Source organism: Nannobrachium achirus (genome assembly GCF_963921795.1).
Source record: "Nannobrachium achirus genome assembly, chromosome: 3".
Classification (NCBI taxonomy): Eukaryota; Metazoa; Chordata; class Actinopteri; order Myctophiformes; family Myctophidae; genus Nannobrachium; species Nannobrachium achirus.
The window spans coordinates 26,205,175-26,277,263 of NC_137812.1; the positions used below are offsets into that span (position 1 = coordinate 26,205,175).

The 72,089-nt window shown below is 43.6% G+C and overlaps 1 protein-coding gene across 1 annotated transcript; it reads right to left on the reverse strand.

Annotated features, from left to right (window-relative positions):
- Positions 1-12,686: 12,686 nt before the first annotated feature.
- LOC308281035 (small ribosomal subunit protein uS8-like) lies at positions 12,687-13,119 on the reverse strand. The gene has a single exon (XM_080721092.1). It carries the CDS (start codon positions 13,104-13,106, stop codon positions 12,714-12,716), a length of 393 nt encoding a protein of 130 aa, XP_080577218.1. The 5' UTR covers positions 13,107-13,119; the 3' UTR covers positions 12,687-12,713.
- Positions 13,120-72,089: the final 58,970 nt, after the last annotated feature.

The window sequence follows — 72,089 nt, forward strand, 5'->3', positions numbered from 1 at the left end:
AAAATGCTTTCATGTTGTCCTTTAATGTTTTTATTTATTTATTTAAATAACAGCATCCATTCTATCCAAGCTTCTTTTTTCACTTAGTGCAGCATTGTATCAAAACAAATAAAAAATGAAGCTCACCAGCTTATATATTTTTTAAATATATAAAGACAAGGTGTTTCCCCATCTTTTTCTCCCGGTTCCGATCTTTTGAAATCGGCCCTGATCTCCCCTGATCCCGATCTCCCGATCCCTATCTGGGCATCCCTATCTAGTAGTATACTATCTACTAGACTACTACTACTACTATCTTACTTAGTAAAACAGAACTGAGTTTCACTGTTTTCTTTTTTGATCTACACAAATCTCTTTACCAAAAATATGACGTGATTGAAGGTTACTGTCTTTATTCAGAGGTCTGATGGTGAGTCTTCAGACATCAGCTGTGTGTGTGTGTGTGTGTGTGTGTGTGTGTGTGTGTGTGTGCGCGCGCGCGTGTGCGTGTGCGTGTGTGTGTGTATGTGTGTTTACTTGCTGTTGTGTGTTGTACTGTAGTAGTTGTAGTGTACACAAACTCAGGCAGGCAGACAGACAGACAGACAGACAGCTCAAAGCAGTACAGTGGGAGGGAAGAAGATATTTGATTTTTATGAGCAGATGCAAAACATGTTCGCTAAACTTTTCTCACTGCCTCCCTTAATTCTGTTTCTGGACCACAACCAGAAATTAAATGACTTAACTCAGGACGGACACACACACACACACACACACACACACACACACACACACACACACACACACAGTATTATACCGTTGGGATTTAGACGTCTAAGCTGAGAGCCTCTTAAAATTAAGAGGCTATTTCACCAACACCACCTCGCATTTCCGAAGCATGGATTTATTTAACATCATTTAATCTTAAATGATGCAGAAACGTGCGTGCTAGTCAATGTGTTTGTGTGATGTTGGTGCAAGGAAAGGGAGTCAAACTGTTTTTTCCTTGTGACTGACACTCCAGGGTGGAGGACGTTTTGAACAAATCGCACCACTTAGTGTTTGAGATGGAAGTCATGTTTGTCACTCCCTCCGGTCATGAACGACACCGTAGTTCTGCATACTGATCGATTTATTAAGCACTCTCACAGCTCCAATAAACCAAACCGTCAAACTATACAAATAAAGCATAAAAACAACAAACCCTCGTATTAATAAACAGAAACAAAACAATGGTACAAATAAACAATGAAACCAAGCAAATAAACAAACAATATACCTTGCTGGCTTCATTGACTTTCGAAGGGAATGGGTAAACGTGCCCAGGGACAGACTCTTACAGCAACACACAACTGCAATAAAAGTCATTTCATTAACCATACAAGCCATATAACGTTGAATATTTGCTTCTTGCATTAAAGATCCAGGACAAACATACCTTCTTCCCGCATCTCCACTTCAAGTGGGGGAAAGTGCAACCACTAACAGGTTCGAGTCTCAGCCAGACCTTATATTATAAGGAGTTACGGGTATAACCATTTCCGGCACAAATAAATAAATACTCCTTATAACTTATGCAAATAGGCATAAACATGGGCATATAAAGATAAAGAACCAAAATAAGAAATAAACAATGATACTGGCAGCTACAATGTTCATGGATGTGACTCCACACGGTGTCTGTTTTATACACCTAAAGTGCTTCTCAACTGAAGCCAGGTTTGTGTAAGGCCTCGGCCATGTGCATGTGTTGAAGTTGTAGAATTGGACGGATGAACGCAGCATGTTCTCTCAACTTGCATCGCGTCCGAACGGACACACTGGTGTCACTGTTAGCATGTTGGCTAATAAGCTCTGTGTGTGTGTGTGTGCGCGTGTGTGCGCCGTGTGTGTGTGACGACTTGAAGTCTCTTTGAAAAAAGGGTATGCACTGCGCGTACGCACACACTGCATGCAGGCAGCGGAGCACAGAAGAATAAAAAAAGAACAACTATGTAACATAAATATATATCTGGTGTAATGTGCGCTGGTGGGCAGCGCCGCGACTGCGAGACATAGGCACATTCCTGAACACTTTTAAGAGCTGTGTCGGTGCGGCGTGCCTGCACGTGTGGTTAGCGATGAGGATTTCTTTATTATTATTTATTTTTTCCCCAGACCTTGGCCGGGCGGGGGAAAATTCAGGCCAGGCGCGGCGCCCGTTCAATAAAGCGCTGCCGGAAACCCTGCATCTGCCCATTTGTCGATTTGGTCAAAAGATATTGGTGGAACAGAACTCATATTTTGGGACCATCGTTCCATTGTTTACAATCGTTTGTAATGCAGGTTCAGACACGTTGCCACCCCATGTGGTGACGCAATCCAAGATGGCCGCGGTGTGAATATGGTCTATTAATGATGATGTTGGTGTTCCTTATCAGGGCTACATCTGCCTTACCAACGTGACACCTGTATTCATGACTGTGTGTGTGTGTGTGTGTGTGTGTGTGTGTGTGTGTGTGTGTGTGTGTGTGTGTGTGTGTGTGTGTGTGTGTGTGTGTGTGTGTGTGTGTTTAATGAGCATTTTACTTGCTAACACATTACAGGAAAACCAAGGTGCACTTTTTAATTACTGCTCTCTAGATAATTTAGAGAGAGAGAGAGAGAGAGAGAGAGAGAGAGCACTAGGTAGAGAGAGTGGGAATGAGGCGGAGGAGGCTTAGTTTAATCTCACAGTCGGTTTCACACGGTCCTTTGGGCATTGTTATTCTTTACCCTTTAATGACATAACTCACTGATCGTTTGAGCTAGAGAGAGTCTTTAAAAGGATCAATAGATATATAATCATATAATCACACCAAAAGCGCATTAGCCGTGATTTACCTCTTTGATGAAAAGATGGAAGGTGAACGCAACTGTCTGACCAGCCTGTGGGTGTGTGTGCGTGTTCATGTGTGTAATGAGCACTTTATTTGCTAGCACATTGCAGGAACCAAAGAGCTCTTTTAATTACCGCTCTCAGATAATTTAGAGAGAGAGAGAAAAAGAGAGAGAGAGTAGGAGACAGGAAGAGGGGAATAGTGGGAGTGAGGGTCACAGTGTGTCTCACACGTTCCTTTGGGTATTGTTCTTTACATCCCTTGATGATTATATAAATCACTGGTCGTCTGAGCAAGAGAGTCGTTAAGATGATCAATAGATATATAATAATATTATTACACCATAAGTATAGCTGTAATTCTTCTCTCTGATGAAGAGATGGAAGGTGAAAGCAAACTGTCTGACCAACCTTAGCGTGCGTGTGTCTCGATTTGACTGACCCTTACCCATAACTAACCCATAACCCATAACAGCAAAGATGATGCAGATACTGTATATTGATCCATACTTGAGCAACTGTGCACAATGTAGTAATCAGTGTTTCCCTTAAATAAATGTCACTGTGGCAGCCCGCCACACCTTGTTTTTGGCCGCGACATAAACAAGGACTTCAGTTGTTGTGGTTGTAAATAGGCTTAGCCATAGCAATGTTTTGATAACCGGCGCCTTACCATACACGGTGCCTATTTTTTTCTGTGGTATGTCTTGCTGGTGTGGCCACTGTGCGTGCACCAATCTTATGTCCTGTAGTTTAGGCTATTTGATTTGTCTCCACAGCATATGCAGAGGGAAAGGGAAAAGTGCGAATTGCATGCAAGCATGCTTTGCGAAGCGCGTGTGCATGAGGAGCCCTACTACGCCTACTTTGTACTATGACCAAACCTGAAGAAGACCCACTAGGGTTGAAACGTTGTTATCTTAAATAAAGTTGTTGCTGGAGCTCACAAACAGTGTGCGGACTTCCTCTTCTGTTCATGAGGAGCCCTGCCACAGTTACAACTCCATCCTACACCGAGTATTTATTGAAAATGTATTGTTTTACGGCTGACAACATAAAATGTTTTAATAATTAAAATTCAAGAAAGATGAACAGATCATCAATGGGATGTATAAGATGCTCATAGTGCCAGGCTGGAAACTGTAGAAGAATTACATGTGTCTAAAGAAATACAGTACAAAATGTGTCAAAAGAAAAATCCCCCATGAACTCAGAACAACCTCATCTGGACCAAAACAAGGTCTTCTTTAGGCAAAAGTCTTTCAATACCCCAAAGCCTGTTCTTATATAAGTGCAAAAACAAATGTAAGACTGTACCAGTAAACAACATAATTATCAGCACATTCACTTTAAGAATATAGAAAACACTGCAGTATGTTTAAAACATTTAACTTTTAAAAATCAATGGATGACCCAATAGATATCTCATGTATTGAGATTCTCAATACATACTGAGTCATGACTCAAAGGTTTTGCACCAATGCTCTCATATAACAAATCGTAAAAGACAATTTTCTATAGAAAATAAAGGTCCGTAAGGTCAGCCATAAGCCACATGAGATCTACAAATGTATACAGTATATAACTACACCTATATAAAACTGTGGAGTATCCACCTGTTTTCATGAGAATTTACTGTATAATTATGTGTGGGACACATCCGGAGAACAGCTGACATACAAGCTCACTTTGCGTTACTTTGACGCCGGAACTGCCGCACACCTTCTGCGCAATGCATGATGGGACGTTGGAAACTTGTGTAAATGTATGTGTGTGAAATGGTAAATGGTGCATTTATATATATATATATATATATATATATATATATATATATATATATATATATATATATATATATCTCCTTGCTTTAATCCAGGGTGCTTTACATATATTGTGTATTTTCACCCACACACACACACACACACACACACACACACACACACACACACACACACACACACACACACACCTTCATTTACTGATGGCGGAGGAAACCATGCAAGGCACCAACCTGCTCATAGTGAGCAGCGTCTTGCTCAAGGACACTTTGACACCAACCCTGGGGGAGCCGAAATCGCTCTACCTCCTGGGCCACTGATGCCCTACTGTTGGCATTGCATCATTACAGTATGCACCTCTGGGCTATACAAGATGTAACATTTTGAACCTTGAACATAATGCATTATATTTACAATTTTCAATTTAGGCATTTAGGAGACACATTGTTAATAGTAGATTAATTGCAGGCAGGTGAAATAATACATAATGAGGAACATATTAATTTGTGTGACTCTTATTCCAATCCTGTTTATTCCAAGCCCACCAGCTCTTTTATGCTTGTCCTCTTTCAACAGTGCAGGCTCATTACAGTGCGTAATGGGTGCGACTGGCACAGCGGCATAACATTATGTTCATCTCCAACAAGTACTGCATGTATTATATAGTGTATGAAGTCAAGAGGCACCGCTTTCCATTTCTAATTATTTTTCACTATACTAGACCTACTTGGAACGATGCAAATCATGAGCAATGCAAATTGTGAAATCATGCCCCACCTGATTTTGTCATTTTACCTATTGTACCCACCCATCTGTCTGTGTCCCTTTTATGTCCATATGATCTTTTTGTCTAAATGTTATCAAAGTTTTTCAAATGATTTGGAAACTTAAACATTTCTTACAATATATTGGTCGAAACATCTGCAATTAGTGGTCCAGCACTCAAAGTAAATGTACACACGGTCATTATTCGAAATCAACGTGTATCTCGATACATTCGTATCGTGGCCTCTGTATCATGATACGTATCTATCATGAGGTATAGGTTATACCCAGCCCTAGTTCTAGACAACTGAATGTCCATATTAGGTTACGTTAATGGACAACTGCTTATTCAGCCGACTCGACGGCGTGCACTCAATTCCCTCTGGTCGTTGGTGACGTGTCTGCCAAGTTTGAAGTCGGTCAGACAGGCGGTTGGTCGCGATATGTGAGCTACGGACGGACAGACATATATATTGAAATCTTCTAACAATAAATACACAAATAAATGCATAAAAAACAGGTCACTCTTGTCTCTACTTCATGTCTGTGCGTCAGGGCCGGCGACTGATGGCAATATTTTCTTAACATTTTCATCTTCTTTTCATATTTTGCGTCGATGATGGATGATTGATTGACCCTGTCAGAATATGAGAACTATTTGCATGCCCTGCCTATGCAGGACATTAACAGATGTTATTTGACCTGTGTGGACAGCAGAGCTCAGCCGACCCACAGCACATCACACGTTAAGGTCTGATTGCAAATATCTATTATATCTATTTATCTAATGTATATTTAACATTAATGTAGGATGTATAGGAATTATTATGGCGTTATACTGGTGTTCTACTCAGTATTATTTATTTTATAGGGGTGATTGAATTTGTGTCATGTTGTACATGTGTTTTAATTATTATGTTTTAGTGGTGTTTTTTAAGTTTTACTGTATGTTATAAAGGAGTGTGTTAATTGTTGTTTTAAGGGGTGTTTCAATTAGTATTATTTTGTAGATGTGTTTTAATTAGTATGTTATATAGTGGTGTTTTAATTGGTGTGTTATAGTGGTGTTTTAAATAGTATTAGATTAGTTTTAATTATAGGCTAGTATTATGTTATAAGGGTATTATAACAGTGTTTTCATTAGTGGCTATATATATTTTTTTTTAATTAGTATTATGTTTTAAATGTGTATTATTTACTATCATGCTGTAGACTTGGATGTAGTAGGGATGTTTTAACATTGGGAATGATATTTTAATGCAAATGCTCACAAATATAGTAGTTTGATATTTCATTTCAGTTAGGTTTATGAGTGCATAATTAGTTTACTTTTATTCAGGAATTGTCTAGGTTTAGTGTAGTTGTTAAATTCTTTCAAGGACTGCCTTGATTCAAGTCAAGTCAACACGTACACCCCTTATTTAATTTGTAATCTTCTTTTTGTGCTCTCACTCATTAGCAGCACTGTATCATAGGCAAACTATGTGACGAAACACATTACCCAAATCGGGTGGGTGCTGTGGCTGCTTTTAGGCTATTACAGTGTGTCTTCTGTGAATTAAATAATGGTTGAAATTAAATTAAATGAAATTATTACAGTACACACACATTATGAGACCTCAATGATTGACTACAGCAGATGGTGCCATGTTGTAGTTATGCCTAATGTCATGAAAAGTAGCCATGTAGGCACTCACACACCGCTACAAGGCGCTACATAGTCACAGACAGACAGACCGAACAACCAACCTTTATCGATCCCACAAGGGAATTCAGGCCTCAGATGAAGCATAGCAGTTAAGGTATACATCAGATACAGAGGAAGAGAAGCACTGTGAGATACAGTCATAGGAAGAATAACATTACAAAAGGCACCATCAATGATGAACAAAAAGTATAAATCAGTATACACCCTCTATACAATAGCTGGCATCCTGGCAGAACAAAAATACACTCAGTCCCAGTGTCAAAAACAGTATCCCGCCCAATGCATGCGGACACCTCTTATCATCAGATTCTTCGGTCTTTGAGTCTCCTTTAATCATTTGTCTGTCTCTCCAAAGGATTTCTCCTGAATTGTGAAAACGAAGATCGTACTGACGTCAAAGCTACCAGGACAATGAACACATCAAACGACTCGTCCCTCAACAGCGCATACATTTTAGACAACAGCGCATACATTTTAGACATCGCCAGCACCACAATCAACGCGGTCCTGGGACTCCCCATCAACGCAGGCATTCTATGGCTGGTGTTCACCGGAGCAGCCGGTACCATGGCCTCAGAGATCTTCACGCTTAATCTGAGCGTATGCGAGATCCTCTTCAGCTTGCTTTATGTTGTCGTTCATATCAAGATAATTCCCAAATTAATACTCTTCTGTTTTGGTATCCTGTACACCGGACGTCCCGTCTTCCAGACCTGTATCTGCATAGAGCGATTCATGGCAGTAGTTCTTCCAGTGCTCTTCCTCAAGTACAAACCCATGAGGTACAGGGCGGGTTGTTCTGTGTTCTGCTGGGTGGCCATCATTGCAATATCTATTGTAACCGTGCAGTTTGGTTATACCATGCCGGTCTATTATCTTTACTTGGGTCTATGTGTATTCTACATGTCAGTGATGCTGTTGTGCAGCCTTGCTGTTCTCATAGCTCTGAAACGGCCCGGTCCAGGGGACAAGGGTCCCGGTCCAGGCGGGACCGGGAGGGAGAGGGACAGGGACAACGGCATGAAGAGGAGAGCCTTCATTATCATCTGCCTGATCATGGTGTCCTTTGTGGCAACTTACTTGAGTTGTTCCATTTTTGTTGTTGTTTTGGACAGTCAAGGGAAGTTATTGTCAGATGAAATGTATTCCAAAAATTTGATAATGGTGTCCATCACTGTGATCACTGGGTTTGTTCAGCCACTGCTGTACCTCTGCCAAAATACTGGCAGACTTCCCTGCATTACACCAGTACAACAGTGATAGGTAGCCACGTGACGAGTTTTGTGTTTTGGCGCTGGATGGCACCGTTTGCTGGCCTATGGGTCAACAAATATTTTCCGATTCTACTGGATGTCACCTGACACGTTGATGACCTAACTGGAACAAAAAAGAGTTTCCCTTTTTTAGAAAAAAAAAGCCATAATGAATGTGTATGGGAGAGGGGCTGGGCTCAAGGTTGACGCAGAAGCCTATATCTTTGGAGTAGATTATGGCGCCTGGATGCCGTGGGCGTCTTTTGAATGCTTCAGTGCATGGATCTGACCGACGCAGAATATTCAGCAATCTTTCATATGTGCATGGAAAAACACTCTGAATCATGGCAGAGAATAAGTTAAATTCAGAGACAGGCAGTTTGATGTGCATTAGGCCACGGACCACCTTTTAATGATTTGAGACCCCAATCTATACAAATCCTCAGTGTTCATTTACTGAGAGTGTAAAATGGTATACCAAATGAACCCTCACCGGTCAATGTGGTTCCATTTGTACACTCTTGGGAGTTACAAACCTAGCCTGGCATTAGCCAGATTGATAATGTGAATTCACTCACACGTTCCTACACGGCATCATCGGCCAATCAGTGACTGTGTTTCACTGTTCAGCTGAAATGCTGTCACTGATTGGCCCAGTCATTTTCTGATTTCTCATTCTCGCTCCCTATGGGCGAACATTATATTGTGGAGGAACGTGTGAGTGAATTCACAATATCAGTCTGGCTAATGCCACGCTACTACAAAACTATAAGAGTTCTAACCATCAAACATTTAACTATGGACCCCCGGGAACTCAAGGGCCCAGGGGTCCTTGGATCCCTCATTGAGAACCAGTGCTATTCAAGTTACGTATCGGAACTCCCAAGTAGTAGGTAAAAAGAAAATCTGTAGGTAAAACATCAAGTACATGGCTGGAAGAATCTAATCATATTTTATGTTAACATGTAATCCTACATTATGTTATTGACTATCTGTTTGAATATTTATTCAATACTTATCTGTTATCTCTTCTGTTGTAGTTCTTGTCTTGTTATGCTGTTATTCTATCTGATCCACATACTACAGTATGAACGCTTGTAGGCGTGTTCTCATTTAAAGTCATACTGTGTAACATTAATTTTGGTAGTAGTTTTGGTGACACCTCTGGTAGCCCCATTTTCATTAAAGAATCTGTTTATGGTCTTTTATAACTACGACTCCCAGAATTCAGTTCACAACTGAACTAAAGATACGGACTGTGTGTATTTTTTCTGTTTGATTCTAAGGAAAACACCTTGTTGAATAATAAAACATGCATACTGTACCTAATTGTGTCTTCCAGTAATTTGTTTAGGTAGTCTATTTGGAAGTTTCCAGGTAACTATTTGTTCTGATTGTATTGTTTTCTGTTCTACCAGAGCCCTTCTACTCAAACTTGGCTGAAGCGTGTTCTCTTTGTGACTTAGACTAATAGACAAAGACAGTAATATTTTAGTTAAGTGATACATTTCACTGATGTGTACATGTTTTTGTAAATGTTTCTTCGAAAAACACATAAGAACCAAAAATGAGAAATTTTAGAGGTTTGGCCCGGGCCACTATGTAGCCCTCACACCTACCGGTACATATGTCTCACCTGTCACACCGTCAATGCAACAGATATGCCCATATATGGAGATCCCTGATGTCATCAGTATGCCCATATATGAGCATGCCCATATACGATCTCTATATCTGATAGTCCCTGTCCCTTTTATGCCCATATATGGAGATCCCTGATGTCATCAGTGTATGCCCATATATGGCATGCCCATATATCGGTTGGATCAGAGGTTCAGGACAATCGTCTTTCTGCCATATTTCTGTATTTAAAAGTGTGGTTGCTATCGGCAACACACTATTTTTCTATGAGCACGTAACGTCTCGGACAGAACGGCCCCCAAGGAGATATGCACATGTGTCGCGTTTGATAACATTCACATAGGTGCGATTTTTTTGTTAACCCTGAACTTATCTGGATTGTAACGCCAGAGATCTTGGACATAATGTCCATCCAATCAGACAGGATTGGTCATGCCTCGCTTGACATCACAATATTTAATTTGTTAACCTTTCTCTGATCTCTGATTGGACATTGTCCAAGATATCCGACCCGGTCACCCGGATAACATCACTCAAAAAGGTTTACAAGTTTACAAGCTTCTCGTGACATCACAATACAGTATATACTACCATTAAGACGCCTAAGGGAAAAATCTGTCTTGGCCATCTGTCTTAGCCATATATGGATTCTGTTGTCTGACATCCCTTTTATGCCCATATATGAAGATCCCTTTTATGCCCATCAGGGGTAGACATTAAGGGAAATTTACTACTGGCCCTCAGGGCCAGTGGATTTTGATGATCACTGGCCCTGACACGCGTGTGTGCGCAAAACTTGCGTCCTCCTTCATCCTCGATACTAGCGTCTTTTTTTTAATGAATGGAGTACATAGGACATAGGAGTGAACTGTACTGTCCTGTCCCTTTGGCCATTCAAAATATCATTCCCCATAAAACAACTCATTTGATTCAATAACATGTAGGCCTACTCTTAACAACAGCTGTAGCCTGTTTAACTGGTGAGGGCCCCAGCCCAGATTGACAGCTGTCTGTCTGCCTTATCAGGATCTCCTAATGTGGGGTTAATTAGCATAGGATCAAGGCTACAAAGCTGTATTTTATAGATGATATAACATTTTAAATAAAATACATCTATGATATTCTTGATCCAAGGCTAATGGTTTATTCTGGCATAGGCCTAATTGCATCATATTTACAATAATACATTCCTGCTCCAGCTAGTCATACAGAAGATAGAAGCATAGGACAGCAATTATAAAAATGTTAGACCTTAACTGTGGAATGTTCAATCATGTTCTAATCATGTATGCAACATTTAGGAAAATAATTGCCAAATTTGACATCAAAGTTCCCACTCTTCTGTTACATGCTAAGCTGTCTGTCCCTCATCCATCTCTGACTGAGACACTCAGTCCATTCTCATCAAATGAGAAGATGATCTTCTCATTTGATATACATATTCTCAATAGGCTACAGTACACGTTGATTCTAAATATCTACAACATAACAGTTAAAAGAAACAAATTTGCCGAATGCGTTCTACACTATGGTTCTACACGCACCGCGAGCGTGCACACACACACACACACACACACACACACACACACACACACACACACACACACACACACACACACACACACACACACACACACACACACACACACACACACACACACAGGACCGCCCCCCTCTCTGTCGTTCACTAGACACTGGTAGGCGAGGTTAGACACACAGCGACAGCGTCAATCTCTCCTTTCTCTCAGTATAGTACCGGACCTTTCCCCAACTTCAAGAACATAACTTGTCTATTGTACTTTCTGATTCTGACACGCGGTGACATTGGACATACTGAACAGCAGGGCAACAGCGCTCCGCTCCGCTCAACAAGCTCTGGAACGCTGTTAGCAGCATTAGCTACAGTACTGTAGAGATGGGATTCATGGCTCTTTGAAGTGAGCCGGATCTCTGGGATCCGTTCCTTTCAAAGAGCCGTTCAAAAGACTGGCTCTGTGGCTCATTCTAGTTACCATAGCTACGTTCATTTCAAAGAGCCGTTCAAAAGACTCGATTCGTTCACGAACGTCCCATCTCTGGCTGCTCTGCCTTGTGTAACTGACTGCAGGCTGATGTATTGTACACACGCACGCACGATGCACGCAGAAGGAAACTTTGCTCGTCTTTGCTCGGGATCACGCAACGTTATATTTTAGCGGCAATTACGAGACGATTTCACCGAAATTATTACAAAACAGTACCACAAGGAATACTGATGTGAAATTAGATAAACATTTTTATCCGTTTTATTTTCAAGGCATTAAATTCACTGGCCCAACGGGCAAGTCCCTGATGAGTTCTGGTGGCCCTGTCACTCTAAAAAGATCAAACGGGCCTGCGGGCCAATTATAATGTCGAGTCCTGCCCATATATGGAGATCCCTGCCCTGAGTATCTGACATCATTGTATGTCACCTGTGATGTCACAGTGATGTCTCTGCCTTTTATGCCCATATATGGAGATCCCTTATCTGAGTATCTGACATCACTGTGATGTCACCTGTGATGTCACAGTGATGTGTCAGGGGAACCGCAGTGTCGGGCGTTAAAGACAGACAGAGATACTGTCACGCTGTGACGGTTCACATACTAAACTGCGACCATAGGCAACTACTTGCAATTAATTTCCCAGAACCTTCCTAGTTTTAATGTATTTTCTCCCCTGGTTTGATTTATTTGAACAGTTCTTTACATTTAGAAAAAGAATCCAAGAATTTTTCCTCCAGTGTGTTTCCTTCTGGCCTCTTCATGGTCCATGATGCCAGCTGAGGTGGTCAACACCATGTATCCAAACTGTCTTGAGGGCAGGAGGTTGTTCTGCCACTTCTCCAGGTCTTTCAGCTGCAGGTCAAAGCGTGGGCTGATCACACCACACTTGTTGAGTCTGCCTGTGAGATTGACGACGATCTTCCCGGCTCTATGGTCGTCGATGATCTCGAACTCTCCGACGTACCCGTGCTTCATCATGACGGTGAGGAAGCGCACAATGACCTTAGAACACGGCCTGATGAGGACCTGACGTTTCCCACGTTTCTCAGCATTGTTGATGCTTTTAAGCGCATCCGCGAGAACGTTCATGCGCACCATGATTGAGTGCCGGTTCTGCTATGTTGAGGAAAACTATCTGCCTCATTTATATGGATCCTTATTATGATTTATTTGAGTCTGATGTCATGATGACACTGTTTATTTGGCACTGATGTCATGCTCTCAGTCAGCAATGCCATATTTGTGGGTAGCTGCGGTGGGAACTCTATATAGAGTTCACTCTGACTCAGACATAGCCATATTATGGTTATGTCTGAGTCATGTTGAACTCTATATATGGTTATGTCTGACAGTCTGAGTCATAGTGACAGCAGGGGACTTTGTGTGTAGGTTCCTACAGTACTATGCAGTACGAGACAAACGTCACATGAGTCTAACGTCTAACATCACATGAGACTAACGTCATAGAAAGTATGCAGAAACCGATATCGCCACAGCTGATGTCACGGACAGACCGGCCCATACAAGGAGATATGCACGTGTGTCGTGTTTGATACCATGCAAAGTGCACAGGTGTGATTTGGGGGATTTTTTACCCCCTTTTTCCTGCATTTTTTTGATAATTATTTTGTGATTGACAGGAAAGATGGAGAGAGACAGGGAGGGACACACAGCAAAGGCTGTCAGGCTACACTGAGCCTAGGTGACCGCTAGGCCAATGGTTTCCAAGCTTAACAGGTCGAGGTCCAGAACTCAATAGTGAAAATAGTAGATCTACAAGCGCACAACGTGTTGATCAGTGTTGATTGTGAGCTTGTAGATCAGCTATGTTCACTACTTATTCTGGCCTACATCTTTGCTCAAAGAACTCAACGTTTGTCGTATGCCCACTCGCCCAGGGTCACATTGGCCAAGCTTCGCTTTGCGAGACCCTCGCTTCTAGAGTCAGTCACGCCTCATGTCACACCTCATATCACACTCCATATATGGCCAAGATCCCTGATGTCATCAATATTAAGCCCATATCTGGGAATGCCCATATATGGACATATTGCGTCAGACTCATGATAACCAGTGTGGCTGTCGCGACATGAGTCACACTTGCAAAATAATTCCATCCTTGCCCTTTTATGCCCATATTTGGAGATCCCTGATGTCATCAATATTAAGCCCATATCTGGGAATGCCCATATATGGACATATTGTGTCAGTCTCTGTTGTTTCAGCGCGACCTCGCCTTAGGGCATCTTACTGGTGTAGTATTTTTTATCAGTTTACAGTAACAGTAGGCATGAGATCTATGCATTTCTCTGCAGTACCTTCTACTGTATATACTTTAAAAGTCAGAATACACCAGGGACAAAATATTTACACTTCACAGAAATGGAGATGGAGAGGCACTATAAAGAACCAGACAGACAAACGCACTGTGGAAGGGGGAAGATGTGTAGTGATGGAACAGAGAGATGGAGAAGAAAGAGAGACTTTAACAGTCAAACAGTCTGTCACAGCGCTTCCTGCCAGCCAGCTCCTCCCACAGTCACATGAACTGATTATGTAATTAAAATCACTATAAATGGGTGCGGGCATCACCCCCACATACAATAAAATATGTGATTAGGGATGGGACGATGTGAACGTTTCATATCATGATTTTATCGCGATTTACGATATTATCGCGATAATCAAAATATCCCCAACATCCAGGATTACATTTGCCCCAAAAAATAGCAGATCTTGCGACGCGTTGTGAGCTTGTAAATCGGCTATTTTTTGGGCAAAGACATTTGGTAGAGAGTGAAAAAAGACTGTATCAAGTACGTATATTATAAGTACATTTTACCAATAGAGGGTTTAAAATGGTACCGGATATGCAGTTCTGCAAATAAAACGTGAATTGATCCAAGTGCATGACGGAGGACGTTATCACGATAAATTAAATCTCCACGATACGATTATCATGAGTGTTTTTTTATCACGATAAACGATAATATCGCTTATTGTCCCATCCCTATATGTGATGTGATGCCAGGAAATATGGACGTTTTCTCATATCATCTTTGACCCTGAGGAGGCCAGTGAGGGTATGATGATTTTTTCTGAAACTTTATTTTCAGAAAGAGTCTGAGCAATAAAGAAGAGATGGAGGTATGTTGTGTTGCAGTACACAAACAGGGCTATACAGGACTATATAAATAGAGACGGAGATGCATCACAGCTGTCCAAAGGCTCTATGTATGGATGACTTTGTGTGTGTACTGTATGAGTGTTGGATAGGGTACAGGGTGCGGTCGGTGTTGTTTATTATGAAGAGGGTCTATTCTTAGTAAGTTGACGTGTGTGTGTGTGTGTGTGTGTGTGTGTGTGTGTGTGTGTGTGTGTGTGTGTGTGTGTGTGTGTGTGTGTGTGTGTGTGTGTGTGTGTGTGTGTGTGTGTGTGTGTGTGTGTGTGTGTGTGTGTGTGTGTGTGTGAGAGAGTGTGAGTGTGAGTGTCTTGACACTCTGGCAAGGAACAAGAGTGATAAAATGTTACCTGGTGTGGACAGGCTTTTTCACTCTTGTGTCCTTAAGTCCTGGAGGACATGTTTAGAGACATTTACACTCTGGTTATGCCCCAGTTACATTACCTTCCCTCCCCATACTTCCTTCACTCATTGGTTCCCTCTCCCCTGTTCTCTAACACCCTGCCCCACCCACTCTCAGCCCTGTCTCATCTCATCTCACGTCTCTCTCTCCTGTGGATCCCTCTTTCTCTGCCTGATTCCGCTGTGACTAATCAATGTCTGAGCTGTTTAATCCCTTCTAGATGCGAGAGGTGTGTGTGTGTGTGTGTGTGTGTGTGTGTGTGTGTGTGTGTGTGTGTGTGTGTGTGTGTGTGTGTGTGTGTGTGTGTGTGTGTGTGTGTGTGTGTGTGTGTGTGTGTGTGTGTGTGTGTGTGTGTGTGTGTGTGTGTGTGTGTGTGTGTGCGTGCGTGCGCTAGGTATTATACTGCTGTTGCATTCAAAGCAGAGTGCTTGGATTATAAACGGCAGAAGGTATGGACCGATTTGCCACAATATTCGAGACTCCTTTGCCCTTTGTACTTAATCCTTGACATTGCTCACACTTTCCAGCAAACTGGCTCCCCCACCCCCAGTAGCAGTATAGTTTGACCTGTTCATATCCGTAGCCGTAACCCATCTAGAAATACGACCATATTGGTTCTCCAAACAGACAGACAATAGTGAATTGTCATTGAAATATGCTTTGGAAGGCAGTGATGTTGAACCTTTTTCATTGTAGTGAGTCGTGGGACCCTCAGTTGGTCTTTCAAGTGGGTCATTTGAATGGATCACCACCAATCAGCAGAGGAACAACCATGCTTGAGATGGATGCTGACCACGAACATATATTTTGGAACTGTCCAAAAATGGACAAATATTGGGATGAAGTGTGGTCAGTAATAAAAGAGATATTGAAATATGAAAAATCAAAGACAAGTGTGGTATTATATTTTGGAAACTTGACCAGGGGTTGACACTAAGGTCTCAGATGCACTTGCCCTTCGGGCAAGTACAGGTCATGTTCTGCTTGCCCAAAGGTCATGCCCACTTGCCCGAAAAGTGAATCGTCCATTATAAAATGATAGGTAAAGGTTTTAATTACTGCTCAATTTAATACTTATTTCTTTACTTTCTGGGCCTGTGCGATAAAAAATGTCACACCTCAATACCTCCAAATCCAAATACCTACACTGTAGCTATGATTGAATATGTCTGTGGTTTCACACAGTAGCCACAGTAAAAACAGCACATTATAGGTAAATAGTGCTCTAATTTTGCATTCCACAGACCAGAAGACAGATCACACTGGCCACGTTCAGGTGTTTAGATAAGATATCTCGTGTTGTCCTTTGTGTCCCCTCTGAAATGAGCACTTGCCCGGTCGGGCAACCTGAAAGCAAACTCCACCTGCCCTGACGTTTTATCTACCTGCCGGGGGCAGGTGGGCAAGCCTTAGTGTCAATGCCTGCTTGACGCAGGAAAACACATCTGGTCAAGGTACTACTAGCAGCCAGCAAAAAAGCAATAATGAGATCGTGGTATAGAAGTGACTCCCCAACTTGTGAGCAGTGACTGTGCATTGTGGAGAATATGTATGTAATGGAGAGATTTACACATAGACTCAGGATACAGGATACATGTATGTGATGGAGAGATTTACACATAGACTCAGGATACAGGAAGAGTTGTTTCTTGAAAAATGGGAGAAATGGACTGAATACATGAACCGTAAGAATGAAACCACTGAGGATTGAAATGGACTGTAATATGATGATGAAGATCGTGTAAAATGTTGACCCTGTAAATGTGTGCGCATGTCACAACATAAAAATTAAGAAAAAAAGGGGGGGAAAAAAGAAAAAAAGCCTGGTAAGCCATCCCGGTCACGTGAATTCACATGATCATGGGTCTACATGATAATGTGTAATATCTGTTTGTACACCTTTCCTTGTCAAATCAATGACAAGCGAGTCAAGCGACTGTCTCCCATCAGTTATCCTACTGTTGCTGCTTTGGTAATCAATCTCTTTATCTCTCTCTCTCACACACACACACACACACACACACACACACACACACACACACACACACACACACACACACACACACACACACACACACACAGTTTAATCTAATTAAGCAAACATATTTTCTCAAGCAGGTTGTAAATATTGACTGTATTAGGGGAATGGAATGAGATGTACACGTGTGTGTGTGTGGCTGTGCGCGTGCGTGCGTGTTCGATGAGAGAGATAGAACCTTAGGGTCTTGGCATGACCGCTAGGAAGTACGTAGTCCCTCTGTCACCCTCGCTCTACAGTACCTCAGTGTGTGTGTGTGTGTGCGCACGCAGTTGCAGTGGTGTAAAGTAACTAAATACATTTACTTAAGTACTGTACTTAAAGGACAGCTCTGCCCTAAATCACTTATAGGCTCATTTTCCTATACTTATATTGATCCAAAAAGACTGTCGTGTCCATGGGGTCTATTAGGCAGAAATGCGCCTGTCATCCAGTTTCCCCAGCAGAACTCAGCAGCTCTCATAGCATAGAGTGGCGCCTATAAGCCTATTGCTTTTACACTATTTGTTGTGGTCAAAAGTGATTTTATATTTCATGAATGTGGCACTAGTTGTCATTACAAACACATCCATGTCATCGTTGTCCCACACAAGCCCTCACACTCTGCTAAACAGATGTTATGCTTTTATGTGTTTTGTCAAGTCCAGGAAAAGATGCCCTGTGATTGGCCAGCACAGTCACTTTGATTGGCACTTGTGCCGAATGCTCACCTCAAAACATTATTTATGAGATTGTGGTGGCTTGTGTGGGACAACCAAGGGATGGATGTGTTTGTAATGACAACTAGTAACACATTCATGATAAAGAAAATCACTTTATTAGTGTAAAAGTGATAGGCTTATAGGCGCCACTCTATGCTATGACAGCTGCTGTGTTCTTCTGGGGAAACTGGACAACAGGGGCATTTCTGCCTAATTAACCTCGCATCACCAGGCTTTCTTGTGTTCGTTTACAACGGGCCGTTGATCCCTTCTAGGCGGAAACCACAGGCAGAATAAGCGGCGTCACTTAGTTTTGTTTCCCCCATTTGTTTCCCCAATCCCTATTAAAATGATCGAGTAGCCTAGTGTAGTCTTGCCAGTCGCTATGAGTTGGACTTAAAGATGCATATACCAAACGAATTTTCCAAATGCAAAACTACGCCGCATCAAGGTGTTTTTTAGGTATAGCGGGGCAGATAAATGCATTTTTGCACTAAAATACTTCAGAAGTGTAAAGAAACCTAAAACTTTTCACAAGTACTCCTTAGGGGTTGTTCCTATGATAAAACACATTAGACACTGAAAAATCAAAATGGCTGCCATGTTTCCAAGATGGCTGCCTCTGAACAGTACCCCAGCCAGTTAATGTCCGATTTTCATAATATTAGAGTTGTTTTGTAGGTTTTAAAACATCCTGAGTTCATTTATTACACTTTTAAAGCAGCCAGAATAACCTTTCTGACTTTTGGTTGGGGTCTTTCCTCACCTGGGACCCCCCAAACAGACCCCTGAGCCTATTTCAGTAATCGCATTGCTCCTGCTCCAGAGCAATGTTAAATTAGATCATAACTGAAGCATTAAATTTGTTGTAACTGGGCTCTGAAAGCAAAAATGAGTAGTAGCAAATACCCAGGGGTCTTCCACAGGGGGTCCGGGACCCCTAGGGGGTCCTCAGAGTTACTACAGGGGGCCTGCCGTATCTTGATGGGGAAGTTCTTTTCTTTTTTTAACTGTTTTTATTAGTATTCTCAGTATTATTTATTACATTTTGTGTGTTAGACAGGTTCACAGGTGTTACTGCAGGGATTGCAAGAATTAAGGTATTGCAACTTCTCACTTTGGGCGCGCAGTCTAACATGTCCATTTATTGCACTGCACTCACACTGACAACACAACACACACACCTCTTTGTTGTTGTAAAGAAATTCACTACTATACATGTCCTCCCTAATAGTGTTGACAGTTTCCACTATAGCATTTGCAGGGAGGAGAGTGCAAGGCAGGTTATTGTTTGAGCAGCTGCACCGTCCCTTGTAACCTGCTTTGCAGCCACATTTGATGAGCTCAAGTACTGCCTTTGCAGCAGGGAGGGCAAGAAACCTGACTGGACATACCCTCCACTCTCTGAATTCCATCTATTTTTTTCAATTGATGGAAGCTCAGGGCAATTTGTCAGGTATGACAAAGTAGGCATCATAATAGGATACCTTCATCAAGGGACATGATTTTGAGGAAGTGCAAACACATGAAGAGGCTGATACCCCGATTCCTTATCAAGTCCTTGCCTCCGGTACAAAAAAAGGAAATTTATATATTTGAGTGAGTTCAAGTTATTGGATGTTACAAATGTCAAGGGTTCCTTTGCGTACATAGTTTTTCAGGTGCTGACTGGGGAAGAACATTTGTTGGAATCACCAAAAAGATTGCAACATTGCAGTCGGAACATTTTGCATGCCATGTTTACAGTTCAAAAGGTCCAACAACCCTGGGATTACTCAGATGGGAACTATTTCTGTCAAAGAACTTGGAGGGTGAGATGCTACCTCCAACTCGTGCTGCACTGCTACCACATTACCTCCACGCCAACTCTGTGCAGGATAAATCATACCTGACCATACCATACCCTGTGCTTCCACCAATCGAAGAAAATAGATGGAATTCAGAGAGTGTAGGGTATATTCCAGTCAGGTTTCTTGCTCTCCCTGCTCCAAAGGCAGTACTTGAGCTCATCAAATGTGTCTGCAAAGCAGGTTGTAAGGGACGGTGCAGCTGCTCAAATAACCTGCCTTTCACTCTATGCTATGGTGGAGACTGTGTCAACACTATTAGGTTGGACATTGAAGATGATGATGATGAAGACGAATATATCCTGCATGTCTGAAATTACTGTATTGTAGTGAATCTCTTTGGGCGTAATTGACCATGGGCTCTAATAAGGTGAGGGTTTTGGGGTGACAATAACAAAGAGGTGTGTGTGTGTGTGTGTGTGTGTGTGTGTGTGTGTGTGTGTGTGTGTGTGTGTGTGTGTGTGTGTGTGTGTGTGTGTGTTTGGTCAGTGTGAGTGCAGTGCAATAAATGGAAATAATGTTCTGCACCCAAAGTGAAAAGTTGCAATACCTTCATTATTGCAATCCCTGCAGTAACAGCTGTCAACCATAACTGTTTAACACAAAAAAACATTATAAATAATACTGAGAATATTAATAAACCATCAAAGTACAATACATAAAACCAGGATACATAAAAACATTCGAAGTTTCAAAAAGAAATTCAGATTTGGCAGGCCCCCTGTAGTAGATCTGAGGATCCCCCCCAGGGGTCCCGGACCCCCCGTGGAAGACCTCTGTTATTTGCTACCAGTCATTTTTTTATTTCAGAGCATATTTCAGATCTAATTTAACATTGTTCTGGAGCAGGAGCAGAGCGATTACTGAAATAGGCTCAGGGGTCTGTCCAGGTGGTCCCAGGTGAGGAAAGACCCCAACCAAAAGTCAGAAAGGTTATTCTGGCTGCTTTAAAAGTGTAATAAATGAACTCTGGATGTTTTAAAACCTACAAAACAACTTTAATATTATGAAAATTCGATATTAACTGGCTGGCGTCCTGTAAAACATATCCGAAAAGGCGGCCATCTTTAAAACTGGCGGCCATTTTGAAAATTAAGTGTCTAATGTGATTTTTCTAAAGAATGACCCAAGAGGTACACTCTGTAAAATTTTGGTGCTTCTTTCCAGAACTGAAGTATTGTTCTCCTTAACTGCCCCGCTAGTAGGCCCTAAAAGTATTTCCTTGAATGAGGGGAATATTTTGGGTTAAAACTGAATCCGGTTTGATAGTTCCAGCCAAAGTGTAGTTTGTCTAGGACTTCAACATGACCTAAAGTGGTTTCCGCTCCTGACAGGATCAAACCCCGGAAAGTGAAGGGACCCTGGCCTAGGCTACTGCCTAATAGACCCCATGGACAGTCTTTTGCGATCAATATAAGTAGGAAAATGATCCTAGGAGTGATTTAGGGTGGAGTTGTCCTTTAAGTACAGTTTTTAGGTATTTTTTCTTTAGTATTTCCAATACTTTTACTTCTACTCTGTTACATCTCGAATCCAAATATTGTACTTTTGCTCCACTACATTTATTTGAAGATTTAGTTACTAGTTACTTTGCAGATAAAAAAAATACCACTTTAGCTCTATTTTATACCTAGACTATTTGAAAATAGACGATCTAAAGCTCACAACACGTTGCATTGTGAGCTCGTAGATCTGCTATTTTCAAACATTTTGTACTTTAAGTACATTTTGATGCCAACACGTTCATACTTTTACTCAAGTGCATTTTGAATTCCGGACTTAATACTTGTAACAGAGTACATTTACATTGCAGTATTAATACTTTTACTCCTAAATTTCACATTACATATTAGTGTTTTAGTTGTAGGGTTAGGATAATCTCCTTTGTCCTGTCCAGATTATCCATCCGTCTGACCGTCTCCCGCCCTCTTCCTCCTTCTTTCTCGCTTCCTATCTCCATCCCTCACTTTCTTCCTTGCTCTCCTTTCTCTTCCCTGCCTTTGCTCTGTCTCTCTCCTTACCCTCCCCTCCTCCACAACCCCCCTCGCCGTACAACATGTAATGTGCATGTGGAACTTTGGACTTTGGAGCACAACTCAGCTTGATGTGAAGTCAGCGATCAAAACTGTTGTCACGGTTCATCATGTCGTGTGTCCAAAGTTGTTAAAGTTACATTTTGTCGGAGTGACGACTGAGGCAAGTAGTTAGTTTGTCTCTCGCACGTGCGTGCACGCGCGCGCACACACACACACACACACACACACACACACACACACACACACACACACACACACACACTCAGTCTAACCTCTGGCGAGGGTCCCATCCAAGGTTTTAGCGGATCATTCACTAATGACTTCCTTTATCTCCTACACACAGCTTCAGACCTGTTCACTGGAGCTCCACACACACACACACACACACACACACACACACACACACACACACACACACACACACACACACACACACACACACACACACACAGTACACACACACACACACACACACACACACACACACACACACACACACACAGAATAGCATGGACTTGAAAATAGTTCTTGCAAGTCTAATCACCATTCTTCATCACTTGTTGCGGAGAGAAAGATAGTGTTTACTTTTCATGGTGTGTGTTCCGCGGACGTAATTGCTTTTACTCAATCTGTCTTCAATCACCTACATGCACGCACAGTCACGCATTCATGCACACACACACACACACACACACATAGGGCATTCACGAATAGTGATTTTTTGAATTCGAATTATTCGACCTCAAAGTATTCGAATAGTCGGAATTCGACGGGAATTATATATATATTTTTTCATCCAATAAAAACTAGCCATTCTCGGCCTCTCATTGATGCGCTGTTTCAAGTCTTGAACACAACATGCGAGTGAGGGTTAACCACTGGAGGCGGGACAGACCTGAAGGTTAGTGAAATACGATTGGCTATTGACCGTGGCATTTACAAACGAGCCGCGACCTGATTGGACTAAGCGACCAGCAAGTATGGGTGCGCTCAGTGCTTCCCCTGGAACAGTACATTTAACAGTATAGTTTGCCTGCATCACAGCGCAACAGTTTCTAATCACTGTCTCTTTCATGCTCTAAAATAAAAAGACTTTAACCCAGCGGTTCACATTACCAAACAGTTTAGCCCGTGACCCAAAATAGAAATTAGACAATCGCCCAGGACCCCAACTAGTGAAAACAGCAGATCTACAAGCTCAAGCCGCGGCTCGCACCGTGAGCTGGTGGAAATAATAATAAAACATGACTGTTCAAACAAATCTATAATCAGCAACAGGCAGTTATGCGTCATGTCCAATTTCGGCCATTATGCTATGATGCACTGATTACGTGCGACAGATTATTAACGTAATCATCTCACAAAAAATATGAATTTCCACAGTTTGCAACTTTGCATAATACCAATATTGTTTTATTGTAAAACAAATATAAAACAGTAGAACACGTCTCTTTGAGTGCTGGCATTCTTTTGCAAATTAACATAACGCCACTTCTTTACATTTGCACTTCCATATAACATTTACCTAAATAGGCTATTGTTTTATTGTAAAGCAAATACAATACAACACAGGAGAACACTTCGTTGAGTGCTGGCATTCTTTTTCAAATTAACATAAGCGTGACTTCTTGACATTTTCACATGCATAGGCTTATAGCCTACAAGAAGGCAATACTGTGATCTGCAAACTATGCGAAGCATTTAACTAAATGTATTGGTTTATTGTAGGCCTAAAACAAATAGGCTACAAAACAGAACAGAACACTAATTTGTGTGCTGGCATTCTTTTGCAAACGAACATAAATAAAAATAAATCTTCTAGGCCATATTTGGCTAGTGCAAATAATGTAAGAAAACGAAATGTAAACGTAGGCTAGTTTAACTCACCATGACGACACAAACGGGCCACCTCAAGTGCACAGTTGCAATTGCAAACGTAGGTCTAATTATTCCACCGTAGGTCAAGCTTATATGGCAATAAAATAATTTAAAAAAAAGATCCGCTGGCAAACTAAATGTAGGCATATGTGAGAACTAGACTACTCGCTCTCCTCAGACGAGAAGTCCTCCTCATCTATTGTTTCAGTTTTAGTATTGCGCTCCCGGCTGTTTTCATTCAAGAAGACAAGGTTATCCACGTGTGCTGGGTGTAAACTTGATCGCTGCCTGGAAATCGTGTTCCCAGCGAGTGAAAACACCCTTTCACTGGGGGTACTAGTGGCTGGCACCGCCAGGTAGGTTTTGGCCAGATTGGCCAAACGAGGCAACTGCTTCTCATTACTCGCCCACCACTTCAGAGGGCAGCTCGTTGTTGGAATACGGGGCATCTTGAGATATTCCTCTACCTCCTCTGTGCAGGTGTTTTTTGCAGGTGCATTTGTGCTGGCATAGTGAGCCCCAAACAGCTCCTCGTAATCACGTTCAAGTCGCGTTTTCCTCCCGCTTGGCTCCTGTGTGTCGCTGTCCACGGCGGCACCGTCAGGGACGTCTGTGGGGTCTGGAGTGGAATACATATAAAATAAAAATAAAAGTCAGAATACCTATTGCATGTAAGCATTGCTGTTTGCGTCGCATAACACCTACTCTGCAGGAGTTAACGGGTGACAATGGTGTGCTCACTGTGCTGATATGCATTGCTCTTCCCTTTGTTAATTAAAATCACTCATTTGTGACACTAAAGCAGTTGTAAACGTTGTCGAAGTGTGAACTTGGGTGTTGTTGCCTGACCTGGATATATATACTACATGTATTCATAATGAATAGATACAATTTAAATGAATGTATAGCATACCTGTAGCAGCTGCCTGGTCCGCGTCGAGCTCCTCCTCGTCTCGCAGTAGCTGAATTAGGCGACGTTTAACCTGCAGTCGGTCGTCCTCTGCGAGGAAATGGAGATCTTTGAACCTCGGATCCAGTATGCAGGCAATGATGGGAACCGAGCTCACCAAGTCATGGTCTTCGGTGTCCAGTTTGAACCTGGTTCTCAGCTGTGATCGCAGTGTGCTCTTAAAGCTGCGGGCTGCTGCTGTATCCGACTCGTCCTCTCTCAACACCCCGTCGGGCCCGTCGTTCAGTAGGTTAAGGATCACAGGGTAAATAAATGAGAGTGAAACATGCAATTCTGCACACATGATGGTAGTTGCCTTTGCAAGTGGCCTGAGCACAGGCAGTAGCTGCTCAATCAGCTCCCACTGTGAGGCTCTCATTTGAAGGGTTTTTTTCACGGCGGGTTTGGTGACAGCCTCGTCTTCCAGTACGGCTTGGACTGGGATGCGCTGCTGGTTGAGTCGCTCCAGCATTGTGAAGGTCGAATTCCAACGAGTGGCACAGTCATTCTGGAGCCTGTTGTCTTTTACCTTAGATAGATAGATAGAATTCAGTTGTCGAGTTGTAGCACAGCAGTATTATTTACAAAGTTACAGAGAAGTAAGAAAAAATATATACGAGGAAAAAAACAAGAGCAGTACAGTACCAATAAAGAGAAGGTGCATCAATAGAGGGGGCGAATAATATATAAATACCTTGAGCGCGTCTTGTCGTGTCTTCAGTGCACATGTTGCTACAGAAGAGTGTCTGAAATGACGAACAACTCGCCTCGCCGCATCAATGGTTTTGGCCACGTCGGGCAAATCCAGACCCTTTTTAATTGCCAACTGTAACGTGTGGCCAGTGCAGCCAAGGTCTTCCTGGATATCCTCACACAAACCCATGGCTAGGTTCATGCTGCTGGCATTGTCGTGTACAACGCAGAACACCTGCAGGCCCCACTCTTTAATGGTATCGGTCAGCCTCTGGGCTATGTTGGTAGCTGTGTGGCGCTCTGCCATTAAGATGGTGCAGAGCACTTTGGCCTGCATCTCCCAGGCATCGTTGAGATAGTGCGCTGTCACGGTGATGTATGGCATCATGGTGGAAGACGTCCAGAGGTCTGTGGTGAGTGACACACACCTATCTTTCATTTCACCTTTTAATTGGGCTCTCATTTCGAGATACTGGCGTTTGATGTAGTTCCATAGTGTAGCATGCGAGGGGATAACGTAGTCAGGTTCAAAGAATTTCATGAGCGCCTTAAAGCCACGTCCCTTCACGACGGCCAGTGGTCTTGTATCCTTAACAATGAAGTTGACAAGCAGAGTTGTAATTTTGTGTTTTCGGCCTTCTGTCAAGCGACGGGTGGCGTATTCGCCGAGCTTTGTCTGTCTCGGTTTACCGCTTGCTTTGCTGCTGCTGCTGCAGGCTGGGCCCGCAGGGCGGGCTGGCTCGCTTGGCAACGGGTGACGAGTTTTCAAGTGGGTCTGCATACAGGTGGTACTGTTGTGGTATTGTAGCTTGACATCGCATAGTTTAAATAATTTCCACACCTTGGAAGTTTTCGGTCTTGTAGTAGGGCCAGTTGCATTTTCTGGCTCTTCCTCCATCATGAAATCAGTTTGCGACTGGCAGTGGCAGCTGTTTTTCCCATTGGCAATTAGTTCCGGGAGAAGAAACACGTGACGCATCATGACATCAGTATATAGACTGAATTCATCCACCAGGGGCATTGACAAATCATCTTTTATGACTTCCTATCTAGCCAAGCTGTATGAACCATGATTAAACAATAATAATGATAATAATTTTTAAAAAAGAAATTAAAAAAAAAAAAAAAAAAAAAGTAAAAAAAAAGATAAAAAAAAAAAAGCGATTTTCGAATTCAGTTTACCAAGTCGAATAGTGACGTTAGTATTCGAATATTCGAATATTCGAATATTCGGTGAATGCCCTAACACACACACACACACACACACACACACACACACACACACACACACACACACACACACACACACACACACACACACACACACACACACACACACACACACACGCACGCACACACATACAAATAGACAGCTGGGAGAGCAGTGGTGTTCGGAGACATGTTCTACCCTCGTCAGTTCTCTTTTCTCTGTTTTCTCCTATCTTTCATGTTGTGGCCCATATGTTTTTGCTCTCATTGTCAGCCGCTTTCTTTTTTCCCCTTCTTTTTCATCACTCCACTAATATGTCCCTGACGGAGGTGGAGAGAGGGGAGCTACTCCAGAATAATAAGCCTGAGAACAGACAGAGAGAGTTTTTGAGTCCAAAAAGGCAAACAACTAAAACTTTTTTCGTGCTAATTTTACACAGAACTTGTAGGAACTGTACAGTACAAACCTTAAATCCATGTGAAAGACCAGTTAACCACTTTGGCTTGCAAAGTACACCGAGATGACATCAATGTGTACTTTGCAAGCCAAACCCCACAATCAATCCTCCAGTTCTAGGCAACACAGAAGAGGGGGGGATTTTTTTCTTATTTCCACATAACAACTAAAAGGTCTATTAATGACATCGTTGAATGTTGAAAATGGGTGGTTCTCCCTTTAAAGGAATTGTTCACCCCCAAAATGACTTTTTTCCTATTGATTACGGTACTCACGCCATGTATACTTGAGTTAGTAAATGTAACCCCATTGTATCCGGATGGGGACCCAAATGCATCCGGGTCCCCATCCGGAATCAATGGGGGTACATTTATGGTAATCAAATTATTGTCTTAGGAATGCGACAAAAAACTAAAAATATTACTGAACTCAAGTCTCCATGGCATAAGTAATCAATAGAAAAAAAGTCATTTTGGGGGTGAACTACTCCTTTAAGGTAAACCATAGCCTGGGATCAATGACATTTATGGTTTTCTGATCTGGCCTGGAATGGAAATAACTTTACTCCAAAAAAGTAGCGACACCCACAGCCACATTACTAGAGGGAACGCAAACAACAATCTGGTAACACCCACCCATCAGACAAATATGGGTAAATTCTCCTTCTACAGCACTGCCACCCAAGTGTGGAATTCCTTGACCCCTTCCCTTAAAACAGGTACTGTAATTCACTGGCTTCCTTCAAAACTGCCCATTCAGGTGGCCAAAGGCGGAGGTAGTTATCACTTCTCCATTAGGCAGCCTCCCCTTACTTTACCCCCACCCCCACCTTTTTCCCCCCGCGTTGCGACGCATTGTGAGCTTGTAGATCGGCTATTTTTTAGCAAATGTTCCACCCCAGGATAATGGATGCTGGGGATATTTTGATTATCGCGATAATATCGTGAATCACGATTTCTTCGGTCACATTAATCGTGATATGAAATTTTCATATCGTCCCATCCCACCATACAGGTGGAAAGACAACCTGGAAAAAGCAGCAATAGCCGGAGTTCGGAGCCCAAAGAAATTAAACCTTAGTGTTGTCATTTGACAGCGTAGTGCAAAAGTTAACGATGCGAGGGATGACGGAGCACCTCCTCTGTTTTGCCTCAAGACCCTTCATCCTTCCACGCTGACAGTTGTTATGGTAATCAACATCTGCTGAATGTTGTCAAGGTTCTTCACTGTGACATTCACTGAACGCTGTCTCATGTTCCTTCAACATCCCTTTACCTTTGTCAAGATCCTTCACCATGCACTTAGTGGAAACTGAATCATGTATAAGCGGCTGGAAGCTCTTTCTCCATCTCATTCTTTTCCTGTCTGGTGCTGACTTCAGACTGCTCAGTGGATCTCATAGTACATGCACGTGTGTGTGTGTGTGTGTGTGTGTGTGTGTGCACCCACACACGTAACCATTGACTTCAGACACTTGTTGCATCTTTCAGTCGTTGCACCACAATTCTTAGCAGACTGGGTCTGGTGCTCACAACCCCATTAGACTAGAACATGGTGTGTGTGTGTGTGTGTGTGTGTGTGTGTGTGTGCGTGCGTGTGCGTGTGTGCATTTGCGTGTGTGTGCTATCTGATCCATTGAGATGAATTGAGAGTCTGCATAAAGCTGACACAGAGAGAGAGAGAGATATAGGAAGCGGGGACATCAATGTCTACTAGTATTTGTTGCTACTGTGTGTGTGCGTACGGCAGGGAGAAAGTGATGGTCAAAAGGAACTGACACATCATCTTCTGGCCAAGCGGTTCCACTCCCCAGGCCTTTGCACACAGGGTCTGATTTTCCGCGAGAACAAAAACTGACAATAAATGAACACATGGTGTCTCTATGACCTCATGCACATCGGGTCTGAATTTATTTATGTATTTATTATTTTAAAAATAGAAGCTGGAGAATGGTGGTCTACTCACACCTGTCAGAGAGAGAGAGAGAGAGAGAGAGAGAGAGAGAGAGAGAGAGAGAGAGAGAGAGAGAGAGAGAGAGAGAGAGAGAGAGAGAGAGAGAGAGAGAGAAGAGGCCATGGGAATGCTGTGGAGAGTGGTCATTTTAGCACATCCTGACCACTTACAGTACATCTCTTAGTAATGACCATAATAGTTTGATACACACACACACACACACACACACACACGCACGCACGCACGCACACACACACACACACACACACACACACACACTGGTTTATAGCAGTGGTTCTCAACCTTTTCAGTCCGCGACTCCCAAAATAAACATATTTTAACAGGGGACCCCCCACCCCGACGAGCATAGGCGATTCTAGCCTCTTCCAGCAGGGGGTGCACGACCTCTATTACCTCGCGCGTGCACGACGAAAAAATTTGCGGATATTAGCGGTTTTGTAATGTTGTTTTAGCGGATTTCTGCAGTTAATTTTGTACCCAAATGTAACACAATATAAACAAAAAAAAGTGTAAAACAGGTGCTTCTTTTTCTAGACACCATATGTCTATCTATAGGATTTATTTACTTATTTTGCAGACAGAGGCAGCACAGCCAGGACATATAAAGCCAAACATCAAGTTAATCATCATTCATCAAGCAATCAAGCAGTCATTTACAGTGTCAAATAAGCATTTCACAAAAACAAATAGTAGACACATCCTTATTACACAATGAACTGCAGCCTCCGGGTTTTGGCACTTGCAAACCTTTCAATTATTTTCTGCACTTTAATTTCGTGTATTTTCTCAATCTGTAAAATGCCTATATCTGACACTCTTTTATCAGTCATGGTTGTCCGTAAATACGTTTTTAGTTGTCTCAAAGTAGAGAAGCTGCGCTCAGCTGAAGCACTCGTAACTGGTATGGTGAGGTACAGTGTGTAGACGTGTTTTAATGTACCAAATGAATCAGAATTATGCATTCCCTTCTCTTGAAAAAAAGCAAGTTTCTTTTCAAACAGTGTCGTGTCCTCCATTTCTTTTTTTTTGCGCACATTCTCTTCAATATAACGAAACAGTTGAAAAAAGGGAACATAATAGACTATGCACTTGGAGGGAGTACAACAGCATTGTGTAAACAGAGATGTGTCTTTATGTACCTGTCCTCCTGAAAGCTTGCTCGGCGTTCTCAGAACCAAAGGCCCGACATGGAAAGCAGAACGCCCGGTCATGGCGCACGCTATACTCCAGCCAGGCAAAATCTTTAAACCACTCCTTTCTGAATTTGCGTTGTTTTTCGCCAGCGGCCTTTAATGGACATTCTACATCTTCTGGCTGATATGGACCCAAAGCCAAAAACTGCTTGGCTTTATCCGGGCCATGGCAAGGGTCTCTTTCATGAACAAAGTTGGCTTCATTTGGCTCCTCTGGGTCTGGGCCTGGGGTAACAACAGTTGAGTCTGGAGTGGGGCTTGCTTGCTGTGGAGGAACCGGGGCCTCGGTCTCCGGCAACGGCGAGCCTTCCACAGTGATGTCGGTGGCTGGATCACTGCTGCTGCAAGCTCCGTCCACCTCCTCTGGTTCACGTTCATTAGCATTACTGTCAGTGTCGAGTGAACTACTATACTTGCCCCTCCACCTCTCTTTTTGCGCACATTTTACAAATCACGATCACTGTTTTATTTAATAATTATAAAATAAAGTTACATTACAAAAAAAAAAAAAATCAAAATGGCCGCCTGGCGGCCAGGGGGTGCACGTGCACCCTAGGACACCCCTTAAAATCGCCTATGCCGACGAGCATATTAGACTAAGAGTTGAGGCATTACATTTTGTACAAAACGGTTCTATTATGAAAATAGAGAGCATGTAGATCTGCTATTTTCACAATTTCTGCTTCTAATATATTTGACAATTTGGCCAGTGTTTAAATTGTCATTTTAGAGGTATTAAAAAGACCTTAAATTGTCACTTTGGAAATGTGCATATACCCTCTATACACTTAAACTGTATGTTGGTTTGTTTACTGTTGAGTGAGAAAACAATGTTACACATTAAGTTAATATGGGGACTCTCCAAAATAATTTGGGGACTCCCCCCTGTGGGTCCCAACCCACAGGTTGAGAACCAATGGCTTATTGCACAATGCATTTCTGTACATCTCTTATTGTCACTCTCTGCGCTGCCTTGAGACTCTTGAGAGCTCAAGGACTATATACAGTGGTAGCATTAATCATTTCCCCTGTTCTCTCTCTCTCTCTCTCTATCTATCTCTCTCTATCTCTCTATCCCTCTCTCGTACCTCAAGTTTAAAATTTGTACCTTTTTTCGTAAATTACATTAAACTTACTTCATCATATAACAGTGTGGCACACAACTAGTGAAAATAGCAGATCTACAAGCACTGTGTGCTTGTAGATCTGCTATTTTCACTATTTTAAATTATTTTCATCAAACGGTTTTGGACATAGACGGTTTCCACCCGGCAACGACGAAATACCAGGGTCCTAGTCATACTGCTGCTGCTGGTACCGTAATTGATCACGCTGGTCTCTGTCATCCATCACAGTCTGCACTGCCATGACCGCATGACACCAGTATGCATATTATGCATATGAGACCTTTCAATGATGTGGATAACCCCCCCCCCCTCTCCCTGATCCCCTCATCAACAAACATGATTGTGTGCCTAACTGCCCCCCCCCCCCCCCACCCCCACCACGCACGCACACACACACGCGCGCGTAAATGTGTGTACTGATACAGTAAATCAGGACAGAAATGTGTGCAAGGAGCTGAGGGCTGTACGAGCTGCGAGACTGTGGATCTGACTGTGAGTAAAGTAAACATAGCTAAAGGCTTGACACTCCACCCTCTCTCTCTCTCTCTCTCTCTCTCTCTCTCTCTCTCTCTCTCTCTCTCTCTCTCTCTCTCTGTGTCTCTCTCTCTCTCTCCACACGACCCCCACACCCCACCCCACCTATCTCCCTATCTCTTATCCCCCACCTGCAGGGAAGATGAATATTCCACTATTGGAAGCTTCTCTCTCTCACACACACACACACACACACACACACACACACACACACACACACACACACACACACACACACACACACACACACACACACACACACACAACTATATATATTTACATCACTTGTGGGGACATTACATAGACTTCCATTCATTTTTATGCAAGTCCTGTGGCCTTACCCTAACCTCTATCCCTAAACCTAACCCCTAACCCTAAACCTAACCCTAACCGTTGTGGGGACCTACTATTTTGTCCCCACACTGTCAGAGGTTCCCTGCAGGTGACTGTGTGAACATGCGTTTTGTCCCCATAAGTATAGCTAGACACAGACGCACGCACGCACGCACGCACGCACGCACGCACGCACGCACGCACACAGCCTCATCTTCCCCTCCTCTTGAATGTTCAACCCCCAGTGTTTTGGGCATGTTTAACGGTGGGACTCTGAGAGACATGCTGGAACGTTGAGACGGAGGGAGCAGATGGAGAGAGAGGGCTTGGCAGCGTTGGCCTGGTACCCCAGGCTGTTGGGCCCTGGTCTGATGACCTCCTTATAATAACGTTTTTACTTGCGCCAGCAATGCGCAAGTGCTGCTTTCTGCGATTTTGTATGTGTCTGTTTTGCGCAAATGTCTGCTTCCGTAAATGTCTTCGTAGCCGATCAGGGACCAGCATTCTTGGTGACGTCACCATCAACAAGTGCGACCTGATATAAATAACAGAATAAAAATAACATCATGGCCACGAGTGCACAAGACGCAAGATGGCACCTCGACAGAGTGCAGTCTAGTCACTTGCACCAGCAGAGAGAGCGTGCAAGTACTGCGTTCGGCTGCGTATGTAGGTAGGTAGTTGTGTGTGTTTAAGCCATTTAATGTCATCATTAACAGCCAAAGCGGGACCAGCATTCCTGGTGATGCCAGTGGTTATGTCACTAGCATCGCCAGTGGTGATGCCAGTGGTGAGCGCACCTCATGGCTCACTCTGCTGGCACATAAGTAGGTCATACATGGCTCACTTGTGCACAAGATGCAAGTTGGCACCTTGACAGAGTGCAGTTCTAGTTACTTGCGCCAGCAGAGCGTGAACGTACTGCGTATGTATGCGTGTATGTGTGTGTGTGTACCTATGTGCGTATGTATGTACGTATGTGCGTATGTATGTACGTATACGTATGTATGTCGGTGTCTGCCTGTGTTTAAGCACGTAGCCCAATCAGGGACCAGCATTTCTGGCATCATTAACAGCCAATGAGTGACCAGAATTCCTGGTGATGCTAGTGGTGAGCGCACCTCATGGCCTACTTATACCTGCAGCCCTACTTTTATCCATCCCCCCCTCTTTGTGGCCTGATAGCTCCATACATACGCAGCCTGACAATAGGCTGATGGCGGTGCTATTGAGTGGTAGAAATACAGCTCCCTCCTGGATTGAATGTGTTTATAAGTCCTTTCATAGCTGCAAGTCAGCATAAACCACCCAGATAAGTGCTACATTATGGCAGCCCACACATTCATACACACACGTGCACACGCACGCATGCACACACACACACCACGCACGCACGCGCCCCTGTGGAGTCGAGGTTTCTATCACGCTGCTGGCTCGAAATCAATTGTTGCCAATCGTCATTCTCTGGAGGGCAGCAATACAGATGGCACACAAATGCCGCCGCGTTGTGCACGGCGCATCGCTGGGAACAAAAGAACCCAGTTACAGTAATCACACTCCACTAAAACTGTCCCTGACATGCGTACGCGCACATACCGTACTCGCGCTCGCGCACGCCACATGGCAGGAGCCGTGTGAGGCTAATGGTTGTGTTTGTGGTACACATGGTATTTACCCTCGCTCCAGTGACAGCTCAACACTTTGGCAGCGCTGTGCTCCTCCGCTTTCCTCCAACACCCCCACACTACCTCCCCACCCACCCGCCCGCCTGCCTCACACGCTCCATCTCATACATATTATTTGTGTCTCTCCAAAGCATCAGTGGATCAGCAGCGATTTCTCTCTGGTTGCCGGTGCTCTCTCTGCGCGAGTGTGTCTGGGTCGATGCTGGGCCTGAAAAGAATGTCAAATGGTTTCTCAGGTGGTCTGGCTTCCACCGGCTTCGACTGCTCTCTTCGCATTCAATCCGACTTTTTCACCGTTTCTCAGACGTTTGAATGCAGAGAATATGCACTGGGTATCCACGGAGGAGTATCCTCCGTGGATACTTTGAAGTACGCATGCGCCGATATCTCTCGCCTTGAATATTAGTCCCCTCAGGGGAATCGAACCCAAACCGTGGGTTTGTTGCATCCGTGCTCTACTGACTGAGCTAATGAACGGATGAAGTGACTCCTTTTTTGTGCATTTATCTATGACGTGGATATCTATGACGTGGATAGTGGGGTAGATGTTGATAGTGAGGGACTGAATATTTACTATTCTGTCCATAACGGCACATAACTCGGTAACGCGGCTGAGTGGGATTGGGCGCCGTTCGCACCGCTCGTCGCGGCAACTCGGCTCGCTAGCGCTCGCCTCGGTGGCGACTCACGGGGCTCATCGGCGCCCAATACCGCGCCGCTCCGTCGGGGTCAGTGGCGTGGAGCATTACACTGGGGAACAGAGCACACTTGGCATCTGGTTCGAGGCTGGGAGTCACCTCAGGTTTTATTTTTGCGCTCCTCTGAGGTTGACCACTAGATGTCGACATTTTACTACTAATATCTCTGCATTGGTGAGTTATTGGATACTGAATATCCAAGTATCCTGGATACTTTCTGCATTGAAGAGTCTGAAAGCACGTGAATATTTCGCATTAAGTGCGTTGATATCATTAGAAGCAGGTGCGGCTTCCTACTGGCAGCCGCGCCTGGGCTCCAACTGCGACCACAATCTCTCTCTCTCTGTGTGTGTGTGTGTGTGTGTGTGTGTGTGTGTGTGTGGCGCGTGTGTGCGCATTCCTTTAGGGAAGAGCTGGTCTGTGCAGCGTTGGCATACGGTTTCTGCAGGCTCCAGAAAAAAATAAGAAACGTGTTGGCAAGAGAAGGACATGCATTTCAAATGCACACGGATACACTTTTTTTCCCGCCCGAGCAGATTTTTGCGTGTGTGTGCGTGCACTATGCTCAAACTTATGTGTACGTGTGGCAGCTTCCCAGCTTCTATACACAGAGTATATTTTCTATAATAACAGATCGGTCAAAGGACCAGTTTGATCAATTTGTTCAATGACCACTTTTAAATCACGCCATGACAGATTAAACAAGAGACTGAACTGAATCATCTCAACCTTGAACATGAGGATGGCATTGTGGTCTTTTAAGCTCTCTCTCTCTAGCTCATTATCAGCATCATTTGTCAAGTACCATAGCACTGCCTTTTCCACTCCAAACTCCACTTTCTCCATTGACTGTACTTAGACCACTTTCCGAGAAGGAAAAAATAAATAAATAAATAAAAGAGTTGCCTGAAGTAGTGTTGGCAGAGCTACAGCCCTGATTAAACAGTAATCCTCCCTTGGAAAGGGATACGTGATTGAAAACGTGGTTGTCTGGTGAAATAATCTCAGAATTATCAGAGGAATGGCTTTTGCATAGGAACACGATGGTTGAGCTGATGACAATCTTGGAGCACACGGTAATCTTTTAGAGCAACCATGAGGACATTAGCACACACTCAAACACCTTAGGCAAAGAAAAGACATCATATATTACATTTATTCTCAATTCATTTTGAATGAATAGGAACTATTTCAGATTTCAATTTCCTGATGAGAAAGACAAACCTCCTTGGCTCAGTTTAAATGTAATTTGTTAGACTGTAGTAATTGTGATTTTTACGGCTGTCTAGAACAGGTTTTTTCTGGCTGAGCGGGCCTGAGGAAACGCAGCCAAAGGCCTTGTTTTCATTAATTCCTTGATTTATTAGACCATTATATATAGAGAGAGATGTATTAGTAAAACATCCCTTTGAGATACAATATCTCTTTTTCGAGAGAGACCAAAATAGCAATTCAAAGGTTTTGACAACATGTAAAAACAACAACATAAGGACAAACAAACAACATAAGGACAAACAAACATTAAAAGCACAAGTTACAGTGTGGGGAATAGTCCATCCATTAATAATTATATAACATGGGCGGTGGGCATGAAAATGACAACTGCATTGGTTGCAAGATGACAATGATAATTGCGCTTTCTAGTGCTAGACGCTTGGGGGCAAGGGACTGAAATGTCAAATGGCAAGAAGAGATGCTGGACAAACGACAGGTCAACAGTAAAAAAAAGTATAAAGTCTGCATTCTGGTTCTGCAGCTCCACTTTTGTATCACTGCAGCAATAAAGAAAAAAGTTGAGCTGAGAACCAGTCAGTGTGCAGACAGACATTATTATTTTTGCACTGAAACTTCACGTCCCTGGAGTGGCAAAAAAGGAGCCGTCCACTCCCTGACAGCCCACTAAAGATCCCCCTCCCTGCCCGTCCCTGCTTTGACACCACCGTCTTCATTAGCTGTCTCAGGCGCCATGACCTCATCCCCTCCCTCCCTCCATCCTCGCATACTGCCACCTCCTCCCCCTCAGTCCACATACCCGGTTGCCAGGACCTAGGCGTGACAGCTGTCTCCTCACCTCCTCCATCCCTAAGTCCCCTCTCTCTCTCTCTCTCTGGTTGCCTCGACCTCCCTACTGTACCTGTTGCTCGCGAACGTTCCCTCTCCTCCTTCCCTGCCTCTGTCTCGTCCTCTGTGGGAGACTCGGTGGTACTACGTGTGCATGTGGTATGGAGAGGCATAGAGAATGAGGTGTCATAACTCATTACGTCTCATAACAGTTTTTAAAGGCCCGCAGAGCGCCTAAATGGACTATTTTAGCAGCGCTGTCCTCACTTCGCTGGAAATGGATGAAATATTAATGCGCAATCAAGCACCCACGTAATCTCATATTCATACGGTACGTAGGTATGCGCCGCGCTCACACACTCACGTACAGTATACTCACTCGAGTCCAAAGCTCCAACAATTGGCGTGGGGGTGTGTGTGTGCGTGTGTGTGTGTGCTCATGCGTACTCCTGGTTGGGGAGAAGGAGAGAGAGTAAAAGGGAGAGGGAGAGAGAGAAACGTCACCATGTGATCCAGATGTCGTCTCAAATTGCACCAAAAGCGAGGGAGCAGAGAACGAGTGGAGCGTGTGATGCTCCCTCTTCCGCCCTGCTGGCTCTGACACATGAAAGGCTGGATCTGCAGGGAGGACAATTAGATATATTGGGAGGACAGAGTGATGTTAGGACAGGAAAGGCGCAAAGGCTTTGACCAGAGCAGAAACTGTATCAACAGTTATCCTTAACTCACTGAATGCCATCCTTGATTAAAAATCTACAAAACTGGTGCCAGCCATTTTGTTTAATTTTGCCTTTTTATGGGGGCCAAAATCATATTTTGTACTTAAATTACATATATAAATCTATGCTTCTATCGAAAGCCACACTACCCCTCTTACAAAGGAAAACATGTATATTTATATATATATTGCTATCATTAGATTTGGGCTTCAATAGAACATGTGTAAGATGTCTTGATCATCATCATATGTGAATGCTGTCTCTGGGCCTGTGTGTAAACTGGAGTGCAATGGCATGTGAAAACCACCAGGTGGTGGTCTCCTACTATCTGATCAACTAACAGAAGAAGGAAGAAGACGTCCATCTTTTTTTTGGTTTGGGCCTTGTTGTTTACATTTTGGCCAGGCCTTTTAGCTAGCATGCTATACACTTTAGAGCCCTGGCGATCCCGATCAAGGATAGCAATCGCCAAATGAATTTTCTGAGTTTTTGGAGTACTTATAGTTCGTCAGGGAAGCACGGGAAGTGTATAAACGAACGTTTTAAGATAACATTTAAACGGCCGGAACCAATGTTTGGTTATACCGATTTCCCGTCGGACTGTTACACTGGTGCTACAGTCAAATCGGCCGTATCGCTCCGGTCACGGAGGCTCATGGCTAACTTCTAGAGCGATTTTTTTGAAATTACAATTATGAAAAAATTATAAAACTTTAATTAAAAAGACGTAAAAGACGTTTATGGCACTAAGGATCAAAGACGTAATAGACGTTTATGGCGTCCAGTGAGTTTTAACAGGCATCTGTCAAAGTTTTGGCAACGTAAATACTGAACCTAAACCTGGTCTACATTTCTATAACTCCTTCATCCAAAGCACCTTACAATGTGCATTACATTCACACATTCACACAGGAGATGTGAGGAGCAGTTAGGGATTCTGTGTCTTGCTCTAGGACAGTGGTTCTCAACCTTATTTTGGGGTCCCCAGATGATTAACTTAACTCATTCGGTGCCAATGAATGCCTTTTTTCAAAAGCCCTGGGTGCCAATGACGTCTTTGACGTCTTTTGTGTTTTTTGTATAGATTTTTTTTTTTTTTTTTTTTTTCATTTCAAAAACATAAAAAAAAAAAATCAAAATTCATGGGTGGCACATGAACCTTGGAGCCATTTTGGCATTTGGCACAGAAAGAGAGTTATTAACATTGTGCAACATTGTTTTCTCTCTCAACAGTAAACAAACCAACATACAGTTTAAGTGTATAGAGGGTACATGCACATTTCTAGTGAAAATTTAAGGACTTTTTAATACACTAAAATGACAAATTAAACATTGGCCAAATTGTCCAATATTAGAGGCAGAAATTGTGAAAATAGCCAATCTACATGCTCGCAACGCAAGGCGTTGTGAGCATGTAGATCAGCTATTTTCACAATAGAACTGTGTTATACAAAATGTAATTCCTCAACTCTTATTGCTTGTCAGGGGGGGAGGGGCCAGTTCAAATATGATTATTTTGGGGGTCGTGGCCTGAAAAGGTTGAGAACCACTGCTCTAGGACACTAAGCCCGGAATGGTGCTCTGGGCCCTATTTTCATCCCTTATCCCTAAACAACTTTGCCTTTTTTTTACGATTTTGAAAAACATTTTTAATTAGTTGATCTTCAAGCTGTTTTTCCAAAGAAGTTTAGGGATAAGGGGTAAGGTCTGGACAAAAATATGGCTGTAGGTGTCACATGGGATGGGACGATACATGATATTATTGTTTATCGTGATAAAAAACACTCATGTTAATCGCATTGTGGAGATTTCATTTATCGTGATATTGTCCTCCGTCATGCGCTGAGATCAATTCACCTTTTATTTGCCGAGCTGCATATCCGGTACCACTTAAACCCTCTAAAATTGATAAAAGGTACTTATTGCGACCGAAGGTCGCATTTACCCTGGAAAACCTTGTCGCTTGAGTGACCTTCTGTAATCTTTCTGTACAGGAAGTGATGTCAGTGTGATGTCAGCGAGTTGTGACATCACTTCCTGTACGGGGCGACTACACAAGACTAAGAAAGACAAAAAAAAGAGAAGGATACACAAGACTGGAATCCTGTGCGTCGACTTAACACATCTGGTGCCAACCCCGAGTTTCCCGAGTTTGTATTGGTACTAGTGCTGTGCCAACCCCGAGTTTCCCGAGTTTGGGCCGTTTTTGAAAACATTTTTTTTTTCTCGTTTTTTCACCTTCAGAAATGTGTTAGGCATGATCGCGATCGCGAAATTGCATGTTTAACCCCCATACCAACCCATTCTTTCAAACATGGCAGCCATGTTTGTTTACATCTGAAGAAAACATAATGGCTCATAAATCATTGCCTGACTGCGAGCGCCAGACATCTCACACTACGTTCACTACGTTTCACTCCGGGAGAGTCTGAGATTACCAGGGCAGATTCTATTTCGGCGTGGGCGGGCTAAAGCCTATTGACGTCACACACACACACACACACACACACACACACACATACACACGCCGCGCGACGTCGACGTGGCGTGACATTGCAAAAATACGTTATTTCTCATAACATATTATATGTCTGCATGTTTACGTTAGTGCAAAATGGTATTAAAACGTGAGGAAACGGCACTATTTCATAGTTTATTAAAATAATACGAGTCAAGTCTGACTCCGCCATGACAGTTTTCACGGACCAATCAGAGTCCACTAGACTCTCACGTGGGCAGAGGACACCAATCAGAGTCCACGAGCGAGTCTCACGTGAGCTCAAGAGCTCTGTTTGGAGGGGGCTGGGACCGGAGCGCAGGAGGGAGAAATCACCACGTGCCCCAAGCATACAACCCTGATTGGCCCATTCAAAGCGCCCGCTCTAAAGGCGCCTTCGAAATAGATTAAAATACGTGCAGCTTCAGTCCACACTACACACCACCCACCAGCAGGGGGGGGTGATGTGCGGACTGAAGTGTCAGGCTACATAAATCATGAATGCCTGAACGGATTTCCAAGCGGATTTTTTTGTTTGAAAGCTGTGAACAGCCTGCACACACGTGGTGCATCATCTAGGCATGGGCGTGCACTTTTTACACAATTGCACAATTACATGGAAGTCTATGGTAACCATGGCAACGCGGGACATTGGCCGGAAAAAATCATTGCAACATAAGTGTTAAAGTCGGATCCAGTCCTAATAACTTTATCTGGCCGTCACATGACATACTTTTTATGCCCATATATGAGTCATTCTGTACCACATCTCCATGTTTAGCCAAACTCCACACAGAAAGGCCCTATCGCCAACCCCAACTAGGGTGTGGGCGATAGGGCCTTTCTGTGTGGAGTTTGCATGTTCTCCCTGTGTCTCCTAGGGTCGATACCCTCACAAAAACATTAACAAACTCCCCCCAGAATGACAACAACTAGAATCGTCAGAGAAACGCTGTGGTTGGCCAGATGGTCAAGAAATCGTGTGTAACCCTGAGGTCGCATGTCACCCTCAGGTGTCTTACTAGTAATATACCAAAAAATTATTACTAGTAAAAAAAAATAGCAGATCTACAAGCTTGTAGATCGGCTATTTTTTTGGCAAATGTTCCACCTCAGGTTAATGGATTTTGATTATCGCGATAATATCGTAAATCACGATTTCTTTTGTCACAATAATCGTGATATGAAATGTTCATATCGTCCCATCCCTAGGTGTCACATGGATGGACCACCGTAAGGATTACCTCTAGATGACTCAGAATGCAGAGCCACAGAAGCAACTGTCCTCGAGGGCTCTTTTCATCTCCAGAAGGAGGTATAAACTTTAAATGTTAAATGTCAACTTTCCTCTAAGGCTCTTCATCTCCAGAAGGAGGCACAGACTTACAAACAAATTACCTCAAGGGCTCTTTTCATCTCCAAAAGGAGGCTTAAACTTAACCCAGGTCTCTTTGGTCCTTTGTGTGTATGTTGCTTCTGTGTTCTGCAATCCTGGTCTCGAGACATCTGGACGTCTAAATGACTTTATTTTCGTTACTTCTTAGTTTCATCTTCCCTGTCTGTGCCTCTGTGGGTGTAAGTAGCGTACTTTGTGGTGAAGTTACACTGTGTACAGGAACCACAACAATATGTTCGTCTAAGAAGGTAACTTTTGTCATATATGGGCATAAAAGGGATATTATGTTAGGGATCTCCATATATGGGCATAAAAGGGATTGTATCCCAGATGGAGAACCACGTTAACAGAATCCATATATGGCCAAGACAGATGGCCAAGACAGATGGCCAAGACAGAAGGGCGAGGTCTCTCTCTCTCTCTCTAGGTCGTCCTCAGACGAGCCCAAAGGTTGGCTTTTCAATGCTAGTTAAGCTTTTCGCCCTTAGGCGTCCTACTGGTACACAACCTTATAGGGGGGTCCTTAAATACATTAGACATTAGCTGTGGATATACCTGTATGTGTTAACTATGTGCCCATTTCTTTTTCTTTTTTTTTTGTTGACTTTGTCAACCTCTACGGGGGACCTACCACAGACAAAGTCAGAGAGATAAGGATGATGCTGGCAGGGCACTGCGTCAGGCACCCGAACTAGTGGCAAGAAAACTGACATTGTTGAAGCTAACCCAGTGCAAAGCCAGGAAAGGCAAGAGGAGCACCACCTACACAGATGCAATGCAGCATGACAGCTTAGCTAACAATACTGTAGAGCTCAAGGCCCTGAGGGTCGCTAGGAGAGTGTGGAGGGCAGCAATTCAGGAGTCCCGCACTCTTGCATCACATGCCAGGAAGAGCCAGGGATCAACCCAGGAACCTTCTGGTTCTCAAATGGCCACTCTACCACATGAGTAACAGGCTCCCCCTACACCTTTCCGCAATCCTAGTATAGGCCTATTTCATGTGCAAGTGCACCAGAGTCCATGCAGCATTAGTAGCCAATGGTTAGTAAACAGACAGACAGTGCAAGACTTAAAGTTCTTATATGGGGTCAAACTTCAGTCTGATGACTAATGGCACAAAGGACCAGCCAAGGTACTTTATGGTGTGCAGGCGCGTGGCTTTCCTCCGCGTCGGAAAGTCTGGTGATGCAAGGCTATCTTGGACGCGACCACAGACACATGGACAGCTCTCACCACATACTGTATGTCGCCATGACTTTGTATATTAATTGTATTTATTGCTGGCCAAATGAAGCAAATCAGGATTAGTGAGGATTACTTGTACCTCTCTTGAATACTGATAGGATTTGGGGGTCTTTTCTCCACCACCAGCTCTTCTCAATGTTGAGCTGGAGCAGAGTGGTAGAGGTGCCTGTATGAATCTCAACACCAGGGCTCTGTACTCCTCCATGTTGTCATCCGTGATGCAACAGAGGAGGCATCAGAAAACCTCTGTAGGTCGTAGGTACGGTAGGCCGCACGTGCATGCAGCTTTAATTATGCCCATTCATTGAGGTACAGACTTTTGTTTAAGAGTGAGTGAGTGAGTGAGTGTTTGTGTGTGTGTGTGTGCGCGCACGCGTGCACAGATGTGGGCATATCATATGTGATAGGCTTGTGTTCGGTAATTTGCATTACTTTGCGTTCCCAGCTCATTTGTAATAATTTTTTGCATGTGTGCGTGTGTGTGTCTGTGTGTATTTTACAGCTGACTTAGTATGTGAGACATACCGGGACGATTATTGATTTTGATGGTATACGAGAGTTTCTCTCTCACTTTTTAGCACGATTATTGAAGGTACATTTATTCCACAAACTATAGATGTAGTATAAAATCACACAAGCATTTGTAAATCGGAGATTTTATAATATTTTCCTCACAAGATTTATTTCTTGGCTCAACAGTTGCTGCCTTTCAAAACACAAAGCAGTCACAACTGGCAACGCACGCACACACACACGCACGCACACTGTACATATTATGCAAAACCTTTGCAGCAGCAGCATGTGGGAGGAGCAGAGCTATATCAGCAGTAGGCTGTTCTGTTCTCACTTCCCAACTGCTTCAAACGGCTGAGATTTTGGTTCTGTCTATTAACACTTTACAACACTTGTAATAGTTTACGAGTGTGTTTCCACACACACACACACACACACACACACACACACACACACACACACACACACACACACACACACACACACCTACACACACCTACACACACCTACACACACACACACACACACACACACACACACACACACACACACACACACACTGTGACTTCGGCTGTGTTTCCAAACTGTGTTGACAAGGCCTCACTGCGGAAATGCAGTTGAAAATGGATCACCATTAATGCCAACTCTGTCTCAGTTTTTCACTTCCTTCACCCCTACTGTATATACAGTACTCTCTCTCTCTCTCTCTATCTCCCCCCCCCCCCCCCCCCCCCCCCTCCTTGGCTGTGTGAAGCTTTGATGTTGTTCTGTTGGCTTCCCCAGGTGAGTGGAATTCCTCTCACTCATGCTGCTCAGTGCTCAGGGTCAGATCACATGCATTGTGGAAGTGCTGTGTCGTCAGAGGCAGGTCAGGCTGCTGTAGTCTGTGTGTGTGTGGCCAGGGGCGTCACAAAGTGTGTGGGGGGGGAGGGGGGGTGGAGGGGCCTTAATTATTTTATACTTTAGCTATTGAAAAATAGCAGATATAATTTTTTTTGTAAAGTTGTGAAAATGTGTATTTTTTATGTATTGTAAATGTAACATTTGTAACATTTGTAACTCAAGTTTTGCTTCTGGGGGGTCCCTGGAACTAAACATTTTGAGATGGGGGTCTGTGGCCAAATACATATCATTTTATCACATATCATTTATCAGTTTTCATGTCCTTCACGTGAAAACGTTTGAGCACCACTGACATACAGTAGAAATATGGGTATTTCAAAATAAATGATGGATGGGTGGTGGGTGGGAGGAGTGGTTGAGTCAGTTTGTGCTTCTGAAGACATGTTCTAGTTCTAACATCGTATGACACACACAAGAACGCACGCACGCACGCCCACACAGAAAACAAAGACACTGTACTACCTGATGTTACTGAAACATGATAATTTTTCTGTAAATTGTTTAGGAATCCTGTGTGGGGCTCCTTTAATAACGTTTCACAAATAGCACATAATATCCTTTCATAATTGTCATAAATCGCACATATCCTTTGCATATCCTTTGCACATATCCTTTCATAGTGTTTCACAAATCACACATAATGGCGCATAGAGACATTCTCAGTAGTGAGATTCAATTTTCTTTAATACATGGGCTCTCCAAACACATCTTCTCTCGCCGTCCCTTGCTACTTCACTAATGCATAACCTCCGAATAATGGAAGCCCACCTCGACGATCATCAACCACCCTCAATAATGACCGTGTTTTACACTTTCAGAGGTTAAATGAGCAGTCAGTCGTAAATGCCTTTTTAAGGCGATCATCCATGAATGAAATCAGAGTCATTGTCAAAGGCACAGCAGGTCAGCTGCTCTCTCCTCCAACATTAAGATGACGTAAGACACACAGAGCCAATGACTGCAGGGCAGGTCAGATGAGGATTCACTTCACACAAGGTCCTGGGAGGAGCTCTGAAACAGCTTCAGCAGCATCATTGGCAAGATGAATGGTCCACATGTTGACTTAGGCTATTAATTAACACTGACCTTGCTAGAGAGCGAGGGGGGAGCAGACACAGTGTTTGTAGCCTTTATACTCGGGGTCGATTTTTATGCTTCTGACTTATTCTTTATTTTCACCAGACACTGTATGAGGCTACAAACAGATACACGTGTGTGTGTGTGTGTGTGTGTGTGTGTGTGTGTGTGTGTGTGTGTGTGTGTGTGTGTGTGTGTGTGTGTGTGCGTGCGCGTGTGCACGAGTGTGTGTGTGTGTGTACTAGTGTGCAAGAAACAACATGTGGGTTTGTCTGTACAGATGTGGGGATACTGAGACAGGAGAACATTTCCACCAATTAGCTGATCTCTGTTTCATCTATACTATAATTTTGCGAATGTCTGAGTGAGTGTCTGAGTGTCTGAGTGTCTGTCACAGCGTTTCTCCTCAGTGGCTGGAGCAATTGATCTGAAATTGCATCACCATTAGCATATGAACACACCTGACATAACTGTGAAGCCCGTTTGTCACTTTCACAAATCATATGCTGTATATTAGCATTTTTATGGTGTATCTACTATCTATTCTGCATCTAGCATGAGGCATATCTATTCTGCATCTAGCATGGGGCAACATGTTTAACCAGCTGTGTGTGTGTGTGTGTGTGTGTGTGTGTGTGTGTGTGTGTGTGTGTGGGTGTGGGGGGGGGGGGGGGGTGTTGGCTGGCCCTGCGTTACAGATGTTGTCATGTAGATCGGTACACAGTATCTCTGTAGCCTTTAAACGAAACGGGTATTTCTTACATTGATGCTCCTACATATTATCATGCAAGCATCAGAAAGTTACTTTCCATCCCTCATATACTGTGTGCACAGTGCACACCCCATAACCCACACACTGCACATCATTTCGGAGCTCATATCTTTGAACGGGTAAGGACTAGTATAATTAATTGCAATACGGTCTATGGGCAAACCCATAGACCGTAAAAATGTGTCATCATGATGTCTAGTGTGGGGCCTAAGGAGGAGAAAATAGTCATTTCCTTCAAATCAGTCTAAAAGCGCCAACTTTTGCACAGATGTAGCCCAGGGCATGCTCTAATGATTTAGCTAGTTTGTGCCCGAGTTTGCGACCATCGGGGTCACCACAGCGGCCGAATCAGGTTGACTTTCTATACAGGAGGAAAATACCCAGAAGAAAATCTGCTTTAACTAGTATGTGAGGGGTCTAACTAGGGGTTTGTCATGATTCTGAATCCACTGCAAGCATTTGTTTTGCACAAAAACCTTTCCTTGGGCTAAAAATGGCCTCACAAAATGATGGTTTAGTGATTAGTCATCACTTTTCACAGTTTTGTGAGCATTTTGTGGGACCCCTACTGGGATCTACCTATAACAAACAGACTTTGAGCGGAGGACACTGCAAAAGTTGGTGTGCTGAAGAGTTTCCCACAAAGAGGGGGAAAAAAGTCTGGTATATTCCTCTGGGCATGCCCTTGGACTTCTCCATGGCTGCGAGGCAGAGACCCAGCTGGGCTCATCAGCCCACAGCTCCTGTGCACAGCTGGGTTCAGCTGAGTACACAGTGATGCGGATCAGAGGTATGGAACTTCCCATGCAGCGGATGGAAGAGTTTATTACAAGGTATACTCAGGCCTACTCTTTATCTTTCCCTGCACTCGTTTCATTTATCCCTCCCTGAGGAACTATGAAGGAGTGATTATCTCCTCCCTGCTATAGGAGATATAGTTAGCTTTCCGCAAAGCTTCTCTCTCCCCCCAACCCCGTTTTATATTTCATTCCAAGCAAACGTGATTTCAGTTCCACCCATGCAATTGTCACTTTAATGCACAAATGGGAATTTTACTTCCAATAAATTGGGAATAAATGGTCTCATGAGTCATGTGATGATGACCGTTAAACAGGTTCTTTATATTTTTGATACTCCATACCGTGTGCCTGTAATTGCGTCACAAATCTGTTGGTGGGGGGCATAGTGGCGCAGTCGCCAGTGCTGTCGCCTCACAGTTAGAAGGTCTTGCGTTCGATTCCTGCACGTCCAGCGCAATTTGAATATGTCCTGTAAAAATAAAGCAATGTGATTTAATTGGTGTGTATCCATGCTACAGTCATAAAATGATGGCGATGTCAACTAAACTATTAAGCCCATATCTAACAGGACTTCATAGGGGAATGCCCATATATGGAGGCCACATCGGCACATACCACACTAACAGAATCCATATATGGCCAAGACAGCCCATATCTGTGTGGCTGGTTCTACAGACAGGGATATCCATGTATGGGCATAAAAGGGTATGATGTCAGATGTCATAGACATCATAGGACTTTCACATAACAAATAACTGAGTAAGCATGTTTGGGCTCTCGCAGCATATCTCCATATACAGTACATGGATCTCCATATATGGGTGCCTGGGGTCTCTATACATGGGTAACTGGTCCGATATACATCAATGGCCAGATGGCAAGGAATTCGTCGCCCTGAGGCGTCTTACTAGTAATTATTCAGCTGGCACCAAAACAGCCTCAAAGCTATGGTCGTCAAATATACGGTATGCATAAGAATGACACACAGAGACACAAAGAGATAGAATTTGGAGAGACACCAGATGTACTGAAATAATGGCACAGCCTGCCTGTCCAACAAATGGGCTGCTTGTAGGAAGGTCAACTAGGGAGTGGCTCCTAAATCGTGATCTTTAGAAATGAAAGTGCTTTACATTTGGTGGAAGTAACTGGAAAAAGGTTAATCTAACTTTAAAAAGTTTCTATATACAGTTTTGTGTTTTCGTAGGTTGCCGTTTGAGCTGAGATTGGTCTGACAAACATACATATTCATATTCAGGGGTGTATGGGATTATTATTTGTTAAGAAGACGATGACGACGTGTGCGTTCACAAATTAGTATTTTACTAAATAAGTATTTTTGGGGTGAAGGAGTTGAATTTGTGTTTTCATATTGTGAAGGCAGTAGCAGAAGCAGCATAAAGGCTTGAACTGCACTGTGAATTAGAGGCAAGAGCATCCTTAAACGTCAAGTTTATTGTTACATCACCAGGTTTACAGGTGTAATGGAGTGTGTGAAATAATGTTCCCATGTTTTGCAGTTACAAAACATAGTCATACGAATAGAGATGATACATGGAGGGGGAAAGAACTTACATAATAGGACAGCAATATCAAATATACATAAGGTGCCCCTTGTTTTTTGTGCCTCAAAAGAAATAGAAATGAGGCAGAATATCACTCTCTTGTGCAGTAAGAGACATCACTTGGCATCAGATATCAACTTGTACTCAGTGCGGGCAGCAACTAGGATCCAATGGAGGGAGAGGAGATGTGGGGAGGCGTGAAACTTTTGTCTGGTTGAATGCCTGGAGGCCAGTAAGGAGGAAGTTACACGTTTTGATATGCAGCCCTCACATCTACGTTGCACTGACGATCCGACCAATTAAGCCTGAGTCATTGTGTCGAGGGCTTTGTCAAGGTCTGTGTGCCTATCTGTGGAGATGTCTGTTTCTGTCTGTGCGTGTCTCTTTCATGCCCATATGGAGATCCCTGATGTCATCAGTATTATGCGGTTGGATCTGCGGTTCACCTGTCAGTGGTCTGACATGATCTACAGCAGTGATACTCAAAACTCCGGCCCGTGGGCCAATTCCAGCCCGCGGCACAATTTTGACTGACCCCCCAGCTTAATGTAAACTGAGCAGATTGGACCTTCCATTCCAGAGATAATGACCAAAACATATTGAAAGCGGCCATTAAAATAGCTGAATTTCACCGTCCTTTTAAAATTTCTTTTTTACCTTGATAGTAGGCAGACAGACAACCCAGACAAATAGCAGACACACTACATTAGTATGTTTTAGTGTTTGTGTGGAATATGCTAATTGCACAGAATCTTAAAGAGAGAAAATGTATCAAATTACTTTGATTAGTACAAATTGTATCATCGACAGAATATAAATGGATTTCCAAGCCATAAAATAATGCACATTATTGCACTTGTCTTACATTATGTAGAAATAAAGCAAATAAAAGAGACATTATCAAGTAATGTCATTTTATCAACTGGCCCGTGGCCCTTTGACATTTTTGTAATGTGGCCCACAGGCTCAGAAGTTTGAGTATCCCTGATCTACAGCATGCACATGGTCCGGTGTAAGCCCACACCTATGAAGCATACTATTGAGCCTGGCATGAAGTACTGTGCCTTTAGCCTTTAGCATTTAGCATTTACTGACAATTGAGCGGAGGACTACAGGTCTCCAGTCGTTCACACGTTAGCCTGCAGTGCTCGGGGACAAGCATATAGGTGGACATCACAGCCTGGGAGAGGTTGAAAATATCTGCAAACAACCCTGCAAACAGGTCCAGACATGCTCCGAGGACACAGCCTGGGATGCCTTCAGGGCTGGCTGCCTAATGGTGCATTCACAATAGCGGATAGAAAAAGCTACAAAACGACCAAGCACCGTCACTGACTCGCTGTTGAAGAATGGCACAACACGAATGTTGACATCAAGTGTTTGTCTGTGTGTGGGAGCGACGAGTGAGAAAATAAAGGAAAATATAGAGGGCTTGGGTTCAAAATAACACACAGAAAGCGTATATGCAAATAGAAGGTGAGTGAAATGGTACAACAAAATGAGTAGATTTTAGCTACTAGTGTGAAGTTGAAGCCAGCTCAACTTTATGTTGTTACCTTTATAACCGGTGTAAAATCTACAAGTGTTGTGTTGGGCTTCAGTTTCTATCTTCATGTCACTGGTTTCCACAAAGATTATTGCGACCGTAAGGTCGCAGTTTAGTATGAAAACCTCCACCGGCCGTCCGTCCGTCCGTCCGTCCGTCCGTCACACACTTCACACCTTTGCCCTGCTCAATGTATACGTGTAACGCCTGATACTGAGGTGATGTGTCACTGTGACATCACAGATACTGAGGTGATGTGTCACTGTGACATCACAGGTGAGATCGCAGTGATGTCAGATACTCAGAGCAGGGATCTCCATATTTAGGCATAAACAGGTGACATCACAGTGATGTCAGATACTCAGAGCAGGTATCTCCATATATGGGCATAAAATGGATTCTGTTAGGGATCTCCATACTGTATATGGGCATAAAAGGGATTAGTGATGTCAGATACTCAGAGCAGGGATCTCCATATATGGGCATAAAAGGGATTAGTGATGTCAGATACTCAGAGCAGGGATCTCCATATATGGGCATAAAAGGGATTCAGATGGAGATTCAACTTCAATGAGTAACAATGGCAAACTGTCAACTGCCCGTATGTCTTGATAATTGGTAAAACAAACTTTTGGCCTATTTGTGGCTTATCATCACATCCAACCATCTTAAGATACTCAGCTAGTGGGGAATGCTCTCTTCCCTGGTGAGAATTGCCCCTTTATATAGGGCTTGTTTGTGTATTGTATGACATCACGCCACATCATCAGCTGTGGACTCTGTGATGTCATCGTATCTCCATATATGGCCATCTCCGTATATGGAGATATAAGTCGTCCATGCCCAGGTATGGGCTGGTGAGGTCAGACTTTGTGTGATGGGTAGGTTATCTCCATGTATGGAGATTCAACATTCCAGGTGTAACTATGGCTGCCCGTATGACGTGAGAGGTGGAGGCTGTGATATTTGTGGAGATAAGCGACCAACGGTCGCTTATCTCCCGATTAGGGAGTCTTACTGGTGGTAGACAGCATGTACAGTAGCTGTGTAGCTGTTATACAGTAGTAGTGTAAATGCAGCATTACGGATGTTCACCTGTTTGAATACACTGTGCATGTCAGCCTCTGACATGTTTGATGGCTGGCCTCCTCAGGTGGGATTGGTGCCGTTTGTGTGTGTGTGTGTGTGTTTGTGTGTATTGAAATGAAACAGTCCGTGGTTGGGATGCATGCTCATTCTGCGAGTGTGTGTATGGTCAGGTTTCCAATCTTCTGCCATGTCTGACGGCTGCTCTCTAATTCTCCCAGAAGGCCGAGCAGCGGGTAGGAGAGAATTACTATTGTTACTCCCTCGCCAAGCTGATTACCTATCGACTGGCCTAAACACCCTGGTAACACCATACTGGCTGTGTGTGTGTGTGTGTGTGTGTGTGCGTGCGTGTGCAGGGGTACCACATGAACAGGTATTTCTCTAGGCAGTGATTGGTAAGGTCGAGCACCTGCCGATCAATAGGGTGATGAGATGATGACATCACTCAGCAGGATGAACCCGGGGTCAAGTCCTTATCTGTCCAATCAGCTGGCAAGCTGACTCTGATGACCTCATCACTAATGGCCAGGTAGAGAGGACTATTAACTCTAACCCAAGAGGTCGATAGCAAGAGGGTGCAAAAGACCTGTACTTCCCGTTTCTGTGTGACGTACAGTAGGTGGATACCTTTTTAGGAGGCGGAAGCATGTTTGGAGTCTATTCATTTACAATGAGAGAGCTAACGTGAACACAGAGCAAAATAATTGTTCAGAAGCTATACTCACTGAACTAAATATTGGACCAGATCATCACAAGCCACATAATATTAACAAAATTGTCATACTAAAGTGGCTTTTTTCAGCGACACAACAAAGGAGAAAATCAACTTTATTATTGCTCTTTAGCTGTCCCAGCAACACACTCTCGCGGGATCTATAGCACTAGTAAACAGGACGTGCGCGAGATTTGCCGTCAGAGCCGGCGCCCACTTAGGAGTCTATTTGTAGGATTTGTGTACCATGTCGCACTCTAGTGGATCCAATGAGGATGAGCTATCTCACAACCTAATCAGAATGGGGTCGTGTGTATGTATGTCTGTATGTCTGTATGTCCCAATGTCTTGCATCTGCAACTCCACGTTCAGCAGTTGTTCAATTGTCTCAAAAACATAATACAAAAATCAACAACGCATGTTCCTTGCTGACCATCAACTTTTTTTTTTTTTTTTTTTACTTTTTTTTTTTTTGGTGAAAAAGTCCGATTGAATGCGAAGAGAGCAGTCGAAGCTGGTGTTATAGTGAGCAAATGTTTGGAGAATTGATTGATTGATTATTTTTATTAGACAAAAATGGAGAACAGTACAAGGATAGACAATACAATTGAAATGTAGTACAGTACAAGTACTGTTAAACACCCTGCCTAAAAGGAACATCCCAATAAGACTTTTTCTTTTCTTTTTTACGTTGGAAGCCCTCGGTAAGCTGACTGATGTGTGCCTACAGACAAAACAGACCGACAGAAGACGCCATACATCCCCCCCAACACACTGCCATATCCCACCTCCAGAAAATAAACTCCCGTTATTTCTCTGATTGTGTTAGCCATTATGAAAGTAAAATACTCAACAACTTCAACATTATTTTGCAGCAAATTGACTGATAAACAAAGAGAGAGACAGGGGAGGGAGAGAGAGAGACAGAGAGAGAGAGAGAGAGAATGAGAGTGGAGATGAGGTCAAGCTCTCCAGCCTTCCATGTGGGTGTCTCCTCTATTTGTTAGACGGAAAAACAGGGAGATAAAAGGATAAAAGGATGGAGAGAGAGATGGGGGTGGAGGGCCGAGGAACACAGGGTGCTTTTAAAAAGTAGAAAAACTAACCTTTCATTTAGAAGTATACTCTCTCTCTCACTCGCACGCTCACACACGCACGCACGCACGCACGCACGCACGCACGCACGCGTGTATATACACTCCACCCCCACGTGTGTACAGGCAGGCGCACGCTGCCCCTCGGTTCAATCGAAGCAGCTGCCATTACAGTGGCAACACGCAATGAATCATGGGATTGATGACGCTCCCTCGCGAGTGGACAAGTAATTTCTACTGCCGGGCAGGATGAAGGGAACGAAGGGATGAATGGAGAGGAAGAGAGGGAGGGAGGGAGAGAGAGAGAGAGAGAGAGAGAGAGAGAGAGAGAGAGAGAGAGAGAGAGAGAGAGAGAGAGAGAGAGAGAGAGAGAGAGAGAGAGAGAGAGAGAGAGAGAGAGAGAGAGAGATATACAGTGGGGGTTTAGAGGAAGTAGAGGGTTAACTGGATGGCTGGAATCATCCATCAGCCTTTGACCTATGTGACCTCCTAACAAGAACACAACAGCTAGGATGCAGTAGGAACAACCTGCTGAGACGCAACCGACACAATGGAAAAATGAAGATGCTGTACATACTGTACAACAGAGGAGAGATGGATATAGGATAGGGTGGGGGTGGCGGGCACGGGACAAGAAAGTCCTGAACTTCAAAAGATGAGCAGGTTAAGACTTCAGACCCATGAATAGAAACGGTTGTTTCACCACGCATGTGTGTTGAGTTATACCACGACCCACCTAGAGGTCACCTCGATCCACAAAGGGATATTTCTGTCCCCAAGGCTGACAAGGCGGACGGGATTATTCTCACAAATCCGAGTTTTCCGAGATAAGGAGTACCCAGCCGTTAACTTGAGATTTTCACTTTGCTATTTCTGCCCATAACTTCTCATGTTCTCGGTGAACCGGGCCCACTGTACAAGAAGGCTCACTGACAAAGAGCGCACTCTGTGTGGCTGTGGAATAACCACAACTAGACACGACTCACCTCACTCCCTCAAATATTAGGGCTCATCTCAGGCATGGCAACTATACCACAACACACTTGGAGCCTTCCAAACAGTGCTGACTTCGTTGACTAAATCTATGATGAAACATTTCTGTCGCCTACCTTTTTCACAGATGAAAACTAAATAAAAACAAAGCTATCATGACTAAAACTAAGACTAAATATATTGACAACAAATAAAAGCTAGACTAAAATGTTAGGGAGGGACTGGTGGAGAAGAGATCCAATAGAACTAAAAGACAAGTCATTTTGTTCTGTGTTCTATGGGTGTTTTGTTTTGTTGTGTTTTTTGTTGTTGTTTGTTTTGTCTGAACTTTGATTTTATTGTATTGTATATGTTTTTTTTGTATGTCTATTAAAAAGAAAATTGTTTTTAAAAAAAAGACAAGTCATTTTATGTTTGGTTGCGCTCTGAAAAGCAGATCTGCAAAAGCAGATCTACAAGCTCACAACGCAGCGTTGTGAGCTTTTAGATCAACTATTTTCAGCATGCAACCAAGTGTAAAATTGGCCAAAATACATTTCAGTCGACTACAGTATATCAACTGTAGATTTAGTATAATAAAATGTTATGGTATCTAATCAACTAAAACTATAATTTCACCCGACCTGTCAGCTATCAGATTAGTAGGAGACAGGGGAAAGAGGAGATTCCCAGCCTTCTCATGGAGACCACAATTTTTCATACATTTCCACACCTCTGTTAGAGAATATCACTTTTCTATTTTTGTCCCTAGTCGGTCCTCTGAGACTTTAACCTATAGTGTAAGTGTCTAGTGGCTCTTTAGACAGAGCTTGTGGAGGAGTACAGTATCGATCGGGAGCCCCACAGGTGGGTGGGTAGAGGGTGCTGGGTGGGCGCAGAGGTCATTGTCGTGTAGCCATGGCCTCGTCTGTGTTATGTCGAAAAGGCCAGCCTCTGAAGGTGGTCTAGTACAGTGGTTCTCAACCTTTTCAGGCCGCGACCCTCACAATAATCATATTTTAACTGGGGACCCCAACACCCTGACGAGCTCTAAGAGTTGAGGCATTACATTTTGTAGCCTATAACATGGTTCTATTGTGAAAATAGCATGTATATCGGCTCTAATATTTCACAATTTGGCCAATGTTTAATTTTTATTTTAGACTTGGAGGTATTAAAAAGTCCTTAAATTGTCACTTTAGAAATGTGCAGTTACCCTCTATACACTTAAAAGTTAATCATCTGGGGACCCCCCAAAATAATTTGGGGACCCCCCTGGGGTGTCCCGACCCACAGGTTGAGAACCACTGGTCTAGGTTATTATTAGCAACTTCAAGTGGAGTCCATGTTACCAGATGGTGTCATACGCAGCTGTCAGGTCCCGCGACACTACCCCAGCTTTCTCGTCGTCCTGTAAGCTGCCTTCGATGCCTTGCACAAGTAGTGTTACTAGCTAGTCCACCGTTGCCCTGCCACCACGGAAGTCCGCTTGTTCCCACGGTAGCTGTGTGCCCACCACATCTATTAGCACTCTGCCTAAACACATAGGCTAAGAACGCATCTGATCTGTGCCACTCTTTTTTGTTCCTGAGTGGATATAACACCTACACAGAGTAACATCACCATCACACCTCTATCTATTCCTCTCTCATAATGCACCTCTCAAAGAACTCCTCCACGCACTCAGTGGTGCAAAGTAACTAAGACTTTTAACATTTACTTAAATACTGTACTTAAGTACACTTTTGAGGTATTTGTACTTTACTTGAGTATTTCCAATACTTTTACTTCTACTCCTCTACATCTTGGATTAAAATATTGTACTTTTACTCCACTACATTTATTTGAAAACTTTAGTTATTAGTTACTTTGCAGGTGTAAATTATAATATTATAAAACATACATTAACCCACTTTATCCCTATTTTATACCTAGGCTATTTGAAAATAGCAGATCTACAAGCTCACAACGCGTCGCATCACGACGCGTTGTGATCTGCTATTTTCAAACATGTAGTACTTTTGGTACTTTAAGTACATTTTGATGCCAATACTTTCATACTTTTACTCAAGTACATTTGAATTCTGGACATTTACTTGTAACAAAGTACATCTTCGGTGCAGTATTGATACTTTTGCTTCAGTACAAAATGTGAGTACTTTTCCACCTCTGCACGCACTCTTCTGCAAACACACACACATGACCACAAGGACACACACACACACACACACACACACACACACACACACACACACACACACACACACACACACACACACACACACACACACACACAAACACACAGGCCAAGGTTCTACTCGGCTGCTCCGCCAACATGGCGCAGGGCATTGTGTGTTGGCTAAGGGGCATGAGGGCTGTGCTGGTGAAAGGACCTCCAATTGCATTGGCCTGTACTCACCTTTTCATAACACAACACAGCAGTGGCCGGGCGAGGCGGCACGATGCCAAGCCCTTGGCGCAATGCAAGCAGACGCCACCCAGCAGAAGACAAAGCAAAACGGAGAACAGCATTCTGAACTCAGGGGCGTCGCACCAAATTCTGGGCCCTGGGTACAAGGATTCACTGTGGGGCCCCCCATGAATGTTCTTCATAGGGGGAGGGGGTTTGACCCATTTAGACTGGGAACACATTCTTACGCATATATACAAGCTCTCTGTGCCAAAATAGCAGATCTACGCGTTCACAGCGTGGCACCGAGTGCCGCGCTGTGAGCTTGTATATCTGCTATTTTTCAATAGCTAAAGTACTAAATAATGAAGGCCCCTCTACCTTGGACCCTAGTAACTCAGTCCCACTTCCCCCCCTTCCCCCTTGTGACACCCCTGTCTGAACTAAAGAGGGCAGCGCCACACGGAGGCTGGTCTTGTATCGAAAAAAGGACAGGGGTTTGTGACACACAGCTTCTAGCTAACTCTGGAGACCGCATGGCCTCAGGCGAGCCGTTCAGAGAGCAGCCTTCATGCCACATAATGTGGAGATATATCTTCCTCTGCAGACTGGTACACTGATAAGCAAGTACACAGCCCTCATTATAAATAACCTGCTCTAGAGATTAGTCCCCGCTATACTTGACGCGACAGACAAATGGCAGGGGAGCAGCATGCGTGTGTATGTGTGTTTCTGGAGGTTAATACGCGCTCGGTGTAACGAGAGGGAAATTGCTTTATGCCTCTGAGCCCTCAGGCTGGAACATCACAGTTATGATGAACAAGGGTTTTACAAAGCCTCCATTCAAGAGGCTGCCACACACGCTTGCGTGCACACCCACACACACGCGCGCACGCACACACGCGTGCACACACACACCCATACGCACACACACACACACACACCTTTTCATACATTATTCAATGGTACACTACTTTCTCCTACTGTATGTGTGTCTGGATCGTGTTTCTGTGTTTGTGAATGTATATACTGTACATGTATGTGTGTTTGTGTGTTTGTGGAGGTATGCGGTGTGTATTTCTGGATGCGTGTGTGAGAGAGAATGATGGGCAGAATTAAGTGTCAGGGAGCAGATTGTCTCATCTCTCATCATGACGCGGTCGAGGGGTCGTAGTGGAGGGGAGGGGGGTTTGGTCTGTGTCTTTCTTTGCTCATATAAAACCCTGTCAGCGGTAGACAGGATCTGTCACCGTGTGTGTGTGTGTGTGTGTGTGTGTGTGTGTGTGTGTGTGTGTGTGTGTGTGTGTGTGTGTGTGTGTGTGTGTGTGTGTGTGTGTGTGTGTGTGTGTGTGTGTGTGTGTGTGTGTGTGTGTGTGTGGGAGGGTTAAACGCTGTGATACGTGTCTGCAGCTGACAAATCGTCAGAGGTGATTGAAGGCAGTGAAAAAGTTCAAAGTCAAGACCAAGAACAAAGACGACAGGAGAGCCTGTTTAGTGATGGGCTATGAGATTAAGACTGTTAAGACGACACATACCACTTACACATGCTATCTCTGTCTCACACACAAACACTTTATTTTTTTACAGAAAGAGCACGCATGGGACAGACCACCTTAAAAAGAGAGCGTGCGCGAGAGAAAGACACACACATAAACACACACACACACACACACACACACACACACACACACACACACACACACACACACACACACACACACACACACACACACACACCTGTGCCTCTCTGTCTGTCTGTTATGTTTCCATCTTACTGCTGAGTGAAATTCATGCAAATGTTTCAAATGTTGCAGAAAATTTGGCCTATTTGATCAAGGTCCATTTCCATCAGCCAGACTACAGCAAGCCCTGAATGCCCTGAATGCCCTGAATACACCCAAACAAAAAAGCCATTGTGGGATAGAGCTTATTAGGATCCCCATTAGCTGATGATGCATAATAGCTTATCTTCCCGGGGTCCAGGAAGATTAGCTGGATCAAGATAAGACAGCTGAATGTCCTCACTTGCACGGTGCACCATACGCCTTCATACTTTCACCACAGATCTTGGGGCATAGAGACAATGTAATCTACATGTGCCTTTGTTTCCATTGAAATGCTCTCGTGGGCAGCGGTTACATGTGTCCCAGGTTTGCTTCCTCAGAAAGAAAGCCTGCGGAATTGAGGCTGGCAGTCACTGACAGTATCTCCAGTGTCTTGGCACAGGTGTGTGCACATCAATACTGTCTGCATAAGTACCACTTATGGAATTCAGCAAGTAGTGTTACGTAAAAAAAAAAGAAGAAAAAAAAAGAAAGCTTACCAGGACACACTGTAAATAATATGTTCTTAATCTTGCCTTGCGTGGTTAAATAAAGGAAAATACAAAATATTTAATAAAAAAAAAAAAAATGGTAGCAGCTACAGTAGACATGACATAATGGCTTCTGGATAATAATGTATAATAGCTAGATTGTTCCCAGCCTCTGAGATATAAAAGCATGGTCACTCACGGCCTAATGCAGAGAGTGTCTATAGGGATGGGGACTTTCGTCATTTGTATATCCCCCGAAATACGACCAATCCCTGTTCTCAACTGATTTGTAAAGCGTCCACTTCATTTCCTTGGGCCGGTACTTCCGCCAAATTCCGGTATACTTCCGTTTAGTGTTTAGTCACTCAACCGCCTATAGGCCTTGCCCAGCGTGGAAAATGGCTTCATCAGTTCACCATCTCTGCATGTGAACCCCCCTTCTCCTCTGTAGTCTCTACACACATTCCTGTGTTCACTACAGGGAAAAAAAGAAAACCATTTTCTTTGACTGTCGCTGTGTCTTTCCCATTAGCTATTCATGAGCGTGGCTGCTGTTCTCAGGTGTGTCTACCTGGAGTGACAGGGGTCCATTCAGGAGATTGTTGCCTATGCTGTGCTGCTGCTGGCGGCTGGCTCACTGAACGTGGATTAAAGAGAGTGTCACGTTCAATACAGCCCTGCGTTGTCACCTGGAGAGAGAGAGGGAGAGAGAGAAGCCTTGTTTATCTCATCAACCGGCTAAAGGAAAATAAGCCCTGACCTACGCCAATTTGTTTTGTACAGCTGAAAGGGAAGATAGATTAGATTTGTATGCGTATTTTCCTGCCGAAGTGAAATGTTTTCTACAAATCAACCTGAGTACCTGAATGGGGTGTGTGTGTGTGTGTGTGTGTGTGTGTGTGTGTGTGTGTGTGTGTGTGTGTGTGTGTGTGTGTGTGTGTGTGTGTGTGTGTGTGTGTGTGTGTGTGTGTGTGTGTGTGTGTGTGTGTGTGTGTGTGTGTGTGAGAAGATGCTAGCTATGCAAGAGTACTGCGCTCACTTTGTACCTGTGGGTGTACGCAAGCACATACCCTGTACATTTCCCATGTAATCATAACCATAAAGGCAGATATATAAATAATGAAAGGAAAGAAATAAGGGAGTGGGGGAGTGGGGGGGGGGGAGCAAATGAAAGACTGAATGAATAAAAGTGCTGACTGTGTGGAGTGGAAGATGAAATGCTTCATCACCACCACCGACGCTAAATGACAGCACAGGAACGACAGAGCCAGACGGAGGGGAGGGAGTGAGGGGGAGGGGGGAAGGGAGGTGGGTAACTCCACAAGCAGGGAGAGGTAGGAGAAGAAGAACAGGGAGGGAGAAAAGAGTGTGAGAAAGAGGTGTTGTATAATGCACTAACCTGAAATCACTCCTAATGTGTGATACGATTGAGTTGAAACTATAAAGGAATTCCAATAATCTCTACATTTCTCTCTCTCAGTCTCTACCTCTCTCTACATCTCTCTCATCTCTCTCCCATGCCAAAGCGCCAGCGCTCGCCCAGAAGTCTGCTGTCACCCAGGCGGATGCGTGTATGCTTTAGGGCGAGGTCGCTTCTCGCCCTTAGGGCGTCTTCCTGGTGTATATATATATATATATACACGTTTTGATTATATTTATGGCTGTGTTATTTAAATGACGCTTGGATTCAGCCATGAGATTTATCAACGGAAATACCAAATGTACGCTTGGAAAATCTCACTTCAACTTTGTCTGGGGTAAAAATCTGGGGTAAAAAGTAAGCTGGTTTGTACACGCCATTGATAAATGAGGGCCTCTGTCTCTCTGTAGTGTGCGTGTGAGAGAAATGGTCTGTGAGATAGAGAGACATTGTGAGAGAAAAAGAAATTGTCTGCGATATAAAGTGTGTGTGTGTGCGTGCGTGCGTGCGTGCGAGAGAGGTCGCAACACCAACTATCTCTGAAATTCAGGATTTGGAAGCAAGGGGGCAAAGTCGGCTGCGTGGGAAAGAGGGAATGAGAGAGAGAGAGAGAGAGAGAGAGTGAGTCAGAGAGAGAGAGAGATAGAGAGAGTCAGAGAGCAGTAAAGTGGCAGACAGGTCTAAGCTGACTGTAGGTTTCTGTTTTCTGGCTAAATGAGCTAAACTGACCTGCATCGCTTCCACAGTGACCTCTCAACCCTGGCCGCTCCACTGCTCCAAAAACCCATTTTACAGCAATTCTTATATGGAACAATGTGTATTTTAACCTGTTCTAACAGCAGCCCTACACAACACTAAAACGGTTGGGTGTTCTGGAGGCCAAGCAAGCACACCCCCCCCCCTCCCCTACAACATGATCATCATGTATTATGATTATACTTTTTTCAAAAGAGTGTACAGAAATTGTTCAAATTATGTTTTTATGTGGCCACACCCACCTGTTCATTAAGTATACCTCGTTTTCAGGTGGGTGTTGACCAGCTGAAGTTAGCCACACCCACAGTGTGGCTGTAAGGTAAAAAGGGGAGGGGATGATATTATGATCAGTGTTGGGTATCGTTACTTTTTAAAGTAACTTGTTAAGTTACTGCCGTTATTGCCATTAAAAAGTAATCTCTACGTTACTGCGTTACCCACTGAGAAAAGTAACTTGTTAGTCTACTTTTCCGTTACAAACCATTATAACCCACCTGCGAGGAAGTTTGGTAAAATAGAGTAATAATAAAATAGAGTGCACCCTACCCGGAGTGTTGTGGAGCTGTAAGCTGTGTGTGGCTGCGTTCAGCTTCAACGTGGATAATATAATGACGTTGATCTATCCTTTCACCAGTAAATCCAAAAATAGTTTGAATCCTTCCACAGCCTTACTAAAGGGCTTCTCTCAAGCCCTGCCATGTCGTGTGCGACTGTAAATTAATGTAAACAAGACACGCATACAAATAAGTTCTCCTTATGTCGCCAATAGATGGCGATGGCCGTGTAACCCGGTGTTACACCAAAATTCATAACCGTAATCGTAAATTGTAGAATGACTATGCAACCACCACAGACTGTAACACATTATCTTTTTCCATGTAAAAAGTGTGGGCCTGCATGCATGCCTCCTCAGGCTCCTCTGACAGAAGAGCTCGTTCATTCAGGAAACAGCGCAAATGTGTCAGATGGATTATTTTTCCTTTGTGGCAACAGAAAGAACAGGGAATGAATAGGTCTTAGATGTAACTAAGTAACGCCATTATTTTTTGGAAAATGTAACTGGAAACAAAACTGCTAAATTGCTAAACTAACTTGTTAAGTTACTCTGTTACCCCCAAACCTAAAGCCGTTAGGTAACGCTGTTAGTTATAACGCTGTTACACCCAACACTGAAGTATGATGAGTATAACCTCAGATTGCCGTTCCCTCCCTGAGGTTTTTGGAGCGGTGAAAGCGCTCCCAATGAACAGGTATGTCCGTGGGTATGTGGGTGGGTGGCTGGCTGGCTGGCTGGGTGGCTGGGTGGCTGGCTGGCCATGTCCGTAGCCTGGCAATACCTTGAGTGGCCACACACAAAACACTAGTTAAAGGAGGGGCGCTGTTTTGTGCAGGCCAGGCACACTCACCACTCACTCACAGGCACAGTTTACACTCACTCACTCACTCACATAGGGTACAGCTGCTCAAATTCACCGCTCCACTTCGAACCGAGGTTTGATTTTTGATCAATGATCTGTCAACTGTTCCAAAACACAACCTGAGCATTATCCGAGCACTCACCGATGCTTGCAAGTTATTTTGTTATTATTTTATTTATTTATTTTTTCTAGAGAGAGAGCGAGACTTTTATTGATCCAATGGGAAAATGCAGGCGTCATACATTTTGGGAAAACATTAAAAGCAATGCAGACATTTTTATTACAGAATCACTTTTATTGTCCCAGGTCACAGGTCTGAGTCAGTGAGTGAAATTCATTTTTGTGAAAAACTCCATCATTTCCTCGTTTAGATATAGGGATTATGTTTCCCCCCTGTGCACGTGTAGCCTGGTCGACCAGTCAACCAATGACATTTTTACCACTGAACTAGTAATAATAATAATAATAATAATAAAACTTTATTTGTATAGCACCTTTCATGACATGAAATGCAGCTCAAAGTGCTTTACAGAGCATAAAATGAAGCACACGTGCTTAACAGAGAAAAAGTAAAATAGAAATAAAAAATACATAAAAAAGAGATAAGTAAAATGATTACAATAAAGCAAGAAAAAATAAAAGCATAGAACATTGAAGAACAATTTCAGAGCCGTGCGGACGTCAATAGCAGCATAGGGATTACAAAATTTAGCTAAAAGCAAGAGTAAAGAAATAGGTCTTGAGCTGTGCTTTAAAGCTATCCACCGAGGCTGCCTGTCTTAGGTGTAGTGGTAGTTTATGCCAAGCTGTCGGTCCATAGAAGCAGAAAGCTGCTTCACCATATTTTTTATATGTCATTGTTGGCACCTCAAGTAGGTCTGCACTAGAGGACCTGAGTGGGCGGGTTGGAACATATCTATGCAGGCAGTTATAGAGGTACGAAGGTGCCAGACCATTTAGAGCTTTATAAACAAGTAAAAGAATTTTAAAATCAATCCTAAAAACAACCGGGAGCCAGTGTAGCGACGCTAAAACTGGAGTAATATGTTCTCTTATCTTAGTTTTTGTTAAAACTCTGGCTGCTGCATTTTGAACAAGTTGTAATCTGTCAGTTGTTTTCTTTGGCAGACCAGAGAGAAGTGCGTTGCAGTAATCAAGCCGAGAGAAAACAAAAGCGTGGATCAGCGTTTTTGCATCGTTCAGCGACAGATAGGCTCTAATTCGCGCAATATTTCTAAGGTGAAAGAAGGCAATCTTCGTGACATGATTAATGTGTGTATTAAAATGTAATTCAGCATCAATGATCACCCCCAGGTTCTTAACAGAGGTGTTATTTTCTTTAGCCAGGTTACCAAGTCTATTTATTATTGATTCTCTCTGGGCAGTAGAACCTATTATGAGAACTTCTGTCTTGTCCTCATTTAGCTTGAGAAAGTTCTCACTCATCCAGCATTTTATGCTGGACACGCACGTCAGCAATGGGTCTAGAGCACAGGGGTCGTCCGTAGCCACCGAAAGGTACAACTGGGTGTCATCAGCATAGAAATGGAAATTCACACCGTGAGCGGAAATAAGTTCTCCCAGCGGCAGTATATAGAGGGAGAATAATAAAGGACCAAGAATCGAGCCCTGTGGAATACCAGAGCAGATGTTGTGTTTGTTTGACTCGAAGTCAGCTAGATTAACAGAGTAGCTTCTGCCTGTCAGATAAGAGCAAAACCAGGACAGAGCTGTACCTGACAGTCCTACCCAGTGTTCGAGACGTTGTATTAGAATTGTATGGTCAATTGTGTCAAAAGCCGCCGATTGGTCCAGCAGTAGGAGAACGGACACATCTTTGTTATCAGCAGCCACCCTAAGATCATTAATAACTTTTAAAAGTGCAGTTTCTGTGCTGTGTCCTTTCCTGAAGCCGGATTGGAATTTGTTGTGCACCTTATTGTTCTGCAGAAACACATCCAATTGATGAAAGATAATTTTTTCTAGGACCTTGCCCAGAAAAGGCAAATTAGAGATGGGTCGATAATTATCCAGCACGGACGGGTCAAGGTTGGGTTTTTTGAGTAAGGGTTTAACTACAGCCGTTTTCAGTGAGTCTGGAAAGACACCTGATTGTATAGAGCTGTTTACTATTTTTAGGATATCTTCAATAACACAGTATACAACCTCTTTAAGAAACGGCGTGGGTATTGCATCCAGCGAGCAAGAAGACGATGTCATTTGCGATATGGTTTTACGAAGTTCCTCTTCATCAATTGCACAGAATGATACTAGGCTCCCCCTAGATTTATCGATGCTTTTACACATGGCACCCTTAACCGCATTTGCATTTGTGACAGTATTATTCGTAATACCAGCTCGAATGTTAACAATTTTGTTGTCAAAGAAGGATGCAAACTCATTACACTTTGCTTTAGAGGCAGGGAGTGACTGCTTGTAGGACTGGGGGGGGTTTAAAAGGCGTTCAATGGTAGAGAATAAGACCCTAGCATTGTTCTTATTCTCATTAATAATTCCGGAAAAATAGGCCTGCCTAGCCAGACGCATGGTTTTATTATAGGTGGCTGTTGACGCCTTAAATATCTGTAGGTGGATAGTTAATTTATTTTTTCTCCAAGCTCGCTCTGCTCTGCGGCATTGTTTTTTGAGTGAACGTATATGATCGTTTATCCAGGGTGTTACTTTGGAATTATATTTCTTTTTAGTTTTCATAGGAGCCACTATATCCAGAGCTGACTCCAATTTAAGATTAAAACGTTGAACCATATCATTTACTGAGGGAATATCAGGAAGGCGGGGTGCACACGCAAGAAGGCTGGCAAACTCTTCTGCTGCCGAGGAACCGAAAAATCTCTTTTTTATAGTATATTCTCTATTGTTTTTTTCTAGATCAGAGACAGTCATATTAAAACACAGTAAATAGTGGTCTGATAAATCAGGCTTAGCGATAATCCTGTCCATAGAAATATTTAGCCCTTTAGAGATCACAAGATCAAGGGTGTGGCCTTGATTGTGGGTTGGCCCGGTAACATGCTGATCAAAATCAAGGGAATGCAGTAACTGTAAGAAACTCATAGCTGTAAGATCAGTAACAGTGTCCACATGCAAGTTAGTATCACCAGCAATAAGGGTTCTCTCATAGTCCGTGGAACAGATAGATAGAAGTTCAGATATTTCTGTAAGAAATAAGGCTTTGCTACATTTTGGTGGGCGATATATCGTAATCATTAGAACAGAGGATTGACTCTCAAATAAGTTAGCTTGATATTCAAAGGATGAAAAACTTCCAAAGGACAGGCACTTGAATTTAAAAATGTCAGAGAAAATGTATGCCAAGCCTCCGCCTCTTTTTCCTTCGCGCACTGATTGAATAAAGTGATAGTTTGGTGGGCAGGCGACGCCAAGTGCAAAAGCTCCATCGTTGCCCAGCCATGTCTCTGTTAAAAAGATTATATCTAATTTCTCTTCACAGATTATATCATTTACAGAGGAGGATTTGTTTAAAAGTGACCTGATGTTAAAAAGTGCCAGGTTTATTTTATGACATTTTACTGTACTATAGCCCCTACAGGGAATGTAAGTTAAGTTAGCTAAATTAGCAGAGCCACTGCTTATCCTGGACTCTCTATTTGAAATTACAGTAGAAATGTTGTGAGCCTGCTTAATAAAAGCGCTTGAAGGAGCATCGGGTCCAGATACGTTAGTTGCTGGGTATAATGGACCCAGCTGACATCAACGGCTAAACGTATTGTCCAGCTGGGAGGCCTGGGTCTTCAGTCGTTGTGGTCGTGGAGGGATGGGTGGGGGCGAAAACACCCAGGCCACAGATTTCTGGGGCACGGCCGGGGCAATTTCAGGCGTTTTCAGGGATGGTGGTTGTGGTGCCGGGCGTTTGTCCTGTGGTGGTTGTGCCGCCGGGCTATTGACCGTGTGTCTGGCCGGGGTCATTTTTAACGCAGTGTTAATGAGTTCATTCATTCCATTCGTGAATTCTAGAAGCGGCATTGGAGATAGGGAGAAAGAGGAGGATTGGGGTGATGGGGCGGTTGTACCCGCCCCCTCCTCTTCCTCTGTCAACTCTCCGTTGTCAGTTGCCAGTTCACTTTGCTCACTGTTCGGGCCAGCCACGGCTGAAGCAGGGAATCCACAAAACTCTTCTTAGTAGAGCCTGCCTCCTTGCTCAGGGGAGAAATGTAATGTGTGACAAACCAAACACAGCCAGAATCTAAATGCTTCAATCAAATCAAATTAATTCTATTAGTTTTATTCTATTAACATGCCAGCATGAAGGGGCATTGGCACACGCGCACGTGAGTTACATCTGCGTGCACGTAGTTCAAGGCTGGTTGGGAGAAGACGTGCAGCTCAAGGACGTCTTCCTGTGTCTTTATTGAATTAATTGGGAGTCTGTTGAAGGAAAGTTCACATACTGTAGACTGAGTCTGCCCTTCAAATAATACACACTGTATGAACTGTCATTGTCTGAGAGAGAGGCGTACGTACGCACATTTCAGTGGCTGATGTCACAGAGAGGAGGACTCGCTGTCCACAAATGCACAAGGGATGCAGACTCTCTCTCACTCACACACACACACACACACACACACACACACACACACACACACACACACACACACACACACACACACACACACACACACACACACACACACACACAGAACATTAATGACATACAGTATGAAACAAAACAGTACCAGTAAGACGAGAAGTGACCTTTGCGCTGAAACAACAGAGACTGACACAATATGTCCATATATGGGCATTCCCAGATATTAGCTTAATACAACTGCTGCCAAAAAAATACCCCTTTGTAGGGTTTCTCCGCCATGCCCGAGGAACCCGAAGATTTAATAAGCTTTAATTTAAAAAAAAAGTTTTATCGCCGAACTAAAATAGGCCGGAACTAATGCTCCGGGATCGGTTTCTACACGGACACATTATGGAGCGGACCGATTAACATTGAGGCCGCAAACCGGAAGCGGTGGTGGTCCATCCTCTATTCCGGCCCGTTAGCTTTCTGTGTAAACACCACGGCTTACAGATGGAGAACAGATTGATCAATGTTCAAAATTTCAACGGATTTGAGAAGCTGATGGAATACGCGAACACACAATGCATAGCAGTGTCCGATCGTGCACGATGGGAACTGGATTAGCGCCCGCGTTAACAGGTAGGAGAAGCCAGCAGTGAAAGACATAGAAAAATCTGAGGTTTCCTCGGCTGTAAACAACCAATGAGTTAATATTGATGACATCATGGATCTCCATATATGGGCATAAAAGGGACAAGGACGGAATTCATTTGTAAGTTTGACTCGCGTCGCGACAACCACACTTTGGATGTTCCTTTTAGGCAGGGTGTTTAACTGTACTTGTACTGTACTACATTTCTATTGTATTGACTATACTTGTACTGTTCTCCATTTTTGTCTAATACAATAATCAATAATAAATGAGACTGACACAGTATGTCCATATATGGGCATTCCCAGATATGGGCTTAATATTGATGCCATCAGGGATCTTGGCCATAATTGGAGCGTGACATGAGGCGTGACAGACAGACATGATCTGCAGGTTTTCATACTAAATGCGTCCTACGGTCACAAATAGGCCTATATATTCAGAATCAGAATCAGAACAAATAATACAAACAAGACAAGGAAAAACTAAAGAACTACATTATAATTAACTGTAATAGACATACAGTGTTCACCCACTGTCCCTCCTTTTCTGGCAATCCGCTCTGTATTTTGCTGCCAGCCTTGAACATTTGGCCTTTTGGTTATTGGTTTGTTGATCAGGACCAGTTGACTCTCTCTCTCTCTCTCTCTCTCTCTCTCTCTCTCTCTCTCTCTCTCTCTCTCTCTCTCTCTCTCTCTGTCTATCTGTCTTTAATAAACAGAAGCTCCATATTTAGTTTCAAATCAACCGCTTGCCAGCAGAAAGGCAGATGGAGATGAATAATGAGGTAGATAGAGATTGATGGTGGCAGACACTTGATAAAATATCGACGAAGACATTGGTGCGGACCTGCTGTGTGCAACATGCGTTTAGTTCCTTGTAGCCGACTAGTTTCAAGAAAAAAATATCTTTCTCTTAAACCTCTCCTCCATTCCCTTCAGACTCCTCTCCTCTCCTCTCCTCTCCTCTCCTCTCCTCTCCTCTCCTCTCCTCTCGTGTTTCTTTCCTGTGATAAATCCTTCCTGTCCATGGACACAAGATAAGCCCTTGTTAGATTCAAGATTCATGAGCTGTGTGTGTGTGTGTGTGTGTGTGTGTGTGTGTGTGTGTGTGTGTGTGTGTGTGTGTGTGTGTGTGTGTGTGTGTGTGTGTGTGTGTGTGTGTGTGTGTGTGTGTGTGTGTGTGTGTGTGTGTGTGTGTTCGGGTGTTGTGCTGTTTCCAAAGGGACTCTTGTTTTTAATGAGGGGATTTAAAATGCTTCAGCAGAGAGAACAGAGGAAGGGAGAGAGGGGGAAAAGACAGGAAAGGAATCAAACAGGGGTTGCAAAACACTTGACATCTGTGTGTGTGTGTGTGTGTGTGTGTGTGTGTGTGTGTGTGTGTGTGTGTGTGTGTGTGTGTGTGTGTGTGTGTGTGTGTGTGTGTGTGTGAGTGAGAGAGAGAGTATTCTAGTGAGTGAAGCAGTGTAATTATCAGACGAGAGAGGCTTGTCTGTCCTCCATCAATAAATTAAGACATTGTTAATATGTGAATTTTTTTAAACGTTTTACCGGCATGGTCTGCATATACAGTATGTACTGTGTGTATGTTTCTGTGCATAAACTCAAGACTGTGTGCGCGCGCGTGTGTGTGTGCGTGTGGGCGTGTCCGTTTCAGTCCGCCTCTTAAATGTCATTGATCACATCCTCCCCAGACCCCTGCCACCTCATAAACATGTAAACTCCAGGTGTTGTATCAAAAAGCTTTTATACAATATATAAAAAAAATACATGTCAACTGGATATCCAACACGCACACACATACGCACATACACACAGTTACACTGACATTATAAAATGCCAGAGGCAGCCATAAAGTGACATTTTAAGGCTCCCGTTTCATGACACAGCACAGCCTCGTTTGTGAGCTCTGAGGCATTAAATAGTTTTCTTTGCACTCTACGCACATGAACCATTTGCCCTGTTGTCTGTTGACTAGCGTTTACTGCCATTTCTACTTGGACCTCTCACTGTGGATAAGGGCGATCATTGGTTTAAAAAAGAAACGGAAACCACCTGAACCCCAGCATCCATATTCTGGAGGGAACGTTAGTCAAAATCTAGCCGATCTACAAGCTCACAATGCACATTGTGAGCTTGTAGATTAACTATTTTTTTACAAAGAGATTTGGTGTGGTAGGCGGAAACAAGCTAGCCTGATTTCAGACTCAGCTCACGCTTTAGTATGAAACTGTGCCCTGTTCTGAACGATTTCTGGGGGAGGGACTTTTGTGCGAGGGTGCATACGTGCTGCCGCGCGCGAGTGATCGCGGCGCACTGTGATCGCGACGCACGGTGATCACGACGCATGGTGATCGCGACGCATGGTGATCACGACGCACGGTCGCAGCGTGTGTGTGTGTTTGTGTGTGTGTCTCTGTCTGTGCCAGTGACTGCTTCCACACAGAACTGCGACCAGAAACATGTAATCAACATTAACAGCTTAGTGAAATCAGCACGCACGTGCATGTGTGTGCCTGCCTCCCTGCCTGGTGTGTGAACTTCGTTTGAATCGTTTCAACTGCTGCGTGGATTGGATATTCGTTAGACCCACCCCCACCCCCCGCGCTCATTGGAGCAGCCGCAATTTTTGGTTGGGAACGGCCGATTCATGTACTCAGCTCCAGACCAGAGAACAGTCTACTCTGAGAGTGGCCGGGTCCATGGGCTGGAAGCAGGCTAGAAACAAGCGGTCAAAGTACAGTTGTAACTCGAGCACTGCTGTCTAAGACCAAAGGGTTTAAGTGGTTAACCTGCTTCCCTTTGGATGAAGGGCTCAGATTGGCTTGACCGGAGTCAAAGAGTTGGACATTCACTGTCATTGGGAGGGCTGCCAGCTATCTGAGTAAAGTAACTACTGGAAGTACCTTTACTCAAGTACTGTACAATTTTGAGGTACTTTTACTTTATTGGAGTATTTCCAACTACGTGTGTGTGTGTGTGTGTGTGTGTGTGTGTGTGTGTGTGTGTGTGTGTGTGTGTGTGTGTGTGTGTGTGTGTGTGTGTGTGTGTGTGTGTGTGTGTGTGTGTGTGTGTGTGTGTGTGTGTGTGTGTGCGTGCGTGCGTGCGTGCGTGCGCGTACTTTACTGTACTGTAATGTATGTGCACCTATGTGTTCAGCAGTGTCAACAGTGTTTCTCCGCCGGGTCTGACCTGACATATGCCAATCAGAACGTCAGGATGAGCCAGCAGTCTTGTCCCCTTTTCCCTGACAGGAGTCAGTCATAGAGCCTGGGGGAGCTGTGATTGGAGCAGGCAATCCAGGGGTGAAGAGGTAGCGGTGGATGATTGGCTCTCCAGGGGGTGCCAGGGTGGAGATGAGTCTTGTGGTCTGGGTTTGTTATCCAACATGTTTCATGGTGCCGTGCACTCTGCCATGTCAGAGAGAGAGGGCAGAACAGCAGCATCCCTGGCAGCTGCTGGCCTCCCCAAATCCATGGGTTTAAATCCTCATCTGCCCTCTGTGTCCCTCGGCCCCCTCTCAGTCACGCTTGCCACTCCCGCCCATCTTGTGTTAAAAGAGTGGAATCACAGCTGAGAAGCAACGTCATCAAAAACGCCCATCCCATTCACTCTCTGTTTATTTATTTTTTCTGTCTTTTTCTCCACTTCCTCTGTATAACAAAGGGAATCTTATACTGGCAATATCTTTGGCAAGGAAGAGACTTCTCATTACTTCTCTATTTCCAGATTGAGCATATCGATAAAGTATTTGATTATTATGGTGGATAATCAGGCTATGTGAGCCGGAGCGTGCCGTGTCCAACGCGGGCCTCAGCCTCCATCATGAAGGGGGAACAGAAGCAGCAGATCTCAGTCATATAAATGGGATAATGGTCCATGTAGCACATTTCTAAATTGTGGCAACAATTTGAAATGCAACAGCTTCATAAGATGTACGCTGCAAAGCTGCAGCTCGGATACAGCCTGTCATGTATGCCCATAGCCTATAGCTCCTCTGTCTGGCTCAGATAATCGTCCATGCTTTGTAATCAAATGCTAATTCCTCCTCTATATGCTGAACATCAGATGAATATTCTAACGTGCATCTGTAAAAAGTAGTAAAACGCTAAAGAACTCTTCTACCAGGAAGAGTTCTGTGCCAAACAACAAACTCCAGTGCCAAGAAGAACACTCCATTCCGCACAAAACTCTACTCCCATGGGATGTCAATGCCATAAATATCCCTGGAGACAACTGGAATAAACTTTTCAGATGAATAAAAGAATATAAGTCTGTATTTGACAAATATAAAAGCCATAGTTGCAATTACACAAATGACTCCCTTGAAATGGAAATGCTCCGAGGCGAACAAACCAACCAATTCAGATAATTATCACACCCACCCATGCTGCCCAAATGATCCAAAAATAGGGCACAAAAAAGACAATTCTCCTCTACACAGCAGTCACACACTTTGATGAATGTTAAATGAATTAACCTTATCTGTTATTAACTTATTTTGGACTTCTTTCTGGCTTTGCAGCAACATGCCAGCGACTCATTTCCCCCCCTGCGCTCCCCACCCGCATTGTCAATCCAATTAATCCTTTTTTTTAATGGCTATTGAGACAAGGACAGGCAGACGTATTAGAAAAAATACGTCTTAAAAAATTTAAAACTC

Coding starts and splice junctions, on each gene's coding strand:
- LOC308281035 (XM_080721092.1), bottom strand. CDS start 13,106: ATGGTGCGCATGAACGTTCTCGCGGATGCGCTTAAAAGCATCAACAAT.